The sequence below is a fragment of the Poecilia reticulata genome, chromosome 18 (genome assembly GCF_904066995.2).
Source record: "Poecilia reticulata chromosome 18, P_reticulata-male-v2, whole genome shotgun sequence".
NCBI lineage: Eukaryota > Metazoa > Chordata > Actinopteri > Cyprinodontiformes > Poeciliidae > Poecilia > Poecilia reticulata.
Window position 1 is genome coordinate 27,097,817 of NC_088847.1, and position 60,948 is coordinate 27,158,764.

The following is a 60,948-nucleotide window of genomic DNA, read 5'->3' on the forward strand; positions in this document are numbered from 1 at the left end:
AGGTTAGACTGTAATGAACTCAATAAACAGAAAACCTGATCTGCAGATAAAAAATGTCTCAATGTTTCTTTTCTACCACAAATTCTTTGATGCCCAGCAGTGAGCTGCAGTCAGGACCCACTGAGGGTGGATCAGAGTTCCTCCACACAGAGTCGATGTAGATCCCTTTACACCCAACAGCCGAACATGATGAAGATACTCATTCACATGACAGTCATTACCTCCAATGATTCTTTTCTGCTGGGAGTTCACCAAAATGCCTGTAGAAGAAAAAGGAGGACTTCACTCAGACATCAAGAGCAAACATGGCTGCTGGAACAAGAAGGATGAAAAGCATCACAGTTTACATGCAAAGAAGTTTCAGTCTGGAACAGAATCAGAGAGATGTTTAAGAGTCACAGAGAGCAGCAGCTTCTCTGGAACCAGTGGAAGTGTCTCCAGTGTCTCCAGTTTGTCCAGTGTGTCCAACTCACCCAGCTCCAGCAGCAGCAGCATAACCTTGAGCATAGCCATTGCTGGTCCAGCTTCCTGTGAATGTCTGCAGTCCTGAAGCAGCTTTTAATCTCTGTGCACAACTTCCTGCTGGACAGGAAGCCACCAATCACAGGATGGACACTGATCTGTCCTATCACTGGATGGACACTGATCTGTCCTATCACAGGACGGACAGTGATCTGTCCAATCACTGCACGGACATTGACCTGTGCTGTTATCTGCATACAAAGGAACTTCAACAACTCTGTTCTAAAGAAACTTGAAAAACTTTCTTGTTCCATTGACTAATTATTTCACAAATAAAATATGTTCTCCTCTGTAACTTAAATAATCAGCCAATGAAACAGAATTTTTTTCATCAAGAAAAAACTGTTTAAAATATATAAGTATTAAATCTGCCTTTGTTCCCAAAAGTCAAATCATTTTGATATTGATGAGCTGTGAAAATGACCCTCTACACAAACAGAAAATGGCTTGCTTCTTTTATTTTGGAAAAGAACAAAATTACACTATTGACATTTGTTGTACATGTAAAATTACAAAACTAAATAAATAAATAAAACTCACAGAAAGTTATCTAATTAAATGAAAAACATCAGATTTTTAAAACACATTTAAAAGAAACATATTGTAAAATTTTAACTGATGTGATTCTTTTTATAAAAGACAAAGATCTCTCTTGTCACCCATGATTCTTTGCTTTTGCTATTTTGTAAATGCACACAGACCACAAACAGACCACTGAAAATCCACTGCAAGTGAAAGAAAATGTAGTTTAGTCCAATATGTTAGACAGTTGAAAAAGCATGCCAACCAATTCAGGAATATCTAGTCCTATAGATCTACATTACGCACCATTTCCAGCAAATATTTTGGCTACTTTATTTTGTAAAAAGATTAGGCTTTAATGATGTTTTTAAAAAGACTGCTTTTATTTATACTTAGATGTTTACATTACATATATTCATTCCAAATTTACCATGATGGACAAAGTGGCTTTAAAGCCCAAAGCATTACCACCATCTGTCATGATGTGTGTGGTTGAAGTTTGGACCCAGATGCAGCAGGCAGGAGATGGAAAAGATCTGTTGTAGATTTAAAAATATATATATAACTTACAAAAAACCAAAAACAAGTCCAAAGAATAAAAATAAACCCAAACCAGAGACATGAAGAGACCAAGCGGAAACCAGGGAGGAGGGACAAGGAGAAAAAGATGAACCGACGGGTAAGAGTCTGTGATTTGACTAATTTGAAATGTGATTATATATTCATCTGTTAATCAAATAAAAACATCTGTTTATGTGGCTAAAAGTTAGTTTGTGGAGGTAATGTGATAAAAAAGATCAAGTTAAGGATAAACATAAATAGAAAAAGAGCCCTGATGTTACATTGTGAAAAACAAAAAGACTACTCGAACTAAAATATCCTTCGTAAAAGAAACTATGACTCTTGTCTTTGTATAGACAAGAAATGTTACAAGAATTGCATAAGGAACACTCTGTTATGGACAAAAGGACTCTTTGTCTTATCTGTTTTATCTCTTCACATGGCTGACATCACCATAGCATTTAAGACTGGCGACACTCACACAAAAACAAAAAGTTATTAAAACAGGTCAACATCTTACAGAGGGAGCAGAATGAGGAGGAGATAAAGCTGAACTTGAACCTTTGCTTCACTTGGTGCCAGCATTACGGTGAGCTGAGTGGAGCCCAGCATTGGATGGTGAATGTCGCTCTGTCTGTTCCATTTGTATGATGTTTAATCATTTTCGGCATTAAGGCCTGATTTAACCAGAGCTCATTATTTCTCAATGTTACAACACTGGGGTTTTAGTTGGGTCCTGAACCTGGTAAACGGACCTGGGTGGTGCACAGAGGGGAAAATGGGTGGTTAGTGATTCTGGCAAGTTTTCTTCACGCAGCACATCTTCATCAAGACCAATATGTGACATTGATCATTTTAAAATGGTATTTTGCTATACTTTGTGTTCTGCTGCCTGGTTTATCAAAATTTGAGATGAACACAGATTTTAAGGGACGAGGAGCATCAAGACGAACTGACGGGTAACACTCTGTGATTTGACTAATTAGAGATGTGATTACATATTTATCTGCTAATAGAATAAAAACATCTGTTTATGTGGCTAAAAGTTAGTTTATTGTAAAGTGGAGGTAATGTGCTAAAGAAGATCAAATTAAGGACAAACAAATACAAAAAATGGAAAAAGAGCCCTGATGTTACATTGTGAAAAACAAAAAGACTACTGGAACTAAAATGTCCTTCGTAAAAGAAACTATGAATCTTGTCTTTTTATAGACAAGAAATGTTACAAGAAATTCATAAGGAACACTGTTATGGACAAAAGGACTGTTTTTTTCTCTGTCTGTTTTATCTCCTCACATGGCTGCACCCTGACATCACCACAACATTTATCCCTGTTGTAAGACGATTCGTGTGTGTATCAGACCCTGCTTGGCATAGCACGGCCTGCTGTTATGCTGCAATGGGAGGTAATTTTGCAGTTGAAGGCGGGAAATGAAAAATTGAGATGGGAACAGGTTTCTGTTGCACCTGTTCCAAGATCTGATCCTCTTTCTCCTCAATCCACATCTTCTTCCAATGCTAGTGCCCAACAGGTGAAGAGGTTGGTGTTTGCTCCCCTCCAGACTCTGGAGCGATTACGACGCTGCCTATACTGGCAGCTTTCTGGTACTGCAGTAAAATTAATTACAATAGATGCTACCTCTCGAAATTAGAAATATACATTAAGACATATCAATTAATTCAAGATCAAAATAGAAAAATAAAACAGAATTTTCTCCTGTATTGATGAGTTTAATGACAGCTTCTGAATAGCAAGTGACATTCCAAATGCTGAAGAGTTAATATTAATTTATGTGGCTTTATTTTATTTTCTTATTTTAAATAATAAAGGTTTAGTTCACCAATATTACATGTAAAATTTAATTGATGAGTTTTAGAATTTTTGTGCTTATAACAGCTGCCAATATCTGTCCAGAAAATGTCATGGGTTATTTTAATAATTCATTTCTCAGGATTAATTTCTTCATCATACAACATTCAATACATTTTTCATGTTAAATTTGTGGCTATCAGAGACCACCATTAATTAGTTTTACTTATTTTTTTATATTTTCCTAAAACATCTTACATTCCAGATTTAGACTGTTTTTAATTATTGAACTTTTTATTTCCTTTGTATCTTCATTAAGAATGTGATTATTTTTTAGTTATTAGGATATTATTTCATTATTTTTGTGTAGCTCTTTGGAGTTTAAAGTTTTCTAAGACTAAGGAATAGTAACTCCAGAGCTGCAGAGTTTAGATGCTACATGTTCATTTCTGCTGTAAAATGAAGACAAAAAATGAATAAATGAATTACTTCTGGTGTTCTTCTTCATGTGATTTAAAACTCTTCACATTTTTAGACTCAGCTCAGGGAAAATAAAAAACTGAACCATGAATGTAAAGACGACCAGACAGGACATGGTACTTTTTTATTCATTCATTGATTTATTTTTCATTTCTGAAGCAGAGGAGGCTCCATTAGGGAGATCAAGGTCAGGTGAGAAAAACAAACTATTTATCCAAATTCTACAAGCTGAAGATACAACTATAAAATTGTTTCTGACAGGAAATTTTATGAGAATTTCATTCATGATAGTTTGTTTTATTTAATTCCAGTTGTTTCTTTTATCCAGGCCTTGTATTCACACACATCCATGATTTTAGCTGGCATCTGACATGCATATTCTCCTGTGCATTCAGCAATCACACCATAAATCCTGTCGTCGAACTCAACACCTGAACCAGAGTCGCCCTGTAGAAAAAATTATAGCAATACATTTATTTATCTTGTAAAATAGTTCAGTCTAATAATCACTTTCGAGAGATATTAAAGAAACAAACTTACATGACATACATCCTTGTCCTGTGCTTCAGCGAGGAATACGTGCCCACATGTCGGGTCAAAGTGGGTAACAGCAGCAACTTTCATGTTGACACACTGAAGTTGTGTTGAAATAGGAGCATTGATTACTGTAGAGAAACATGAGAATCATAAACATGTTATTCTCTCCACCTGTAGAGACAGAAACACAGACTTTATTGTCATAGCTTCAATATTTCTCTCACCTCGCTTATGACAATCGCCGGTTGTCGTTCCTCCCTCTCCTACCAGCTGAACTATCTGGCCTCTAAAACACAACAAGAAAATGTAAAACACAAGAGGTAACACTTTATTTGAAGGAGGTGAATAAGACTGTCATGACACTGTCATAAACATGACATAACTCCTGTCATGAACATGAATAAGCCTTCATGTATATTTATGACTGTTAACATAAAGCGTCATTCGGTAAATTATGACACTTAATACAAAGTTGACATTATTGAAAATGTCTTTGTTATGACAACTTGACATTAACCAAGAAATCATTACTGTTTAAACTTTACCTTTAATAACAAAGTTACCTAATTTTTAAAGTGCAATCAGTAATACTTTTATAACAAATTTATTTCAGTAATTATTTACCAAACGAATTCTTGATCTTTTACAGCGTCAATTATGGAGCAGCTTCAAAGGAAGGGTTTCCTCAGTGTGGGACCATTTTTATCTTATATTGGAAAATAAATTTGTTTTCGTCTTTGTTGTTTCATCCGGTTCTTATCACTTTCTACTTGATCTATCTGAATCCAAATTCAGCTGAAATGGACTCTTAGTTTTTTTTCATATTATGTTCTGCAGGTTAAGTGTCACATATGTTTGACTAAACTGTCTTATTTAAATAAATCCATCTTTTCAATGTTGAGGCATTATGAGGCCAGGCATGAGAATGAAGTCCCAGATACACCTAGATAAACTCAGATATGCAGCCATTCTACAAATTACTCAGTTGCATTTTATAAATTATTTCATATACAGTGAACCCTCGCTGTAATGCGGTTCACCTTTCACGGTATCGCTGCTTCGCAGATTTTTTTGTACAGATTTTTTCCCCACAGTGTTCTGCGTCTTGTTTGATTGCATGATTGGTAAAAACAGTCTCCTCGCTTCTTCTCTACCAGAGTGCCAATAACATTACGGTATTTAATACAGATTGACCATTCAGCAGATGGAAACCGAACTGCTGGAAAAAAAACTGTGACCAGAGGCAGCAGAACCTGACCGGAGGCTAGTTTGACGAGATCCATCGCTCTGTCGTAGATACAGCTGCGAATCTCGCCGGGCAGGTTGGAGAAGATGCTTTAATGACATGACTCCGGATCACATTAATGCCCGATTGATGCACACGCTCATCCGCTGATTTGAAAACAGGTTTTATTTGGTTTCAATGTAGAGCATTTATTTGTGCTGTATAATAACTGTACAAAATAAGGGTAATTATTTCGCCTATCACGGGTTATTTTCAGAACGCAACCACTAAGAAAAACAAGGGTTCGCTGTAAATGTAATGTTTACTTAATTTTTTTTCTGCAGCAGGTGAAGTTTTGTCAAAAAGCATAACAGGCTAAATTTCAAAATGTTGTAAAACTTTTTTTTAATAAAAATTTGTGGATAAAGAAACAGTCCATTCATCCTCATTCCAAACACATTCACTTAAATTTTCACTTTATGGGTCATGTTCACGTTATTTATTGACTGTATCTAAGGATATCAAATATATTTTAAATTTAACTGAAGATATGACATAATACTATATATAATATTTAATAAAATACAAAGACTTAAATCTTTTTATGTAGACTAGGTCATCAAATCACTACGATGCCTGTAGGAATGTTTAATGTCCAGCAGGTGTCAGTATTGCGTGACACAGTCTCGACAGAGAATCGGCACAGTTATGCTATGTGTCGAAACGATACATGACACTTCATCTACCCATCACTACACACAAGCCAACATGTAGCCACCAATTGTAGCAACAGTGGGAGAAACAAAGAAACAGCAGCCTGCCCAACTATAAAGGCATCTCCCCCGCCTACCAATCAATGGTGCGCTTCTAGCTGCACCTGGTGCACAGAGTGGGGGAGGCTGGAACACCATCCCACCACACAGACTTACTTCTTAAGGCGATTCTTGCATTTTGGTAGCAGAGCAAGTGGGACGTCTGTTACTGGCCTCCGAAGCTTCAGCAACATGATGTCATGCTGTCGGCCGTGGTCAGTAAAAATCAAAGGATTGTCTCGGATTACCTGAGTCTCCTCTGTAGCAGTCCGTGGATGAACTTTAGATATTACTACGTTAGTCCTGCAGAAAAGGTTAGATTGTAATGAACACACAGAAAACCTGATCATTCGCAGATAAACTGTGATAATGTTTCTTTCCTACCACCCTGCCTCTGACTCCCAGCAGTGAGCTGCAGTCAGGACCCACTCAGGGTGGATCAGAGTTCCTCCACACAGAGTCGATGAAGTTCCCTTTCTGCCCAACAGCCGAACATGATAAGGACGGTCGGTGACATGACAGTCATTACCTCCAATGATTCTCTTCTGCAGAGAGTTCACTGAAACGCCTGAAGAAGAAAAAAGAGGACTTCACTCAGAAATCAAGAGCAAACATGGCTGCTGGATCAAAAAGGATAAAAAGCATCACAGTTTAAATGCAAAGAAGTTTCAGTCTGGAACTGAATCAGAGAGAAGTTTAAGAGTCACAGAGAGCAGCAGCCTCTCTGGAACCAGTGGAAGTGTCTCCACTGTCTCCAGTGTCTTCAGTGTCTCCAGTCTGTCCAACTCACCCAGCCCCAGCAGCAGAAAAACCTTCAGCAGAGCCATTGCTGGTCCAGCTTCCTGTGAATGTCTGCAGTCCTGCAGCAGCTTTTAAACACAAAACTTCACAACTTCCTGCTGGACAGGAAGCCACCAATCATAGGACAGAAACTGATCTGCACTGTCATCTGCATACAAAGGAACTTTAACAACTCACTGTTCTAAAGAAACTTGAAAAAGGATTTTTTAAACATATTCAAAAGAAACATATGGTAAAATTTTAACTGATGTGATTCTGTGCTTTTGCTATTTTGTAAATGCACACAGACCACAAACAGACCACTGAAAATCCACTGCAAGTGAAAGAAAATGTAGGTTAGTCCAATATGTTAGACAGATGAAAAAGCATGTCAAGCAATTCAGGAATATCTAGTCCTATAGATCTACAATATGTACCATTTCCAGCAAATATTTTGACTATTTTATTTTGTAACATGGTTAGGCTTTAATGTTGTTTTAAAAAAATATATATTTTATTTATATTTAGATGTTTACATTACATATATTCCTTCCAAACTGACCATGATGGACAGAGTGGCTTTAAAGTCCAAAGCATTACCACCATCTGTCAATATGTGTGTGGTTGAAGTTTGGACCCAGATGCAGCAGGCAGGAGATGGAAAAGATCTGTTGTAGATTTAATAAAAAAATATAACTTACAGAAAAGCAAAAAAAAGTCCAAGAAATAAAAATAAACCCGAACCAGAGACATGGAGAGACCAAGAGGAAACCAGGGAGGAAGGACAAGGAGAAACAAGACGAACCTACGGGTAACAGTCTGTGATTTGACTAATTAGAGATGTGATTATATATTCATCTGCTAATAGAATAAAAACGTCTGCTTTTGTGGCTAAAAGTTAGTTTATTGTAAAGTGGAGGTAATGTGCTAAAAAAGATCAAGTTAAGGACAAACATAAATAGAAAAAGAGCCCTGATGTTACATTGTGAAAAACAAAAAGACTACTGGAACTAAAATATCCTTCGTAAAAGAAACTATGAATCTTATCTTTTTATAGACAAGAAATGTTACAAGAAATTCATAAGGAACACTCTGTTATGGACGAAAGGACTCTTTGTCTCATCTGTTTTATCTGCTCACCTGGCTGACATCACCATATCATTTAAGACTGGTGACACTCACACAAAAACAAAAAGTTATTAAGACAAGTCAACAGCTTACAGAGGGAGCAGAATGAGGAGGAGATAAAGCTGAACTTGAACCTTTGCTTCACTTGGTGTCAGCATTACGGTGAGCTGAGTGGAGCCCAGCGCTGGACGGTGAATGTCGCTCTTTCTGTTCCATTTGTCTGATGTGTAATATTTCATCATTTTCGGCATTAAGGACTGTTTTAACCAGAGCTCATTATTTCTCAAGGTAACGACAGTGGGGTTTTAGTTGGGTTCTGAACAGCGGCGCGGTAAAGGGGTGAAAATTGATAACGATTCTAGGGGCCCAGACCAACAGGGTGCCCTCCACAATTTAATTATTTATATTTTGTTCATAGACATAAAATAAAAAAATTGGGGCTCTGTCAAATACAAAATAATCATATTGTATTTTCAAAGATTGTTTTTAGCAGTAAAAATTTAATGTCCCTCCCAGACTAAAAAACACATTCATATTTGCCTTGAACCCCCCACACCACGCAGATCTGCGTCAAATGGTTCGTTCCTGCTTGGAGCTTTACAGTGACTATGCAGCTACAGTCAGTAGAAGCTGCATCTGTCACTATGCTGCTAAGAAAAGTTATAAAATCAGGTTTTCAAAAACAAAATAGAAAGACGGAGAGAGAAAAAGGCAAGAGTGTTAATTTATAACCCAGTTTTTCTCCAGGAGAGGTGAGTAGACTGTGTGAGATTATCAACTATTTAGCATAATTAGTTTAGCTACAAACTACTGTTTGCCTCATTTTCACTAGAATATAACGAATTAAGAAAAAAAATTACCAACATATTGATATATTTAACTTGTTCCCTGTGCCTTTTACCACTTAACTGATGAGTGAGTCAGCAGAAGCTCTAACCCACGTCCCTCCTGACCTGTTCTCTCCTGAATGAAATTGAAGCTGCATTATGTGACTTCATATAAATATTTTTTTTTACATATTTTTTTAAAACTGTCATTATGTTGTGACACTATGGTATGAGAGGTAATCTGTGAAAAATCTATTTCCTCTGCTTTCTCCCAGCTATAGAAACAACCAGTCAGAGGCAGGAGAGTTTTAGTGCTGTCAATCACAGTCTCATGTGGTGCTGCTCATCCTTCCTCCTCCTCAATTTGTGCCATGCTACAGCTTGCATAGCACAGAGCTGCGCAGATTTAAACTGTGAATGCTAAGTTTAGTTAGCATAGCTACCAATGACGGCAGATAAACAGTTTCTTGTAATGATAATTTTTTTCTCCACCATTAGCACATATAGCAGTGAGTGAATGAGGCTAATTTACAGCACTAAGAACATCCTACTGGTTCTGATAGGTTGTTTTGGTCAGAACGGTGCATTACTTTAACCAGTAATAGTAATTCAGGAAGGATATGGAGGATATTGATTGTTTTCACAGATTATCTGTCTCATAATAAACTGCTACGACATGGTGACAGCTTTAACAAATATGAAGAAAACATAACAGCTGAGAACAGCTATCTAAAAGCAATTTTCTTGTGTTTATATGTTCTTTTTATTTTGTAAAATCACACAGACCACTATAGTGGTCAGTCGTCCATCATACAGTACACTGCCAACTACTGGCCATTCACTGCAAGTGCAAGAAAATGCAGTTAAATCCAATATGACAGACAGATGAGAAAGCATGCTAACCCACTCAGGAATATCCAGTCCCTATTTATACCGTAGAAAACTCATGCAGATAAAAAAATATATTGTGACATCAAGCAACTCCTTAAGACTAATACTACAACCATGTTTTTGGAGAAATTACAAATGATCACCTGTCCACTAAAGTGGACGTCATGCATCAGTGGCAATATTTTGACAAGAGTTTATTGATATCATTACTCTGACTATAAATCTATATTATGCACTATTTCCAACAAATATTTTTGCTGTAAAATCATTCTTATATTTTAGTTCGTAACTTGAAGATTTTAGGAAAAAAGTAAATGGTTGCCATTATATTTTGTAACAAGGTTAGGCTTCAATGTGGTTCTTAAAAAAAACAAATTTTATTTATATTTAGATGTTTACATTACATATATTCAATCCAAACTGACCCTGATTGACAGAGTCATGATGTGTGTGGTTGAAGTTTGAACCCAGATGCAGCAGGCGGGAGATGGAAAAGATCTGTTGTAGATTTAATAAAAAAATATAACTTACAAAAAAACAAAAACAAGTCCAAGGAATAAAAATAAACCTAAACCAGAGACATGAAGAGACCAAGAGGAAACCAGGGAGGAGGAACAAGGAGCAACAAGACGAACCGACGAGTAGCAGCCTGTGATTTGAATAATTAGAGATGTGATAACATATTTATCTGCTAATAGAATAAAAACGTCTGTTTATGTGGCTAAAAGTTAGTTTGGTGTAAGAGGTAATGTGCTAAAAAGATCAAGTTAAGGACAAACATGAAAACAAAAATAGAAAAAGAGCCCTGATGTTACATTGTGAAAAACAAAAAGACTACTGGAACTAAAATATTCTTCTTAAAATAAACTATGAAACTTGTCTTTTTATAGACAAGAAATGTTACAAGAAATTCATAAGGAACACTGTTATGGACAAAAGGACTCTGTCTTTTTCTCTGTCTGTTTTATCTCCTCACATGGCTGCACCCTGACATCACCACAACATTTATCTCTGTTGTTAGACGATGGGGGTGTGAATCTGACCCCGCTTGACATAGCACGGCCTGCTGTTATGCTGCTATGGGAGGTAATTTTGCAGTTGAAGGCAGAAAATGAAAAATTGAGATGGGAACAGGTTTCTGTTGCACCTGTTCCAAGTTCTGAGCCTCTTTCTCTTCAATCCACATCTTCTTCCAATGCTAGTGCCCAACAGGTGGAGAGGTTGGTGTTTGCTCCCCTCCAGACTCTGGAGTGATTACGACACTGCCTTCTACTGGTGGCTTTCTGCTACTGCAGTAAAATTAATTACAATAGATGCCAACTCACGAAATTAGAAATATACATAAAGACATATCAATTAATTCAAGATCAAAATGGAAAAATAAAATAATAATAATCATGTAACATAATTTTTTCTTGTATTGATGAGTTTAATGGCAGCTGTTAAGCAGCAAGTGACAGTGCTGAAGTGTTACTGCATGACCAATTTGTTGAGCATGTTATTGATGGTTCTCTTCGCCTTCCCATATCTATGACTTTGCAGAAATATGACCCAGGTCATGTTTTTTTTTTTCATTCTTCAACAATATATTTTGCATACATGTCCAAAACCACCACAGAGACTTTGAAGGCAGAGACAGAGTTGGAACATGGAGCGACGTTTTGAACGGTGAGTTTGGATTAGAGTGGTGAATGTTAACCAAACATTTAAAGTGCCAACAGACCCAACCTAATATTTTACTTTTGTTAGTTCACTTATCTTTGTAACATATTTAACATTGAATGTTTATGAACCGCTGTTTTTCCATCTAATAAATCTAAAAAGCTTTGCATTGAAAATTTGCAGATTTATACATGAACTCTATAGTAATTTATTAAATTTAATGGATGTGGCTTTATTTTTTATTTTTAAATATTGAAGGTTTAATTCACCAGCAATATGCACTATATTAAAAGCTTTCAGCTGTATCTAAATTAAATTTGAAGAATTTGTTTCAAATCAACTGATATGCTTCAAGTTTTTACAATCACAAGTCACATTTTGTCTGCTTTTATGGATCTTTCACAGTATTATTTTATTTTATTTTCCATTTTTGTGCTGACAAGCACATGTTATATGTTCACTCTAAATTTAGACTAAAGCTTATTGCAGCTTGCATTTGTTTGCCTTTTTGTGACCCAAAATGAAATACTTTGTTGACTATTCAACACAGATGTAAAGACCCTGTGTGGGTTTTCTTTGGATTAGTGATTTAGTGTGTTTAGCATTAGTAAGTGTGAACAACAGACTTTGTGAGGAACCATTGGAAATGCAGATCCTTTCCTTAAATATTATTTCCAAATGCTTCCAACATTTCCAAGTCTAACATATGAAGTGACAGAGAGAAGCATGCAGCTCAGGAGACTAAAGCAGAGCATTACTGCTGTGATTTGTTCAGTCTTACTGGTTCTGAAACAGCTAACTTGTGTTTCTTTTCATGTTTTCTTCTGTGTTTCCTTTGGCCTCAGCTGGGGGAACATGACTGACTCCTCGTCTACCAATGACTCCTTCCCTCCGTTGGTTGACTTTCCCAGCTTTATGTTTTTTGACTTGTGCTTCCACTCCATCTCTGGCGTCTACATTTACGTCGGCTACACCTTTGTCCACATCACCCTCCTGCTCCCCCTGTCCACCTCAGTTCTCTGCTGGGGTTATCAGCAGAGGAAACAAACACGGTCCTCAGCATCGGTCATGAGCCACTTCGACTACTACACCTACATCATGGCTGCCACGGAGCTGATTGGAATATTTGGAGCAGTCCTTCACATTTTCAGCACCTTCCTCCACCACATGGAGTTGATGTTTTGGGGTATTTGTATTTTTGTGTTTTCCTGGGGCACACAGATGTTTTTACCGGTTATGATCTGCCTGGATCGCTATCAGGCTGTAGTTTTTCCCATCACTTACGTAAGGCTGAGGCAGAGAGGTGGACTCCGTGTCAGAAACATTTGCACTGCGGTGATTTTGCTGCTGTGCACTGCAAACATGCTCTCAGTAGAAGCTCAGATCAAACACCCTCAGATCAGCATAGTGCTAGCCTGCGCGTCGCTGCTCTGTGTAGCCATAGTGTGCTTCTGCAGCGTGTCGGTTCTGTGCGTTCTGATCCGACCAGCGCCCAGGGCGGGAGGTGCTGATAGGGCTCAGGTTGACCCCTTAAAGAGAAAAGCTTTCAACACTATTGTCATCATTATGGGGGTGCTGCTTTTTAAATTTGCAGGGAATCTGGCTTGCCTAATGGTGAGCTCCTCACTCCAGACGGGTGACAGTCTTCAGTGTGTAATACGAGCAGCACAAGCGTATTTCAACCTGCCCACCTCTTTGGTGTTACCGCTTCTGTTTCTGCACAGAAACGGGAAACTACCAGGATGTAAACACACATCAGAGTCCGGCTGAGGATCACATGACTCTACGTTCTCTGCTAACAGTTATATTGAATAATCAGCAAAACTATTAACTTAAAATGTTACAATAGTTTGTAGCATTTATTACAATAGCAGTTAAAGCTACAGTAACATTTGTTTGAACGTCAGACCTAAAACAACACAACTTAAAAATTAAAACTTACCAATCATCAAATAATTTAGTTTTATTCTTGTGTTATGTAATTTTAATCATATTTCAGTCACCTGGAGTTATTTCAGTCATAATCTAGTTTTCATTGACTTTTTATGCTACATTTAAGCTGATTGTTGTTTTAACTTTGTGAGAAATTTGGTTTGCTACGTAGAAAACTCCCCCACTAAAATCATGAGCTTTTTTCTGTTTAGTGCATCTATTTCGATTTGTTGATATCTAAGAGTAAATAATAATAACTATATCTTTAATTATTACTACATATACTATTATTTTTGTTATTATTTTTTAACTTTTCCTATATCTAACCATGTTTTCTTCAAGATCAGAAAAACTGACCTATGCATGACTTTTAACTTTGGAAAGTAACAAACAGCAAATAAAATACTCTCAACCAATGTTGGTGTCGTTGTTTCTCTTTTCTGACAAACAGAATAAACTTGACTGTCTAAAGAAGTTTATTAGCTTCTGACATGACATTTTTCTTTCCATATTGTTGACATGTCTAGAGGTCTAGAGATAATAACACAAACAGTCGGGTTCATCTTAGACAGGGTCTAAATGCAGCATTAGATAAAAACTGTTAGTTCACATCAGATCTAGATGATATAAATTAAACAGATTATCCAACAACTTTGAAAACAAAGTCAGACTTTATTTTTACAGTTTGTTAAGGAAACAGTTAAAATATCTATTGCATTGCAAAGTTATATTTAGTACAGCAATATTTACAAACATTTAATGGACGTGACTTGACAAAAATAAAATAAAATCCAGCAATGGAAAATCATGGTAACATGACTTATCGTCCTCCTCTTCTTTAAACATCTAAACTAATAATATTAGTTAAAATACTCTCCACACACTGAATTCACTACTAAATAAAATAAATGGAAAACATTTACGAACAATCTAAGTTATGTTAGCTGCTGTCGTCAAATAATTTACTAAAAACAGTAAAAGCATGTTTTTCATTAAACATAAGAATCAAGTCACTTTCAAAGACTTCAAAATAAATGATAAAGTTTTCAAACACGTTAGGAATGGAAGTCTTTAGAGTCATCGCTAAAGTTTGAACTGAACTGTTGGAAAACCAAATGACTTGATTGAACTGAGTATTTCTATAGTCCTTGTGTTTTACACCTTCTTCTTGACACCTTGATTCAAACCAATCCTATTTCATGTGACTAATCCACCTGTTTATGGAAACTTTTTGGAAGTTCTCGTCACTTATGGCCACAAAACCAACACGACAACTTTCCTGCTCTGTGCAGGTACAGCAGAGGTAAAACCAAACTGTTGGGTAAATTAAACCAGACGACACTAATATGGAAAATACAGCTAAAGCTTTTATTTATCAGGGGAGACGTTTCAAAGGCAATGGCAAGAAGGTACCCAATGAACCACAGCCACTGCATGCTGGATATGGCCATGATTGTTTGTAAAGCTCTCTGCTTTGACTGGCCAGCCTGCTTCTTTTCTCTGCCTCCATCGGCCGGTCCTGGACGAATCAGAGTCCAAAGAACGGAGACGCTGGAGAAAGATGCGAGAAGAGTGGAAACAGGCAAAAAGCCGAACACAGCAAAGTTGGCGTTGCAAGTGTTCACAGTGTGGACATTGCTGCAAAGCACAGCAGCCAAACACACGAAATGCTAATGTTTCTCAGCCTGAGTCCATAAGAACTCCTCAGGCTCACATAGGTGATGGGGTGAACAGCAGCCAGGCTATACAGGTGAGGTTATGAAAGCTTATCTCTCCCCATAGAGTGAGGATGGTAGCACAAAACCCTGCTTTCGTCAGAGCTAAGTTTTTAATCTTTTCTCCTGAAAAGTAGCAAACAAACCCAAAGATCCAGATGAGCTCCATGGCAACCTGGTGGTAAGTGAAGAGGTCAGAGTGGCTGGATGTTGAAAACGACTGGTGGAGGCGCCATCTTTGATGCCCCAGGTAGAGGATAAAGGTGCAGGGAGGGACAATGAGGATGACCTTTGCTGAAGTCAAAGCAGTGCTGACCAGAACTCCGACTTCTGTGGTGTCACAGTCGACGACCAAGAGGCTGATGAGCTCACTGACATAGTTACTGAATTAAAATGAACGATACGAACCCACAGGGAGAGGAAGAAAGAACACAAAAATAAGAAATTAACTCAGAAATATCTATCTATCTATCTATCTATCTATCTATCTATCTATCTATCTATCTATCTATCTATCTATCTATCTATCTATCTATCTATCTATCTATCTATCTATCTATCTATCTATCTATCTATCTATCTATCTATCTCGGTAGTTTTGTATAATTTACGTTCATAAAAATGAGCCAGAGTTAATGTGAATCTTAGTAATTCCCTTTTTGTGTATATAAAACACATAAAATTCCCAAAACATATTTAGAGCACTGACCTTGTGAATAGCGCTGTGTGAACAGACTTATCGCTGCCTGTGTGAACACACTGAGTTCACATCACTTGATTTTTTTTTGCATGTTGCATCATAAAAACATGATTTACAGAGAATAAAATGTACAAATTATTTTCAGCATTTTTCTCACCAAATAAATCACACAATGTTGGTGCAGAGCACCTTTGGTACGTAATGTGAAAATGAACATAACATAATATATTCTACATCTAACACCTTAAACACTGTTGTTGTTTTGCTACTTTTTGACTAATCTTCTAGCTTATGGCACCAAAAGAGCAAAATATTTGGCTAAAACACATAAAATTAATTCATCAGAATATAAATGTGTCTTTAAACTGATTAAGTCCACTAATATTTTATATATTTCCTGAAATATTATTATTTTAAGAGCATATTAGTTTAAATGATATACATTGAAAGATGTTTATTGAAACCAAAGTGTTTTGTGCAGAGGGAGAACATGAGACATGTAGACGCAGCTGGTTTATGACTTATATTACATTATTTTTAATGGATATTAATTGAGTTTGACCTGCAAATGAACTTAAAATAATCAAATGAGACCAAGAACTGAACCCTGAGGGACACCATACAAGAAGGGAGTTTATTTGTTTACAAATATGAAACAAGTGATCAGAACTCTGTACAACAAATAAGATTAAATACTTTTTTTTACAGATATGCACATTAAAATATGAAATTATTTACCAAATTGCAAAGAAAATATCAATTAGTTTTTTCTAATATTTTCACAGAAAATGATTAAAAGAAACAAAATCAGATTGAAGTGACTGTTTTAGGGGAAATATCTACACATCAAGGAGAAAGAGACCTAACTCAGTGATAAATAAGTAATAATTCAGACCAGATCTCATTCAGACTCAGAGCGGTGTTTACAGACAGTCAGTTTTCCTGCTCGGTGTAGAAACAGTAAAGGCAACACCAGACTTCCCGGCACCGTCAGCCAGGCAGCAGATGACTGGATCTTACACCGACTGTACGCATGTCTGGGATCAGTCAGCAGGCTGGAGAAAAGGACGCCCACAAACCTCAACCACAGCGCTCCCATTATGGCCACGATGGTGTGGAAAGCCCTTCGCTTTGACTGGTCAACACTTGACTTGTCCTTGGCTTCCGTTCTCGGCCCAGAATGAATCAGAACGTAAAGAACCGAGACGCTGCAGAAAGAGACGAAAGCCAAGAAGGCCACCAAGACACATGTCTGTATGATGAAGAGGGTAGAACCACGAAGCCACTGATTCTGGATTAACGCTGCGAAGCACAGCAGCCAGACGCATCCGGAGCTGAAGTTCCTGATTCGGACCCCGCCAGAATGTCTCAGACTGCGGTACGTGACCGGATGGACCACAGCCACGAAACGCTCCACGCAAGTGAGGACATGAAACAGAGACTGTCCAGGCGACGTGAACGAGAACATGGCCTGCGCCACGGTCAGCAGACCTCTGCTCCTCACAAAGGCACCGCAGCAGTAAAGGCTGCAGGCCAAGGTGCTGAGCAGCTCCAGCAGGATCACGTTGTAGGTGAAGACGTCAGAGTGACTGGTCTGGGTCGCCGTGGCAACGCAGCGCTGCTTCCTCCATCGCTGCCAGCCCGTGTGTAAGATGAGGGCGAACAGCGGGATGAAGAAGATGTTGGTGACAGTGAAGCTTGTGAAGATAAGCATTCCGACTCTGGAGTTTACGCAAGAGCTGATGCCTTCAGAAGAGTTTGAGCTGTTTGTAGACATTTCCACCAATCTGAGAACAAAAAGCATGAACAGTATTTAACCTCACTGTGTAATATAAAGAGCTTAGTAAGAAATTACCTCACAAATAACGACAGTCACAATAAAAACATTGAAAGGTTGAAAAGTCTTAACTATATTGAAAGTATAATTAAAAGTGTGTAAGGAAAATAATTATGTAAACTGCAACTATAGAAAGCTTGATGTGGCAGCATCAGTTTGGTATTTTCACTAATTTAGGGTTTATTTTCTGACTCTAAAACACCAGAATGTTTATGCAAAGATTTTACAATCAACAATAATCATATTCCAAATGATCAGCAGAAATGTTTGGTTGTTGGAGAAAAAACATTTTAGGCCTTATAACATACATTTTGCAGCCTCAACCACAGCTTTCAGTATATTTATTGGAAAATTTGAGCAATTCAGTTAGGTTATACAATGAACTCACTGCTGAGAAAATAAAATTTTTCTGTCTCTGACGATCAAAATGGAAATGTGAAGCTTTTTTGATAATTTAGAAATAAACATTTTGGTAGTGGTGCTGCTGGTAGCAGCTGATCCGTTCCCCGTTGCTACGGACCGAAGCTACATGAATCAAGAAAAAAGAGAATAATTAATTTAATGAAAAAATTGGTTTTCAGCACATTTTTGAAAAATACATTTTCCCCCTTTGATTGTCTGATTATTACTAATCTTATGATTATTAAGGAATAATCTGGAGAAAATTATCTTGCTTCCACAAGACAGATAAAATCATCATACAAACAAAAAAGATGCAGCGGACGGCAACTGTCAGGTTTAATAATTCAGCTTTGACAGATTAAAATAATAATTGTTTAATAATTAAACTGTACTCACTTTCTCAGCTGTTTCCTTTAATGGCTCATCTCCTGCAGCTGACCTCCTCTGGTATTTAGTCAATACAAAAATAGTTGTAGTTTATGTGTGTTTGTGTGTTTTACTCTGTCAAGGTGACAAATGGCTCCTCGACTCTGACTTTGCATATTGCAAAAATAATTGTGTGGCTAAACTCTATTCTGCAAGCAAATTGGATTTTTGCATCAGTCTTGACACACAAGCACAGACACACGCAGATTTATCTGATTTGAATTGCAGCAGCTTTTGTTTGCAGGTCATTTGGATCATGTCAACCTGTTGCATGAAATGATGGATGAGTTTGATTCCAGGAATTAATCCTCTCTGACTGTGAACTTAATCTAAACAAAAGCCAGTAGGAAACGTTTGGCTGACATTCAGACCAAATCACTGAAAAAGGTTCTGCTGAATTTGAATTAAAGGGAGGGATTAATCAAGTTATTGATGTAATTATAGCATAAATCAGGTTCCAAAGTGGAAACACTTGATTTGCAAAACAATCAGTTTGCAGGACATTCAAATTTTAGTTTTAACAAAGATTTAATAAGTATGCAGACTGGGTAAAGTTATAAAGTTACATTTTGTACATTTTGTATCCAAAATGTATTTAGACACAGTTTGAGGTGGTTCATGTTTTCAAGCTCTTTTAAAAAGGCTAATAATTCATTTGTCTCCTAAACCTGTATTAGCAGCAAGTGATGAGCAAATAAAAAGCAGAAAGTTCTCAGATAAGAACATTTTATAAGATTTATTTGGGAACCACATTTCAATGCAGTGAGTAAAAAGGATAACTGACTACAAGAATCTCTCCAAAAAAGTATGTAAAATTATAGGTATGTAAGTTAAGGTAATTTTATTGATATTGCACATTTTCATCAACAAGACAAATCAAAGTGCTTATAGTAAAACTGCTTTTATATTTCAAATTTGATATATGCTGACAATGACATATGAATTGCTTATTGCCTCTTCCTGAGTCTACAAACTCCAGATTTGATTTAAACTTTATTTTATGCTAGTATTCTCAGACTTTACCCTTTTGTTGAATATTGATCAAAACTGTGATAAAAATGTTCTATCAACATATATTCATAATGTTCTAGGTTTAGTTTTCTGTTCGATCATTGAACACGTCCTAATGTTTCTGTTCATTTTCTGCCTGTAGTTTTTCTCCTGTCTGGTTTCCCTGCTGATGTTCCTCCCAGCTGCTCTGATTCCACTGTTAGCCCTCCATCATTCATGGTCCCTCTCTGTTAAGTCTCTCCCTTGTCAGATCCTTACTTTACCACTCCGGCTCACTGTTATAACTACTTTCCTTTCAATTTTCACTTTTGTGTTTCTTCCTTTTCTCTGTGCATTTTTTAATAAACATGATAAACGTTATTCTGCCATTTTCCTGCTAGGATTTAGATTCTATGTCACAGAACAGGAGCAGCAGATTAGAGCAAATTTACTTTCAATCATTGGTAGCCTGAGGTGACACAAAGAAACTCCGACCTTTACAAATTAACGTTTGGTCGTAAATACCAAAAGAAGAGTCGATGCTCTTCATAGAAAGTTGGGTATTTGTAAAAACATAAAAAGGGACCAGAACTCTATTCCCTTTATTTAAATAAAACACAATTGAAATCTGTCTTTCTAATCTGTTTATTACTTTATGATCTGATTGGTTATTTCTGTAGGATTATTATCTTGATTGATCGAGTTTCATGCTAACATCCTGGTGTCATTTTTTAGTGTTTGACGCTGTTATTACATTTCAAAATGTTCTGCTGAAATAATTCACCTATAATTAGGTATGAATGTAATGAAAGTTATCACTCTACTAAGAATAATTCACTATAAGGTCTTTATTATATGAATAAACATATCAATGTTACTTTAGTTTTGCTTCAGATGGATATTGACGTAGTTGTACTGTGGAAGTAATTATGAAAAGGTTGTGAACTTCTGAGGCCTCAGCTGGAGCTCAAACATTGTGACTGAAATCATTTACAAACCGCAGAAATTACAATGTGTTTGTTTGAAACACCTGTGTCTGGGTACATAGAGGGTATAAAGCAAGCAATGTGCAAATAGCTCCTGAAAACTGCAGAAGGAAACCATCTGCGCTCATCTTTGGTCAGGTAGGTTTCTGTCTGTTTTTCTAATTTAAGTGTTGGACACCAAACGAGTCATTTTTAATTTTATTTTGCAATGGGAATCCATATTGAGTTGATTAATCTGGTCAAGGTTACCAAAGGTCTATAACTTTTGTTTAAATACTGAAAAATCCAAAGAAATGGCAAATTACCCACAAAACAACTGACATGTTAGATTCTTATTAGTTAGATCCAATTATTTTTAGCTTTACAGATTTTTGTGGTTCCCTAATCAACAGATTGATCTGACATTTCAGTTTAAATCACATCAGGTTTTTTATTATATTAATTATTGGTTATTTTCATGACCGAAAATGTGTTGATCTGTCCAGAGAGTAGATGAATGGGGTGGGTGGCCACAATTTGACGTAAACATTTTTATTCTTTAATTTTTTCTGTACCTGTAGTCCGGATTCCATTTCAAGAAAGAGGCAGATGCAGAGAAGCTGCAGAAATTACAATGCTTGCAAGTGAGAGGAATATAAAACCAGCAAATTTTATTTGTAGAATTACAAAACATACAAGAAATAAAATGGTTTTTAAAAAAGTATATCATTAAATCACTGCAATTACTACAAATCAAGACAAAAAGTCAATATTAGAACAAAATGTAAGTAAAAATTTTAGCCATTAAACACAGAGTAACTTTATCAACATTCCAGTATTTATTTTCCTTTTTCTCAGCATGAATACAAATGGTTACCCTGTTGTTTCACTTTGTAGATTCTCCATCATGACTAAAAAGAAAACACACAGATTTAGTCCCCACCTTGAATGATTTGTAAAACAGGACATGTCTTTGTCCCTCTCATTCTCTAACGATTCTCCGTCTTTTACAGCCTCACCTATGTGAAAATGTTTGCCAACCAGTTGACCTCTGCTAACGACACCGTATCTCAGCCCCTCAACACATCTGACCCTGAATATGGATGCTCCTCCTCAGCTGTCGCCACATACATGAGCTTAACGTACCACTGTATCTACGTCAGCCTGGTTTTCCCCCTTTCTGTCGTCGTCCTATGTTTGGGATTCAAGCGGTGGAAACAGCAGCGCTCCACCTCAAAGTTCATGGGTCATTCTGACTTCTTCACCTACAACATGGCCGCCGTTGAGCTGGTTGGTGTCCTTGGAGCGGTTCTTGGTATTTGCTCCAAAGTCATGAATTTGCCAGAGATTGAGATAGTGGGGATATATATTTCCTCGTTTCCCTGGAACGCCCAGATGTTGCTACCGATGCTGATCTGTGTTGAGCGCTACCTGGCTGTGGTTCGACCGATCACCTACCTGAAGCTGAGGCAGGCCGTGGGAACCCGCATCAGAAACATCATCACTGCAGTCATTTGGCAGCAGTGCTCTGTGGGGATTGGTGGAGTGGTGCTGTTCACACAGTACACTCAGCTCAACTTTTTACCGTTCTCCATAATGGGATTCTGCTTAATCACTGTAATTTTCTGCAGCCTTTCGATTCTCTGCGTTCTGATTCGTCAGCCTCCAGGTAAAAAAGTTCAAGACAGGATGCAAACGGATAAAGCTAAGAGGAGAGCTTTCAAGATCATCCTAATAATTATGGGAGTGTTGATCATAAGATTTGGAGGCAATATGATTTCTCATGCAGTGAATGCTTTACCAACAACGAGTCGCGATGTTTGGTGTATTGCCTCCATATTGGGATCCTGGTCAAATCTGCCCAGCTCTATGGTGCTACCGCTGCTTTTTCTCCACAGAAACAGCAAAATAAAATAATAATACTGGATGAGAAAAAAGGGCATCTTTGTCAAAATTAACGTTGCAGCAAAATTTGTGTTTAAACATTTAACTGACAGTCAGTAGATTACATCATTACCCAGCCTGATTTAGCAAGTTGGACAAAAATAGCTTTTGTGGCAGTTATTTTTGATAGTATGTTTCAAATAAAAAATACAACCTTTGCTTATTCTCTGCTATTAAGATATCCCATCAGCCTTCCTTTAGTTTCTTAGAGGTGGGAGTTAAGGGACTAGATAACTTTGGGCTACGATGTAAATATTCACATATACATTCCTTTCTGTTTGACTCACTAGGTAAGTACACTGCAAAAACACAGTGTATTTTTGGTGTTGTTTTTAAGTGAAAATATCTTAGTACACTCAAAATACGACAAAAAACAAGTAACTTTTCAGCAGGATATAAGAGCTTTATTGAAGTAAATAATTCTTGTTGTAGAGCCTGTTTTATTGGCTCCGCCCACAAGAAGGCAATAAAAACAAAATCTCAAGTAAACACATATCAAAGTATACAAAATAAATAAAATAATCATAATACTGAAAACAAAACCTGTGACAAAAAATACAATATTGAAATTAATAGAAAACACTCAATTGATGATGTCATTACGTAATCATGTGACTCCCTCCTGGTGCGCCGTAGCTTGAAAATCTGAACCGGGAAAATGTTTGACACTGAAAGTTACAGGCTATGGATATGACGCACACACACGCACACACTCACACACACACGCGCGCACACACACACACACACACACACACACACACACACACACACACACACACACACACACACACACACACATTCCGTAGATGATTCAGACATCTTATGGGATGACAGATGCACTCCACAGAAATATAGTCCATATTTCCATGTTTGGACTTTTTAATGCACATAAATTGTATGTTTTTTGTATGTGTATGCCGTGGTCCTAATAAATAAAATTTGCCCTGACAAGTACTGTTGGTGCCATGTGCGGAACCAAGCACCTCATTATCGTTTGTCCTTTTAATACAGCATTGCATCAGGTTCTTGTATTTTGAGTTCTGATGTGTGTATCTAAATTTTTAAGTAAGATCTATGTTGTGTAGCTCAACAAGATTTTTGACAACTTACTATGTCTTGCTAGCATAAGTGGAAAGAAGTGTCCGTTTAGTGTTGCAAAAAACTGGTTTGAAAAAATTGTCCCGTTAATACACCAAAACCCGTCTAGGTGTGTGTGTGTGTGTGTGTGTGTGTGTGTGTGTGTGCTTGCTGTTGACACGGACTTTACTGTCGGACTACCGGCTCCTTCATCACAGCTTCTCTTGTTTTCAAGTGGAAGAGTTTGTTTAACTTCGCAAAAACGCAAATATATATATATATATATATATATATATATATATATATATATATATATATATATATATATATATATAAAACATTTCTTTTACATTTGTAAGGACTCAGTTTGTTATGGTTGCCATTTTACTCTCCCTCTGTTGGGCTGGTGGTTGTAATAAAACCATCAAGTAGATGAAGGCATAGACCTGATTAAGATTGTTTGGCTCAAAAAAGGCGCAGTGAGAATTAAAATACAGCATGACAACATAAACATGTGACAATACAGCATTTGTGCAGATTATTAATGATGCTCCACTCCTGAGAAGAATTTGGGTCCTCTGTCAGAATTCACAATTTTTGGCATTTGAATTTTTATTTTTGCTTGGAGCTTAAATAGCTAATGCTAGTTGATAATTTCTGCGTGTCAAATATATTCTGTTTTTAACATCTTTAATGTACTTTTTTAATTCTTGACTGTATGAAAAGTGTATCATAGATGAAAATAAAATTGATAAAAAGAATGTTTAATATCTGCTTAGCCATTGTTATGTCCAATATGACAATATATTATGATGTTTGCTTAATATCATTATTAGCATTGCAGAAATATGATGGCACACAATTTTACATTTATTACATATTTAAGTGTGTCTAATTAGTTTTGGATACACCTGTAGATCTTAATAATCTAAACAGAATAAGATATAAACAAAGAAAAAAAAGTATGTTTTTTACATTCTTATCCATGTGATTCATATTTAAATTAGTTTGTTCCTGACATTTTTTTAAATTTCTGTCAAATGGATTATTTTCACTGCTCTGTGTTTATTTTCTGCTTTTATAACTAAATAAATTTAAATTAACAAACTAAATATCGAATTTGTGTAAATTATGTTTTCAGCATTATTTATTTAGCAGAACTGAAAAGTGCATCCAGCTGAAATGCCTGTTTTTAACTGATTGGTTACAGCCGATATATTCTATTTATCATCTCTGTGGTTATATTCAAAGTTCACTAAATGAAAATTCCAAACCAATAAAGTTGCTTTACATATTTCCACAACAAAGACTATTAGTCATTTTGAAAGACCACAAGGACTGACATGATTTAAGGTTAATGTCAAACCTTTGTCCTGTAAACAAAGACAGCAGGTTTTTCCTAATGGACACAAATTCTGCACTTATAGCAGCATTTAACACAGAACTGAAAAGTGAAGGCGCTTCACACACACAGCATGCTGCTTTTTCTTATTGCAATTTTTTTATCAATAATAATAATAATAAAGCCTAATATGTCAACAAATGGATCTGAATAATGACAAAATAATCTAAAACAGAACAGAGTTTAGGTCACCAGCTGTTAAATCACATTAATGTAAAATTATAGCAAGTCATTCAAATTAAGGATGGTTACAAGTTTAAATTTAAAAAAAGCACAACCACAAATCTAAGGAATAAACTTTCTATGATCTTGCCGTATTTCCAGCTATAGATGTGAATAATATTGTCCTCCTCTGCCGTCTGTTAGGAAGGCATTTTGTAAGATCTATTTTAATCTGTTCCTGTTTGTATTGCAAATTTCAACACTTAAGACATGTCTAATTTCCATTGAAAACAATCAAAATTTACTGAAAAATTACTTCAGAAATAAATCAGGATCTCTTGACAAACATGCAAATAGATAAACTGATTTTAGAAACTGACCAGGCTGCCACAAAGCCTCTGTTTAAAACTAATTTGAATTGTGTTGGAGAAATACATTAACAATGAACAGCCTCATTATAAAAAATATTTCAGTAATTCACAATTTAAGCAAAATAAAAATCATTTTATTGCACTTTAATACATAACTAGAAGCTGCAATCTGAAATGAGGTTAAACAAAGTTTGTAATTTGTATTCTGACAAATGTATTTTTGCTTTGACAGCAGGATTTGTATTCATGCAAAAACATTTCTATCTTGGTGTCGGTGCTGGTGAGAAGCAGCTACATCTGCAGCTACACGAGACACAAGGTGGGTTCCTGTTTATATGTCATTCACTTTTAAATATGATGTTGTTCCTGTTATGATTTATTCACTTTTAAATATGTCTGTACAGCCATTTTACTGCATATTGGGATGCTGTGCCACCAGTTCACTGTTTATAACATTTATCTATTTTCTGAGGGTTAAAATAACCTTTATCTCCACTACAGACATTATGTGTAATTAAAATAACTAGGAAAGTCTCATTTTGTTAAGTTAAAAATGTAACAGTGTTTCTTTACTCTACAACCTTGTAAAGTGTTTTATCACCTGTTTTTCACAGAAGAAACACAGCAAATAATAATTTACTAAAAACTTAAGGAGAGATGCAAATAAATCAGGAAACAGAATCCAATGAAATTGTCCCTCAGCTGTTTGTCCAGTTCTTTAGAAATAAGGTGCAGCTTTGTCACATCCTCACTTTCATGTAGTGAGAAAAATATATTCTATGTAATATGCTAATATAATACACAAGGGGTAGCAATTTTAGAAAATATCTTTTTATTTATATATTATCTCAACTAACATGTCAATGTTTCCTATATCCTTCTCAATAATTATTAGAAAGTCTTTATTATGACATTTCTCACAGTTGCTAAAATGTTTTTTTTCATGTTTCCACTTTTGTCTATTCATATTTTGTGATGAGCTACAAGTCTTTGGTGTTGGAAGGCCTCCCTGCCATCACCCTAATCTGATCTCCCTCCATACATTACGTCTCTTCCTGCTGTTCAAAGTGAAACCTGGTGAAATCAAACGATGACTTCAGCTCTCAATGGATTCATTACTCTTTGACTTTAACTGTAGTTATATTCTGCATCTCCCACACTTTTCCTATGTTTTCTGTTTTAAGCTCAAAGACTTGCAAACCAAAATGTCCAGCAACGCGTCGGGCGGATACTTCAACATGATGTACAGCTGTGATTCTTATAAAAGTGCAACGTTGTTCTCCATTGCCTTCATGGTCGTCCGGTTCCTGTGTGTGGTTCCGGTCTCCATCATTGTCCTCTGCTTGGGTTTCCGGCGGAGGCAGCGCTCCGCTAAAACAAGCCACTCCAATCTGTTCACCTACAACTCTGCAGCCTTGCAACTCATTTTTGGATTTGCAGCTATTTCTTACCTCACTGGCCTCTACACTCGCAACGCTAACATTTTACTATTGGGGGTTTATGCAGCCAGCATGGCTTTTCCTGGAGAAATAGTTTTTCACATCTTGACATGCGTGGATCGCTATCTGGCCGTTGTTCACCCCGTCACCTACAGGGGGCTGACTCAGTCCAACGGGATCAGGATCAGGAACATCAGCATCGTCTGTACTTGGCTGATCATTTTCGGATGGGTTGGGCTTGTAGCTCTCTTTCAACCTGAGCTGCCTTATGCTGCATATTTCTGCTTGTTTGCTATCTCAATAACAAGCATTTCTTTCTGCAGCGTCTCTGTTCTTTATGTTCTGATTCATCCAGGACTGGGTAAAAAAGAGAAGGCAGATAAAGTCAAGAGGAAAGCTTTCCAGACCATCATGGCCATCCTTGGAGTTCTCCTCGTGTATTTTGTGGCCTGCATTGTTGGTCTTGCTCTTAAAAACTTTCATCTGCTCAGTAATGAGGATGAATGTCTGATTCTAACGTCTGCACAGTGGTTTAGTATTCCATGCAGCGTCGCTTTACCTCTGTTGTTTCTGCGCAAAGCAAAGAAGCTTTAGTCCCAACCAGCTAATTAGTAACTAACTTAGTAAAGCATTTGCTGAATGACTTTAACGTAAAAAAAAAAATCTAAACTTTTACTTGTTTCCAATTGAAATGTTGGGCCATGACCTATACTAGTGCATTCATGCCAGTGAAATTATTTTTAATAACCATTTGTAAGACGTCCAATGATCTTCTTCTGTCATATTCAATAAATCAGAAAATATATTTCGATGAGACTCATTTTTCAGAATAAAAGTACAGTTTTAAATATAACAAAGTAGACAATAAGCATACTTTCTGTATGAACTTTTTCAGTTGTTTGACATCATAATATAATAATGTGTTTCTGTCAGATGTAAGCAGAAAATAACCAGAATTTAGAGAAATAAGGTTGAAAACATCAGTGTGAATAATTAGTGTTGCTCCTAGTTCTAGTGAATTATATTTAACTCTTTGTGTGATAAAATATTTAAAAATAGAAAACCTCTTTACATACTTTTCTCAAAGCTGCAAATAATGTTTACATTTAAATGCTCAGTAGTGTTTTCTGCAAAGCTAACGGCTCGATGATCCGTTAGCTGCAACTCTGCTGCAGCACAGGGGGAAGAGACCAATTTAAGTGGCTTACATCCTCAGTTTTTTATTTTATGTACCAAATATAACCTGTTTTATTACTATGATTGAACTGTTATGTATTTAAACCTGGATGCTGGTTGCTTCTTTCTAAATCTGTATTTCTGCTCATAAATCGTCTTGTTTTAGTTTTTCTGATGATAAATAAATAATAATGGATTCATATTAGATACATTTTTACATATTATTTCTCAGTTTTGATCCTCTGGTCTTTGTGTTGTATAGATAAAAAACATCTTATTAAAACAAATCTTTTCATTTTTAACCCTTTCAGCTCATCCCTTCCCTGCTTTCTCTTGACTGTTGTTGCTGTTTGTATTTGTTCTATCGAACATTTTTATTTTTAATTCAAGAAAACTTGACAGATTTTTTTTGTCTGATACTTTTCAGATTTAGAAATCTCCGTGGTCATTTTTTTGTATTTATTTTGAATATTTACATGATTCCTCACTTCCCTCTTAGCACAAAGTAACAATATTTCACAATATCAAACTTAAGGAAACAATAACTGTAGAAGAAAGTAACCAAAGACAGCAGCTGGGATTCAAACTTTCTTTCTGCCCTGATGGTGGAGTGTCTGTTTCAGAGCAACACACAGAAATCGTATGAATTAAAAAGTATTTTACAATTTAAGACACAAACTTAGGTAAATACGGCGCTTTGTTTGTAAATTCAATACGTATAAGAGAAATATAATGTTTTATACAGTCAGTTGTATTCAATCCAAAAGTTTTGGTCAATGCCACAAGTAAATGTGCAACGTTTGAAATACAAAGTTTTAAGTCATAATGTTTAAGAAGAAACACCATGTATGGATTTAATTTACAGTAACTTAACTCCCACATCAGAAAGAAAACAATTTCACCTCTAGAGCAAATGGATATTAAACTTTAACTACAAATTAACATGACTAGAGAGCAACTGGACAGGATAATGTCAGATTTTCCCCGTGTAAAATAAATTCCCCATTTATGTTTAATAAATACAGACTGATTAATATCACAAAAAAGAACATAAAAAACTTGCAGAAAAGTATTTCTCTCTACTGGCTGTTCCTGTAATCATGCAATGTTTAAAAGTCTATATAGTTTAAAACATTTCAGGCATTTAATGTAGAAGTAAAACAACAATTTAACAATGTTTCCTCATAGTAACATGAACAAACCTTTGAGTTTTTCTTCAGTTTTGGATGCAACTGTAAACAAAAGATCTCTTGTGTAACATTACATCCATCAGAGTCAAATAAAACATTTTCACTGCAGCCTGAAAAACGATAAAATCCAGATACATGAAAGAGTCACTTTTCCCTTTGCATACAGTCTGATTTATGGATCATAACTAAAGCTGCACAACATGAGAAAACAGGGATATTACAGACAGATAGTGAAACTTATTGGTTTTAATTAACCAATATTTTCCCTAATCATTCTTTTACAACAAATTAATGAAAATATCTCAATCATTTTGTGTTTTGGTCATGAAGAAATCTGGACTGAGCTTCTGTTGCTAGGAGACATTTTGACCAACTTTATTGCACAATTTTTATTATTTAACTAGGATTGAAATGCAAGCATACATAGAACTGATCATATATTTATGCACATGAATCGGATCTGATTCTGCTAAGTGCCTCTAAAATATTTGTTAACTGGGACTTAAAAATAAACTGAACTCATAATTTATAAAATAAAGGAATACAATGAGGTGGATGACTATCAAACTGGCAAAATGTATCGTTTGAAACTGTGATTTTTTTTCCCAAATTAAACTATATTGGTGTCAAATGTTAGTGCAGCAAAAAAGAGAAAAAAGTTTATCATTTCAAAGATTAAACAAATTGTTTTCAGAGGACATCCAAGGTCAACTAGTCCCCCACATTTACAAAATTAAACCACTTTTGTGCAAATCGACTGTGGTGCAAACATACTAGCTGGACACATTTGACATCAATTTTGTTAAATCAGTGATTCTTGAGAATAGGGACAAAATTTTTTAATTTTCCCATTTTTATTTTATTATTTTTCAACCTTATGTATGCAAATATGACAATGTTTTGGAAATGTAAAGATGCTAAGGTGCAGGCTCCCAGTTGCAACATTTTTAAAAAAAATAAAATTTTTAATCGACCTGACCCAGAACTTTGTCATCACCATCTGAAGAGAATAAATATAAAATATTTTTTAATGACAATATTAACGATATTTTTACTCATGTTTACAGAAAAATGCTTCTCAAGAAACAAAAGAAATATTATTTAAAACAAAAAGTCCCATCTGATGGAGTTGACAGAACTGAAGGTGACAAACTAGTGAGTAAAAAGGAAAAACTTGGTACATGTGAAGTAATGCAATTTATGTAAAATACATTAAAATGAATTAACTGCACATTTAAGTGAGATTTCACAGCACTTTCACTGAAAGTCACTAAAACTGACGGAGTTGACAAAAAGCCAAACTACCTCAATTTATATGATGTTATTCTGAAGGAGGCCATATTGTAGCTCATCAGGTCCATTAAATCTTTACATTTGACCAAAATTAAACGTTTATTTCACAAAATTTAATCAAAGTTTTGTAAATTGTCAGTTATGATGTTGACACGTCATGGTTGTGACAAACAACTTAGGAATAAAAAGAAGAAAAAACTAAAGAATAACATAAGCTAACCGGAGCTAACTAGCCCTCTTAGCAATGGAAGAGACAGGAAGTGGTCATTGGGTCCTCAGAAGTTCTGGTGCATGTGTTGACCAAAACTAGGGACACATTTCAATGGAGTTGTAAAATATATAAAAATAATTTTTTATTGAATTTATTGATACTTTTATAATTATTTATATGACTACTTATACTTAATTGTCATAATATACTATCTTAGTATTTCTTTAATTATTTTTAACTATTATAATGTGTTGAGTTCTGCTCCTGGACAAGGGATTTTACAGGCATCATCCACCAACTACAATGTTTAAAATAAAAAATATTCAGCAAACACCAGGAAAATATACATTGTTGTGCTCACATGACCCAGGTTATGTTTAGTCAGATATTGGAAAAAATTATATTTTGTGCATATTTTATTCAAATTTTGTGCTTTATCCATAGGACCTGTTTTGTCCCTATTCTCATGAATCACTGAAAGCTAACCAGAGCTAACTAGAATGTGAGAATGTGAGAGGTTGAACCATCTGTAAATAATGTCACTTTGTCTCAGACTCGGTGTCTTACAGCTCAGTTTTGCAGGAATCTTTGTGCACGGCGTTGTTAATATTCTGAGCTGCCCTGATTGCAGATTTCATGGACGTTTCAATCCAAGCGTGAGGAAAAGCCATGTGTTCTCCTGCAAAGTGAATGTGTCCTTCATGCCTGAAGAGCTCTGCAGAATACTCAATGTGTTGGTACGGAGTGAACAGAGCAAATGCACCCAGGCTGTACGGATCCAGTTCCCACTTCTTCACGATCACACCGGTGCAGAGAGTGTGGACTTTCTTGCCGTGGATTTGCATCAGGTCCCTGAGGGCCAGCTCTTTCAGCTCCTCATCACTGGCTCCCTGGAAGAGCCGCGAGTCGTCGCCCCAGGTGTAGGAGGCCAGCAGGACGCCGATGCTGTCGTTTCCTGGGAAACTGTGGCTGGGGTAGTAGGTGTAGCGAGTGGGTCTGTCTGTGATGCTCTTCCCTCCGATGATGCCGTCGCTCTTCCAGAACTTTTCCTTAAAAGTGAGGATGATTTTGGTAGAGCTTTCGTAGTGAACGGCGCGCATGGCCTCCATCTTTCTGGTGGACAGAGGCGGATCAAACTCTATGAAGAGGGCAGCTTTGGCCGTCGTGGTTACCAGCACAGCGTCGGCCTGCAGACTTTCTAAAGACGGGTCGTTTTCCCTCTGATACCAGACGGTCACACCCTTATGTGACCGCTGGATCCGCCTGACCCGGGAGTCCAGAAGGATGGGGCCGTCCAGGACCGTCAGGAACGCTTTAGCCAGGAGATCCGTCCCTCCGGTTATTTCATCGTAGCTTCAGACAAAACGGATCAAAATTAGTTAATCTCTTTTTATCATCATTTTGTTACATTTGTTGCTTTGATATATTGATATAAAAACAAAAATAAGTCAGAACAAGAGAACAGAAAAGCCTAGAGAAGACTAAAAATCAAGTAAAAGCTGAAAATAAAAATATAAAAGAAAAAGAAAACATTTGAATAAACAACTGAGAATAGACTAAAAACAATTGTAGAAAAAAATCACTAGTTACCATATTTGAGATCATTTGGGAATCATAAACTGAAGCATAATGGAGCATTTATTTATGTCTAAATATGAAGTTGTGTTTTTATTTAATGTAAACGTATCAAAATGCACCATTTATACCTGAAATATGAAATCACCAAAAGGGATGAAAGAAAATTGACAAAAACACAATAAAACAAAAAAAGCAACAAATAATTGACACTAAAGCAAAACAACTCGCACAGAAATAGTTTTTATTTTTTAAATTAATATCTACGTTTTTTGGTCTCTCAGTCTATTTTTCACTTTAATAGTTTTGCATCAATCCCACAGATGAACCCATCTAACTCTGGTCACAGTGACTGGACAGACAGCTTCTCCCAGCTGGTTTAGAGAAATTAAAATGTGAAAATCATCCGTTCTTACGTGGTGGCGTCGCTGACGTCGTTCTCGATGTAGATCATCTCAGTCAAAGCCAGATGCATGAGGCTGTTCTCGTTTAGCAGATCCCCGATCATCCTCACTGCCTCTGCGCTCAGACCGCCTTCAGTTAGCAAATATTCCTGCAAAAAACAGAAACAAACATGTTTAACTGCTGAGTAGCTTTACTCCCTGCAAGTTATTGATCTCATCACTTTTTACAATAACTATTATTTGACTTCCCCCAGTTTGCTTGTCCACTTCCTAATCTGTTTTATTTATGTCTGTGGCATCCTGTGGAGTCCTGTTTGATCAGATCTAAGTTCAAGCTAAAATGTTCAAATTCCCAAATGATAGTTTGTGAACTATGCCTTTCCTAAAGGCCAGATTTTGTTATTTTTGAGATTTCATTTGTCTTTGTAATCAGGTGAGTTATCAAACTGGACGTTAAACTCATTAAAAATAACAAATTTCAATGCAGAATATGCTTAAGTTGACAAATACTCTATTGTAAAAATGTTTATGTTTGGTCCAGACTCTAACATCCATTAAATCAGTCAGAATAGTGCAATGAGCTCAATGCAACAGGTAATAGTATAAAAAAGACTTTTAATGTCTTAACATAAACTCTAAAGTTGTGAAAGGAAAATAAAATCAGAAAAATTAACAAGTTTAATGGAGAATCTGATGTAGAAATTGAGACTAATTAGAAAAAAACGGACGACTGAGGACCTCTAGCGTTTATTACAGGAATTACAACAACATGTTTTATATATCAAAATGAAAAGTACAATCCAAGTTTATCATTTCCAGAGGTTAGCTTTAAGCTTTACTACGTGAATAAAACAAAACATGTAGACTAAAAATATACACATTTTTAATATTTAATGAGCCAATTACTTTACTGCAATGATAAAAATGTTTTGCTGCTTTAGTGACTTCACTTAAGTCTTAGCTGTGCCAGCAAAATTTAATAAATGTAACATAAAGTTGTAAAGTTTTACCTATTTTGCTCATTTACCAAATATTGGGAAGTTACTCTCCCTGTTTGGAAGTGAAGTTTTATATGTTGTGTAATTTCTACTATAAAATCTAGAAAATGCTTTGTTTTATTCTTCAGTTGTTTTCTGCTTTCTTGAGTTTATATTTGTTTTTTATTTAAAAAGAATAAATGCGTCTGTATGATCTGCACCGCTTATCAACATGGAGCCTCGTTTAGAACATTTTAATGACCTTCTGTGACCTCTGATCAGAAAACGTAACTAAAGCCTGTTTTTGTGGCTTTGTTGAGTTTCTGATCAAAGATCAATCAGGTTGTGACGTCAGCAGTGGTTTACCTTTACAGAGTAATGGTCGTATTTCTTGAGCATAGCTCTGCAGCCGTGAGCCTTGACCTCTTCTTTGACCTGCAGAAACAAAAATGAGAATCAAACATCTGGTCATGCAGAAACAAAAAGCATTGCTCTTTAAGTTTCAGTAGACATAGTTCCTGTTCGTCCTTGCGTACCTTTCGCAGAGCCATCTCCAGCAGCTTCAGCGGCGCTATGTGGCGTTCTCGTTTTGGCAGGTTGTACTTCAGAACGTCGGGGTTTTGCATCACAGCGTAGGTTTTCTTCGGCTTCAGGCCGTGAACGTAGTAGAAGGTGTTCTTGTCGACCATGTGAAATTTATTCATCTTCAAACCAAATTCTTCGATTAAAAAGCGGACGATGCTGTTGACAGACATGTTGATGAGTTTTTGTCTGAATTGTTTTATGTTTCACATCCCATATTGGTGACCAATAGAGATCGACATAATTTCATTTTTCAGTTTTTATGAAACAACTTGTCAGTTTTCTTCACTTCTTTTGGAGTTGAGGTCTTGAATTAACATTTCTAACCTCACATGTTTATTTGATTTTAATCTTGACTTACTAGTGATAGCTGGGGATCCTCATGGCTCCCAGGTCGGCGTACCAGCCCTCGTTTTCATTCCTGTGGGTTTGCACACGGCCTCCAATCCGACCACTGGCCTCCACTATGGTCACCTTTTCCAAACATCAATCAATCGGTAACAGGGTCAGGGGTCACCAAACAGCCAGGACTGTCTTACTTTGTACAAATATTGATTCTTAAGAGGTTATTGAAATAGATAAAGCAGTAAAATCACTGGCACAGACAACAGAGATATGGTTTATTGCAGTCATTTGTCTTAGTAACTGATCAGTGCTTTTAAAAGTTTTAGTTTTGTTTCACAGAAAAATTAATAAATATTAATAAATGGTCAGTGTTTCATTCAAATCAGTTCAAGCACATTAGAGTTTTAAGAGCTTGAAGTTAAACTTTAAATGTCTGAGTTTTAGTAGTGATGGTTGGTTCCTTCATGATTTGTAAAGAAATTTGACTTTCTTGGACAACTCATGCTTAAATCAGTGGAATATAAATAAAACGCTGGTGATTCCTCATAATCCAGGACATAAAATACCAAATCAGAAGGCAGCTGGACAATTTTTATTAATCGTAGACACTAATCACAGCCAGAGAGCCGTTTAAACACCTAGCCTAAACACAAAGATAAAGATAAGATTGTGTTTAAGTTATGTGCTTAAACACAATGACAAACATGTGAGATATTTTTTATCTGTCATCTAACAAAAACAACTGAAAAATCCTGAGCGACGTTTGCGTTTCTGACCTGATGTCCTGCAGCTTCAAGCAGCTTGGCGGCTGTCAGTCCAGCCATCCCGGCTCCGACGATGACCACATGATGAGGCTTTTCGATGGCGGGGAGGCCGTGCGTCATCGTGTGCATCAGGTGTCTGTAGTCGGTGTCGTTCAGGCATTTGGCCAGGTCTTCCTTCACGCTGACCGCAGCGGCGGGTCTGCACACGCTGAGCAGCAGCAGAGGACCTGCAGACACACAGAAGCAAACATTTTAAGCTTTATTTTACAATGTATTCACAGGAAACTGGTTGAAAGGGACATAACCAGACATTTTAAAGCAATTTTACGTTGTTTATTTAAAAATTTAAGCAAAAACTCTAATTGCATTTAGTGTATGTATTTTTTTATTTCAGAAAAAAAACCAGATTATTCAAAGTCATATTTCTATAAACTATCAGGGACAAGTTTCTCTAAATATAGGTTGGATATTCAGAAATAAACAATGTTTAATAAATTAGAATATATGATCATTTGTCAGATTAAAAGTACTTTCTGAAATTGGACCATCTTCAAGCAGGTATTAGTTTTGATTAAGTTTACATTTCTGTATAAAATGTTTTTTATTGGTGTGATGTAACACTCAAAATTTAAATGTCATGTTTTCATTAACTGTAATCTACGGAAGCGCATTGCTATCACGCAGGAAAAAAAAATTCGAGCGCTATCACGTTATAACGTGATACGTATCTTGTTAAAACGTGATACATATCACGTTATAACGTGATACTATCTTGTTAAAACGTGATACATATCTTGTTAAAACGTGATAGTTATCTTGTTAAAACGTGATAAGTATCTTGTTAAAACGTGATATGTATCTTGTTAAAACGTGATATTTATCTTGTTAAAACGTGATACGTATCTTGTTAAAACGTGATATGTATCTTGTTAAAACGTGTTACGTATCTTGTTAAAACGTGATATGTATCTTGTTAAAACGTGATATTTATCTTGTTAAAACGTGATACGTATCTTGTTAAAACTTGATAATTCTATGTCCAGGAAGTGGCGGTATTATGCTAGGCTAGTACAGTGGCTGACATGAATTGGTCAGGTTTCCCTTCATGTTTGGTCTACACGGATATGGATGCTGTGGTTAAAACCATTAATAGCTACTCTGAGCAGGATCCTACACAGAACGGGGCTGCACAGAAGGAAACGTCAGTTTGGTTCTCTAGCTGTGGCGGCGTTACTGACTGTCTGGATCGAAGCTGAAGTTGGCTTCCGTTTGTAGCTACTGATTCGGGAAATGGCTAAAGAGCGATTAGAACGGAGGCTCAGATGTATTTGCTGAACATTTTCTGTAAAACATTTTTATTGAACAGTACAATACAACAGTACAACAAAAAGACAAAAATTAGATCCTGTTAAGCATACTTCAAAATAAAAGACTTCATCTTTCTTCCCTTTTGTCAAAATAAATCATAAATAAAGCTTTGAATTTAATTATTTTTCACATCACCTTTTTGTAATTATGTACAATCAAGTTACATTCAGTAAATAATAATAAGCATTTAAATTATACTTAACATATGACTGTAATTAAGTAACTCTGTCCATTTTCTTTACACCCTTGTATGTTGGTGGGCTTGGGAGGGGTGTTGGTGCCTATCTCCAGCTGACATTCTGGGCGAGAGATGAGGTACACCCTGGACAGGTCGCCAGTCTGTCGCAGGGCAACAAAGAGATACACACACACACACACACACCTAGGGACAATTTGGAGAGGCCATTTAACCTGACAGTCATGTTTTTGGACTGTGGGAGGAAACCGGAGTACCCGGAGAAAACCCACGCATGCACAGGGAGAACATGCAAACTCCATGCAGAAAGACCTGTGCCAGGAATCGAACCCAGAACCTTCTTGCTGCAAGGCATCAGCTCTACCAACTACACCACTGTGCAGCCCTGTAAATAAGTAACTAATCATGGAATTAGATTTAACATGCAAGTGTTAAGAAATCACCTGATATGCTTTAAAAACAAACATACATCGACACTTCAAATCTGGAGTAGATTATTCTACGCCAATGGCAGAATATTTCAAACCTAGTTTGTGATTTGTGAAACCTTTATCTGAATTGTGAAACTTCAAACATGAGAGATTTAAAAACCTTTTTGTATCTGGAATGCATTATAAATGAACTATCACATTTACAATATTTGCTATTATTTTAGCTTTCTGTTTTCTTTCATTTTTTGTCCTAGAGCACCCGCCTTTCTGTTTGGCTGTTGTGGCTTACAGGGATGCATTTTAACTTGAGAAGAAGTCTTTTATTTTGAAGAATGCTTAACAGGATCTAGTTTTGTCTTTTGCCACTATCTAGCCTTATGTTGATTTCGGTTGCTTGGTTACGAACAGCCGTTGCCGTTGTTCAGCAAGTGTACTGTTAAAAAAAATAAATCTGAACAGAAAATGTTCAGCAAATACATCTGAGCCTCCGTTCTAATCGCTCTTTAGCCATTTCCCGAATCAGAAGCTACAATCGAAAGCCAACTCCAGCTTCGATCCAGACAGTCAGGAACGCCGCCACAGCTAGAGAACCGAATTGACGTTTCCTTCTGTGCAGGCCCGTTCTATTTAGGATCCTGCTAAGAGTAGCTATTAATGGTTTTAACCACAGTGCAAAGCAGCATCCGTATCCGTGTAGACCAAACATGAAGGGAAACCTGACCAATTCATGTTAGCCACTGTAAAAGCCTAGCATAATATCGCCACCTCCTGGACATAAAATTATCACGTTTTAACAAGATACATATCACGTTTTAACAAGATACATAACACGTTTTAACAAGATACATATCACGTTTTAACAAGATACATATCACGTTTTAACAAGATACATAACACGTTTTAACAAGATACATATCACGTTTTAACAAGATACATATCACGTTTTAACAAGATACATATCACGTTTTAACAAGATACATATCACGTTTTAACAAGATACATATCACGTTTTAACAAGATACATATCACGTTTTAACAAGATATGTATCACGTTTTAACAAGATAGTATCACGTTATAACGTGATATGTATCACGTTTTAACAAGATAGCATCACGTTATAACGTGATATGTATCACGTTTTAACAAGATACGTATCACGTTATAACGTGATAGCACTCGAATTTTTTTTTCCTGCGTGATAGCAATGCGCTTCCGTAGTAATCATCATAATTAACAGAAATAAAGGATTTTGCTGAGCCATAAAATAAATTGACTTTTCAATAACAGTCAGATTTATTAACTGTGTCTAAACTTTTCATATACAGAAAACAGTTCAGCCGTTTTAACTCCCAACTTTCAGAAAAGTCATGAAATACTTACATAAGACCCACAGCAGCACATGAGTCCCCATCTTAATTTATCTAAAATAAATATTGAGGAGAAAAATCAGGGAAGTAGAGAGCAAGTGAAGCAGGAAACACAAAGCAGTATAAACATAATATGTTTAGCATCTTTCTGTTCATGTTTAGTTACATTTTAAGAGAATAAATCCGAGAAAATGACGAGTTTAATGTCTGTTTAACACGAGGTTCTTGTTTATCTCAGGTTATCCATCTGCGGCTCATATTTCTTTTCTCATTTCACTTTTATAAGAGGATAAATGAAATAAACTCACCTGAAGAGGAGCTCATCTGCTGCTCCCCGGTGGCGACGCCGTCTCTTTTCTGTCCTTCCCTCCCCTCAGACCCTCCCAGATGAGACGCCGTTGGTTTGATTTTTGGTTTCACTTTTCATCAAGTCAGTTGATTAACCAGTTAGGTCTCATGATCAAAGATGCACCAACGGTTTTGTAGCATGTGCCAACTATCCTCATATTTTAATAGCTGATGATGCTGTTGTGACTTTTTTACACTTATATGTTGTTCAGTATGATAAGTGACTGATTTACAATTATATGTTAAGCATAAATTACATGATTATTATTAATTGAATTGAACATGATTGTATATAATTACAAGGATGAAGTGAAATATATTTAAGTGCAAGACATGATTTATTTGAATAGAAGAAGTCTTTTATTTTGAAGAATGCTTAAGTATCTGGTTCTGTTTTGTCACTATCTTGCTTTGTTGATATTTTGGTTGGCTTGGTTACGAACAGCTGTTGCCGTTTTCTCTCTTCAATAAAGAACTGAACAGAAAGGTTCAGTAAAAGACATACGAGCCTCCGTTTTGTTTGAAGAAGCTTCACTCCGTAACAGATGCTTCAACAAAACCACAAGAGCTGAGGTTAAATACTGAAAACTTCACATCAGCTGCTGCGGCTTATTGCTGCAGTTTTCTGAATACAGGAAGTTCCTCCAACACATCATTCAATCAGCTGACGGCAGCGAAATCTGCCTGATGATGAGTGAAACACAAACAAGGAAACGGTTCCAAAGATTCATTTTTAATCTTCTTTTACATGGTAACCCAACATTTTCTTGTTTTTGACACATGCCTGAAGTGACCTCTGCCAGCAGGAATGCTGCTGCTGTCTGTAGGGAGGGAAAAAGGAGAAGTAAGAAAAATACTTTCAATTTCAGAAAAACCACTTGACTGCTGCTTAGTAAACTTTAATTTTTTGGGATTTCTCAAGTTTTAAATCACAATGACCATTTCCCAATCATCAAAGTTCCACTTGAAACACCAAAAATGGAGTAAAAACAAAAATATGTTGGTTACACTTGTTTTACAAATCTAATAATACCTCCAACTCGTGTCTAATAGATAAACTTCACAGCTTTAGCATCAAATGAAGAGTTGTACACTAAAGTCATAAGCTAAAGTTTTACAGCAAAAAGCATAGTCATAGTCAAATCCCACATTTGCACATAAGCTGTATAAATTAGGCTGGTGTTGGTCAGAGGGCCTGAGGCGCCGCTGCAATCAGTCCACCAAGGGCAGCTGTGGCTACTATCCAGTAGCTTTCCACCATCAGTGTGTGAATGAGTGAATGACTGAATGAGCGAATGACTGAGTGTAGGGTGAAGCTCTTTGGGGTCCTCTGGACTTGGTAAAAAAATGCAATCGATGCTTCTTCAGGAGTTTAGAAAAAAGTTTCCAGAATGTGACTTTTTTTAGGGGAAAAAGGCAACAAAGGTCTGGATGAATTGAAGAGAATAGATTAATTATTCTTGTGCTTTCAATATATTTTATGGATTCAGATAGAAAGTCAAAGTTTTTCTCTCTTCATCACCAGGAAGTTGGGATCAGGGGTTCTGCTGTGATTCAAATATTTAACTCAACAGGCCAAAGTTTTTCTAACCTTGTATTTTCTTCCTCTTCTCTGTGGCGTTCCACAGGGCTTCATTTCATTTATTCCCGGTTGGTTCCAGTCTCTGGATATGAGGCTCTTTTTGCAGATCACAGTCTGATTTCAGCCCTAAGTGGTCAGAGTCACAGCCTGCATGGTCTAAAGTTTGTATTAATACTTGAAAATAGTTTTTTCAGTCATATATATGTATTATTAGCTTCACCCACCAGCCTGCCAGTGTTTTGCTTTCTTTCCCTCTGCACCAACCTGTTTTCTGAGGAACATTCCTCAAAATGAAGTAGGACTGGTTTGTCTGACATATTTCTTCACATCTGTTGAAGCTCGACCTTCTCACAGCTGATAGTTGTTCTTTACGTTTGAGCCATCGTTCATAAACCAATTATTTTATAGGATGAGGTTGATTAAAAGTAACTTATTCAACCTGCATGTGGAAAACTAAAGTAAAATCATTTATATTCTAAACTTTTAGAGCAGTTAGCAGGTTAGAAGCTTTTCTCTGTCTAAACGGGTTAGTTGGTCTGCAGCATCCTGCCTTCACTACCATAAACCCTGAACGAAGAAATAATTAACAAAATGCTTTGAGTGTTAATATTTACTTTCTATCAGATGTAAATATGATAAAATATAATGTTTGTAGTTTAGTCCAATTATAAACTTTCCCTAAATTGTGTTCAGTTTCTGCTTCAGAATATTTACAGTAGCAGAACATGAGAAAAAGTGTTGAACAAAAACCCACCACATCTGAACTGGTGTGAGAACGACAGAGCTGGTCGAGTCGCAGCTCAACGGGAAATGAACCAGCAGCCACAGAAACCGACATCAGTTTCACATCGAGGGCAGCAACATTACCACCAAAAGACAAAGCAGCTCCTCCATGTGGGACTGCAGAGACCACAGAGCTGCAAGTTTCAGTACTGAGACTGAAGAGAGCAAGTCAAATAGAAACATCCAGTCTGACCCCTGAGTGGTGAAATCAAGAGGTCAGCAGCAGCAGATGGAAGCAGATAAACGTAAAGACAACAATCATAGTAGAAAATAAAATAAAGACTACAGTAAGGTCAAGATATGATATGGTCAGATATGAAAAATGAGCATATTCATATGTGCAACAACTGACTGGGATATGCCACAAAAAATGTACACACTGCTCCGTATATTTGTGCAAAAAAAAAAGTCCAGGAATATGGAAATAAATGAGCAAATAAGAGCAGAGATGGAACTAACTTAATAAAGTTGTTTGGATCTCAGATATTTATAAAACTGATGGGAGGATCTGCAGTAAAGCTGCTTTGTGCTTTTGCTGGTTTCAGTTTTCTGCTGTTTTTGTTCTGTGGTTCTTCTTGTTTAATGTCTTATTTATATGTTTTGTTTTTGAATTTTCTTTCTTGCAGTTCAGTTTGAGTTTGATCCTAAAACATAATGATTAACTGCACCTTTTATATTTTATAATGTACTTTGAAATAATCTTTTTCAGTTATTTGCATTGCGTGCCTATATTTATAAAACTCTTGTGTTTTCTTAGCTGTTGCTGTTGTTGTTACTCTGTGGTCGATAGACGGAACATGATTCGATTAGATTGTGACGATGACCAGGTGGAAAAATGACCACACTCCATCTGAAATGTGTGTATATCTGAATTTAATTCATGAATAAATGAAATTAATCTGCTGAATTTGTAAGTGTAAAGTCTCAGATCTTTTATGCCAACATTTGAGAAGGTAAGACATGCAGAATAAATTAATTTAGTAAAAAGATAAAAAACCTTTTGTTGCAGAGTTTTACAGAAGATATTCAGGGCCACTGGAAAAAAAAGAATCCTAACATTTTTCTTAGAACTTTTACATTTTCCTCATAATTCTGACTTTAACCACAAAAGTCTGAGATTAAAGTGAGAATATTTTTTTGTGGCCTTCATCATAGGTCTTCTTCACACAGACAGTTATTTTTACTCTAGCATAACGTCTCCCTGTTAAATCACCAATAAATGCATCTAGACAAAAACCCAAATAAAACAAATTACAAAATGTTTCTCACTCAGAAACGAACAGAATCTGATTCTTATTTTGTGCCGAACCGGCCTCAGAGCTCGTCTCTCCCCCTGCATCTGTCTGAAAACATGACGGCCTCCTTGTTGATGTTGGCGGCGGCCCTGATGGCCGACTTCATGGCCGTCTCGATCCAGGCGTGCGAGAAGGCCGTGTGCTCTCCGGCGAAGTGAACTCGGCCTTCGCTCCTGAACAGCTCCGCTGCGTACTCCAGGTGCTGGTACGGCGTGAACAGAGCGAAGGCGCCGTGGCTGAACGGATCCTGACTCCACTTCTTCACCAGGACGCCGGTGCAGAGGGACCGGATCCTGTCACCGTGCAGCAGGACCAGGTCTCTGAGAGCCAGCTCCTTCAGCTCTTCGTCGCTGGCGCCGAGGAAGAGGAGGGAGTCGTCAGACCAGGTGTAGGAGGCCAGGAGGACCCCGATGGAGTTGTTTCCTGGGAAACCGTGGCTCGGGTAGTAGATGAAGCGTGTGGGCCGGTCGGTGATGCTCTTCCCCCCTCTGATGCCGTCCTTCTCCCAGAACCTCTGGCTGAAGGTCAGGAGGATTTTGGTGGAGCTGTCGTAGTGGACCGACCTCAGAGCGTCCATCTTCTGGACGGACAGCGGCGGGTCGAAGTCCATGTACAGAGCTGCTTTGGTGGTTGTCGTCACCAGGACGGCGTCGGCGTCGATGTGGCGCAGAGAGGACTCCTGGTCCGCCTGGTAGGAGACGGTGACGCCTCCGTTTGACCGGCTGATGCGCTGGACCTTGGAGTTCAGGAAAATCGGACCGTGAAGCAACGTGAGAAAAGCTCTGGGCAGGAGGTCCGAGCCACCGGTCACCTCATAGTACCTTCAGACAAGCAAACACTGGGGTCAGAACCAAGATTCATCCTAACATGTTGCTTTTTTGATAAATACAGATTTGGTTCATTAATACTTTGCATTGGATTTAACAGGATTATAATTATTTTATTGTCATTGAACAAGAATTTTGATATTGACTGAGAAAATTATGATTGTCTGGGTTTTATCTGGATTTTCAGTGTTTTATTAAGTTTTTTTCTTTCTTTTTCTTCTCTCTATTAACGTTATTTCTATTTCTGTTGTGTTTTTCTATTCACAAGGTCTTAAAACTCAAAAACGTCTGGTGAATGATATGTTATGGAACAAAACCTAAACCAGGAAAAGTTTAAAAACTTATATATAAATCAACTAACAGGCCTGTGGATTAAAACCTTCTTTGGCTGGATGAAGCTGAAGTAGAGACGTTTTCTGCTGCGTGTTTGAAATAAAATAAAACAAATGTAGTTTTTAATCGTGAACACAAAAGGTTTGGTAAGACACATACATTGTGTTTCATTTCATTTTCAACAGGCTATACATCACACACACAGGTTCAGGCAAGTCAAGAGTCTCCAGCATGAATCATTTTGTTTTGCTGCAGCTTCGTTCTGGCAACAGGAGAAAAGCTGCAGGTACATCTAATACAGAAAATGATTTTCTACATATTGTATTCTGAAGCTTTTATGTGAAGCCAGGTTGTAAAAAATATCATGTGGAACAAAAAGTTGTTATTTTAGATACTTTGTGTTTGTTGCTTGTGACTAAAGTGAGTAAAATTCAGACTCGGTTTGATGTGGAAGCTTCTGGAAGTGAAATGATGAACTGCCCTGTGCGTAGTGTTAATATTTAATTATTCTGCCCTCCTGCTGTGACCGTAGGTCTGGTCTTACGTGACGTTGTCGCTGATGTCCGTCTGGTCGTAGATCATCTCGGTCAGGGCGGTGTACATCATGCTCTGTTCGTTAAGAAGCTCCCCGATCATCCTGATGGCCTCCAGGCTCAGATTCCCTTCTTCTTTCAAATATTCCTGTTAAAAACACAAAAAAGAAATATTAATGTGATGCCATTTTTTCTTATTTCCAAATCTACAGAGCCAAACAGTGAGATGAAAAACAATAAATAAATGTTCTTTAAAAAAGAAAACGTTATATTTAGTCACAAAGTTATGTTTTTAGGTTCAAGTTAAACATCAAAACTGGGTTTAAAACCTCCTTTCTGTCCAATTTCAGGGTTTTCTTAATTCTGGTCTGTACCATTAATGAGAATTAAAATAAACTTCGAATTATATCTGTCCCCAGAAATGTGAATAAATCAGGAAATGTTCAGAAATGCACCAAGTTTCAGCTGTTTTCATCCTTTCTTTACCAGATTAAAGTGATAAACCTGCTGATTTACCTTCACAGAGTAATGATCGTACTTTTGCAGCGCAGCCTTGCAGCCGTGAGCTTCCACTTCATCTCTGACCTACGAGAAAGAAAGAAAAACTTCATCAAGATCAATGAAGAGAAAAAACCCTGAGGTTTTATAGTTGCTGTCGCTGCAAACATTCATGTTTTAGTTCTTTCTGGGTTTTTTAAAAGAAATACAAAATACAGGAAGATGGAAATTTGCTCCACCACATATTAGCTGATATAGTTGATTCATAGGTTACAGTATTTTTGTTCTCCACACAAATCTTTACTGCCTGAAGTTTTTAGTTTTGACACCAAAAAGAAACAAACCTGCAGGGCATTAAACAATCAGCTGTTTGACATTTTATGAACATCATAAACTTGCTGCGTGACTCCAGCTCATTATTTGCGTTGCGAGTCACAACATGATCTCATTATCTTGCTTTACGTTTGCAGGAATGTAGCTCCATACCTCCTTTATCGCCTGGCGCCCTGCTCTGCCTGGCTGGGGGCTCCAGGTGTGCAGGGGCGCCACAAAAAGGGGCAAGAACAAATAAAACTTTCACAATTCTTTTAAAACTAAAAGGTAATGTGAAGGAATATTAAATTAGTCTGCATAGAAAATATATTAAATACTAGATATAAAAAATTAGCATAGCTCTTTCAGAAGATTTTCACCTGACCTGGATTGTTTCGACCATTCCTGCTGACCCATGTTTGTTTTACCCCAGTTTTATGGAAACATAAAATTTTTGCAACACACTCTGATGTTGGTGTTTGTCTTCCCACAGTGTGTGTGAATGTGTTTCTGTCAGGGATGCATCCAAAAGTCCTTGGACAATGTTTTATAGATGTAGCTTCTGTCATAATGCATAGTCAAATAAAAAACCCATCAAAGTTCATTCCAGGCTGCAGCTACAAGTGAAATTATTTGATTTTCTCCACTAACTTTTTGCAGAGCTGCTTGCAGCAGCTGATCGGCTGAATGGCCCTTTTCACTGTCCTGCACGTTGAACTGGAGGATGTCGGGGTTCGCTTTGACCGCAAACGTTCTTTTCTTCACGCCGTTGACGTGGTAATATGTGTTGTTGTCGTCCATCGTGAACTTGCTCAGCTTCAGGCCCAACTGCTCCACGAACCAGAGGACGATGCTGTTGGCAAAACAGTCGATAGAGACTGAATTAAAACCTTCAAAGTCATAAAACCTGTTTGAAGAAGACGACAGTTTTCATGTTCCAACCAGAACTCTAGTTTAGTCATCTCTGTTCTAAGGTTTCTTTTCTTCTTCTTCTCTTTTTTGCACCCTGTGTGTGTATAGTGCAGCTGTAGGTTTTCTCTATTCACAGCTTAGAAAGTTTACATTTACTGTAAAACTCACTGGTGAAAACTTGGGATCCTCATGGCTCCCAGTTCGGCGTACCAGCCCTCCTTCTCGTTCCTGTAGGTTTCCACTCGCCCACCAACGCGGCCGCTGGCCTCCACTACGGTCACCTTGTTCAATAAATGAATGTGAGCTTTAGGAGTTATCTGAATATTACACAGTTCTGTCATGCACTTGCAGTATTATGTACAAAATGAATGAATACTGAATAAACTAATGTAGGAAACTACTTTTGGAGAAAATTTCTGGACTATTTTTATCAGTTGCTAAACTTTATGTTCTTTTTTACAATCTGCAATGAATCCTTCATATTAAGGCAGCAGCCGTCTCTAATAACTGTCTCTGATAGGACAAGTCTTTTCAGAGAACAGGAAGCTGATCATCCAGTAATGATGAACTTCCTGGTTTGACCTAAACAGATTAAATCTTACGGTGGAAATTTGAACAAACTACATAGTTTTGTTTGCATGCTTTTCCTCTGTTTTCATTGGTTATTTTGCATTGAGGGCCTTTTCATGCCTCCATCCTATCACCTCTACTCTTGATTCAGGCTTTAATTTTATGACAAATGAGTCAGTGGGTCAGATGAACCTCGTGTCCAGCATCTTGAAGCAGTTTAGCCGCGGTCAGTCCGGCCATGCCAGCCCCAACAATAACGACATGATTGGAGGTATTGATGCGTGGAAGGCCGTTTTTCAGCGTCTCCAGCAGGACGTCGTAGTCTTTGTCCTCCAGGCATTCGGCCAGATGCTCCTTCAGACTAGCAGCAGCGACGTGGCTGCAGCACAGAGTCAGCAGCAGCAAACCGATGGAAACTGGATACAACAAGAGAAACAAACTCAAACAGTCAAACTGGCCGGATTTATGAAATAATTGAAGTTTTACAGGTTTAATAAACAAATTCATTTCTACAAATTGAAAATGTCTCTTATTTTCTAAAAATCAAAGCAGGAAAAGAGTTTAGCTCTTCTAAACTTGGTCACATGGGTGTGAAGTAAGAATAAAAAATCCAAAATTGAATCTTGTTGACCTCGAAGTCATAAAGCAGAACTAAGTTTTTCCTCAGTGGTTTTTCCTGCAGACAGGAAATGAAAGATCTGTGATATTGCTGATCTGGACTTTCTGTACATCTTCATTCATCACTTTTCTTCATTCATACAAACAGTTTGAACTCTTACTATCAGTTTCAAGTGACAATACTTACATATTTTGGATTTCCCGTCATGCTGACCCATCTCTGATGTTATTTTCTTGCCTCCTCTCTTTATTGCTGAAGATGTAATAAAATCAGACATGTTTTTGTCTCATCTTTTAATGTAACAAAACTTTACACCTGTGCAGTTCTAGGATTCATCTTCTGTACAATTAAATGCTGTTTGTTGTGATCTATTTAGAAAATAATATGAATTTCACAAAAACATATTAAAGGAAATAGTAAAATGAAATAGCATGCTGTGAAAGAAGTCTACATTATTTGTGTTTTATGCTGTAATTTTGATAAACATACAATATTATCTTTCATTTTATCTGTAAATCTATGCACAGATGCACTTTAAGTTTAAATGTCAAACTTTAAACTTAAAGTTTGACATTTAAACATTGTGATTTTTTTTTTGACGACACAAAATCCAAAAAGCTCAGGTAAAGTAGAACCTTTTTCAAACTAAATTTACAAAATTCTCTCTTGATTTGCTTTTAAAAGACAAAAACTTTAAAACCAAAACCCTATAAAACATCAAGATTAAAAGAAAACATTCGCTAAAGTAAATCAAGACATTAAAACATGTTATAATTTCTTTTTACCGTTGATACGGAGTCCAGTCAGACGAGCTGCTGCGCTTCAGAAGTTGGAAAAAATACTTTCAGTTCCTTCTCTTATTGCCAAACAAGTCAGTCAGCATGAGTGAATGACTCATGTTTTCATCCACCATCTGTTAAATCACAAAACAAATTATATAAAAACATGAATAAATTTCAGGGCCTACTGAAAACTAAGGTCTACAAAACAGATTTTTTCTTTCAGTTTCCTGAATTCATGCCAAGTCACACACCTGGCAGCGCAGTGAGGACATTCCTACTGTACCTGCTTATTTAAAATAAATAGTTTTGCTTTTTGTTCAAGTCAGTCTTATCTGCAATGTGGGTTTTTATCTGAATTACCTCAGTTTAGATAAACAGAAGGAAGTTTCGACCAGAGAGTTTAGCTGATGGCCAACACTGATTTCCATCGTTCCCAGTACAAAAAAATGATTCATAAGACCATAAAACCATGAAAACATAAAACCGTGAAACCATAAAACCATGACGGGTCAAGAGGGTTCAATCAAAGTGAAAGCACAAACTTAATATTTAGACATGAGTTGTTTAATTATATTAAAATTGTCCTTGGAAATAAATCAACGCTCCTCCAAACTTCAAATAACTCAAAATGTCCCTTTGCAGGCAAGACTCAAAAACACAAACATTAACTTTAGCAGGAAATATACATAAAACGTTGAATTTCATAATCTGGGATTTAATTCGTGCTGCTGGTTTTCATTAGAGACACTTTCAGTTTGTTAACATGTACAGTACGGCTCGAAAGCAGAACCTGGACCTCATGGATGTTTTACACAAGAACGGAGACCAAAGTCAGCTGCTTTGGGAGGAAGAAGCTGGTTTACAACATCAGAGTTAAAATTAGATTCACTGGCGAAGCAGCAAGTTGGAGTTTGATCGGTTCTGCCATCGTCTGCTGTGGTTGAAACATCCGAGGCTTAAACATGTTCAACAACTGGTAAAACATAAAAATAAAGTATCTATTTCATTAAGCTGGACGTTTCATAAAATGAAGAACATCCAAAGAATAAACCTCCTCATGTGATGATGACAAAATCTCTTCAGTCAGAGGTTTTACAGAAATACAGCACGTATTTCCCCCTATGATAAATACAGGAAATATGTTTGAACTTTCAACTTCTTTGCTAGGCGTAAACACAAGATATGTCCAGATATTCACATACTCTGAATAAAAAGACACAAACACATTTTTTCCTCAGTCTCTGAAGTTAAATCAAACCAAATGTTTCTTGTTTTAACTTAGTCAGAATTACCAGAATTAATTGTTTTCTAAAAAATATAAAGAACATCAATGAACCTGATTCTTTGGAGAGCAATTATGATGGTACCATAAATGTAACACGATGTTTTTCAGCATAAAATTAAACCATGACATGTGTTTTTAGATATCAGCGGCTTTTACAAGTCAGAAACCACAAAGAAGATAAAAAATAAAATTTACTGATAAAGTTTTTTTTCAGCTGAGTGTTTTGTATTTCCTGCTTGATCCAGCAGCTTTAGATGTAAAGAGACCTGAACTGAACTTTTCATAATGAGTTCCTCCAGTTGGATAAACACAGGTTCATATTTCATACATGTCCATTCATGTCAGGTTAAAAAGCAGATTAAATTGTTAATCTGAATTCTTACTTCAGCTGTAAAACCTGTCCGTGTTGCGTTTCATCCGCTTGTCGCTCCCTCACTCGTTACCTCTGCATATTTCTCTGGTGTTTCACTGAGTGAGATGTTCAGGATCCTGGCAGCAGTGATATCAGCTCATCAACTTTTGTTTATCCACTTTAATCTTCTTCCCTCTCATCTCTGCCTCGTGCTGTTTGTGAACATCTGAGCCTCAACTGGCTTTATTGACCTTTTTACCAGCTTTTTGTCTGCGTTACGGGACACCTGGCCGCCATCATCACCTCGTCTGCTTCACTCACCTTCTGCCGCATTTAATCAGTCTGAGCAACAACGACTGGGAAAACCACAGTTCAGCTGCATCGTTTCCGACACATCAATTATGAACCGTTGTCCTGCAAAAGTGGGTTTAAATTATATATGTGTTTAGTTATCCAGACGATAAATTAGCAAACAAACAACCACAATAACACACCGTAAAAATCATCCAGACGGCTGAAGGTCAAACAAACAGGTTCATATTTTATTCATAGTTTTAATACTTTAATTAAAAAAAAAAGAACAACCAGATTGACTCCACAGGGATTAAGTTCTTCATCCAGGTTTGGAGAAAGTTGGACTCAAACCCATAACTTTAGATTACATAACAGTCACTGAACCACGGAAATCTGCTTCCTCAAACTGAAAATAAACCCAGAGTCAGTTTCACTTACTGTGAAAATGATGCCAACACTGATTATGTCTGTATGAAACTATATTATTACAGTTTCAGGTGATTCAAGACCCACTAACATAGTTACTGTTTGATAAAGTTTCTTTTGGTGAAGTAAAAACTTCTACATTGTCAAACTGAAACATTTCCAACCCCACAGAGTGAAACTTTGTTGAGACAGGAAACCATCGTTCATAAACCATTTATATAAAAGGACAAAGTTGATTAAAAGTAGCTTATTCAACCTGCATGTGGAAAATTAAAGTAAAATACTTTATATTAAAAACTTTTACTTACAGAGCAGTTAGCAGGTTAGAAGCTTTTCACTGTCTAAACGGGTTAGTTGGTCTGCAGCATCCTGCCTTCACTACCATAAACCCTGGACGAAGAAATAATTAACAAAATGCTTTGAGTGTTAATAATTACTGCCTATCAGATGTAAATATATTAAAATATAATGTTTGTAGTTAAGTCCCACTATAAACTTTCCCTAAATTGTGTTCAGTTTCTGCTTCAGAATATTTACAGCAGCAGATCATGAGAAAAAGTGTTGAACAAAAACCCACCACATCTGAACTGGTGTGAGAACGACAGAGCTGGTCGAGTCGCAGCTCAACGGGAAATGAACCAGCAGCCACAGAAACCGACATCAGTTTCACATCGAGGGCAGCAACATTACCACCAAAAGACAAAGCAGCTCCTCCATGTGGGACTGCAGAGCTGCAGACTGAAGAGAGCAAGTCGAGCAGAAACATCCAATATGATCCCTGAGTGGAGAAATCAAGAGCTCAGCAGCAGCAGCAGCAGCTGGAAGCAGATCAACATTTAATGTAATTTTACATATTGTCTGGTGTGATTAAAGTAGGCTGAAGTAGATTTAATTCTTCTGGTATTATTAGTAAAACAGGTTTCTTAAGATTTCTTAATTTTTCCAAGGCTGCATGTTGAATCCTGAGACAGACCTGTGGATGCTGCCATCTAGTGGTTAAACATGAGGAGGGCAGTTATTGGCTGCAGAAATTACAGTTGATATCTTTGATTTGATCCGTTTCCTTGAAGTGATGAGCAAAGAAACAAACAGGTAAAACAAAGGAGGCATGATTTATGGTTTATGGAACTAAATGAATGTGGATATTGCAGAATTTGGTATTTATTAATTTGGCAAACTTTATTGGAATTTATTTATTAGATTGGTATTCATTTAAAACTGACAATAATACACAAAAATGAGGGATCAGGCAGGGCATCATGGGAAACTATTAAATACTGAGACTCAGAAAGACCAGAACTAAATATTAAAAATATTTAAAAATCAAAAGGAAACACTAACAGAAGAGAATAAGTCAAAAAAGCGACACAATACTAATAAAACAGAAGCTAAAACAAGAGAATTACAGAAAAAAACAGGATCCACACTTAGATTAAATGACTCAGGTGATCTAATTATCACCGAATTATCAACCACATTCAGACACGTTCCACACAATGTGTTTTTTTTTCTTAATAAATAAAAGCACTTTCCAGAAACTGAGTTTTAGTATCCAAACAACTATAAACAGTTAAAAAACAATGCTTAAGTAGAAGAGCTACATTATTAAATTACAGTTTATCAAAAACATCGAACAGTTTTCTCAAAAAATGACAAATGTCAGATTTAAAAATGTTTTAATTCATGAATATTTGAGTCAACTGATTATTTTCTGGTTATTTTATTAGAAACATGAGAACAAAAGGAAATTAACAGAAAGTCAGACTCAATTCTGAACATTACAAAAATATTATAACAATATATTAGTCCATGAAAATATGCAACATTTTATTAACCTTTAAAAAAAACGTTGTCCTGTCAGTGAAGTTCCTCATCAAAGGATAAAGTTTATTTCAAGCTTTGCTCTGAGGGGTCCAGGTGGGTTTAGCTGCCCACTGAGATGCCTGGAAGCACCGACCTCTATGTTCATCTCCAGTTTACCTTTCTAATGGATTACAAGTTATACAACAACTACTAATTACATAAAACTGACCTAGTTACTTTATACTCATTTAAAAAAAGAGAAAATCTTCACCGACTGGAGCCCAGAATCCGGTTTCCTGTTCTGAATTCAGCTCCTTTTATAACGACGGGAGGCGGGAAAACAAGAAGTGATCCAACAACTTCTGTTGCTCAATATTCACTGGAAATGATGTTTTGTGTTCGACTTACTTGGAACATTTTATTCTCCTAGATGAAAACATAGATTTCTTTAGAAATGTCATGCTATTTACTTCTGGAGCGACTTGTGGAGCCTGAGGACTTTGCAGTTACACAAATTTAAAATTCAGTGACATAAAGCAGGAAGTTTTCACAGCTAAATTTGATCACGATCATTGAATCATTCATTATTCTTCTGCTATAACTATAAATATTAGTGACTGAATTCAAAGCACGTTGTGTCTTAATTATTTAGGATCTGAACTTCCTCTGGTTTGATACTTTTACTCTCTGCAACAGTTTAACTTCTACTGTGGATCCTCTGAGTGACACAGATTATAAAAAACTGGGGAAGAAAACAGCAAATCATGTTTTTGGACATGTCCTGTCTTCTGACATGTTGCCAAAAGATGAAAGATAAATACAACTCAGTTATCCATTTTGACAAACTTCAAAGTTTCAATCAGTTTGAAGTTTATCTCTTTTTTAAAAACAATAATTTCTGGTAAAAGTACATGAGGCTCCACAGCCATCATCTGTTTCCTGACAGCAAAAAGGTTCTGGGTTCAAATCTGCATGTTTTCCTCTTTTGCATGTTTCTAAAAACAAACAGACATGGATGACAAAAATAGATGAGCTTTAAAAACTAACAAACAAAAGGTTGATTGATTTGAAGATTAGTATTGAAATGATTACATTTTATTTCATTTACCACGATGAATGAAAAGCAACTCTGACATTTTCAAAATTGTTCTTTTAAAGTTTTTAAACTTATCTTTGTAACCTGTTATGCAAGAGTTTCAGCTGCTTTTCAGAGGAACTAAAGGAAACGTTAACAAGACGCAAAGATTGTGAAATAATCACCTTGAAGTAAAAAGTCAGCAGAGCCTGTTTAAATAAATCAGCCGAGCTGTAAAACCAGTTTAAATTACTGATCACTGACTGGTGTTTAGGGCAGATATGTTTTAGTAAATAATCATTTTGATGATTGTAGCTTTCAGCTGATAAAAATCCAAAATTAATTCAACAAGGTAACAAGGAGTCTTTATGAGAACTGATGCATAACAACCCTCTGACATTATTCAGGTCAGATAAGAGCTAAATAAAAACTGATGTAATTGTTTCATTATGTTTCACTGTTTTTCCAACCATAAAGCTGATATTGTTTGTGCATTCATGTGTGTGTGAACTGCTTTGTTGTACTTTTAATTACACTTTTAGCTGCGTGACAAAACTTGCTCTGTGTGAGGATTTTCTGTTCAGCCCAAACTGTCACTCCGAGGTTTGATCTAACCTGGTTTCTCCTGAAATCTACAATCAATTTCTGTTTTATTATGGGAACAAACTGGCAGCAGCTTGTAGTAACACATCTAAAGTCCCACTTTACAAGTCTTAATTTTTGGAAGTAATAAAATGCCTTTTAAATGTCTTATATTCATAAAATAAATTAATCTGGACGACTTTGCAGAGTCTATTGCTGCATTGCTGCACTTGAACGTGGAAGAGGTGTTTTATATCAGCCTGCCAAAATGTCACTGTGACAAATTCACCAATTCTACAGGTTTTACAAGAGGTTTAGTCCTGGACTGTTTCCTGTAGGAGTGGAATGAGAAAAAGGAGAAATAGTAAATAGTTACAGAATGCTGCTTTTTTTGTCAGGTAACTTGTTTTATGTTTGATATATTTTGCTTTGGCAGTCTAAAATGTAAGCTACTTTCACATATATGTAAAATATTACAAACTAAAATCAATAGTTTGTGCAATGAAACTACTACTACCCATAATAACAATAATAATAATAAAATTATGGTATTAAAAGAAAGTAAAGAAGTGTTTCCAAAGCTGCTATAAAAGTGTTAATTAGTCACACATCCACACCCTGCAGCTGTAAAAGCAGAAATGTCATCATCCTTTCTGGTTGATGTGGTTTTTCTCCTCCCTCTTAAAGGGCCGGAGCCAAAACATGATGATCAGAAAAGTTCTGGTTATTAAACAATCACGGTTCCTTAGCTGTTTTTACAGCAGTGCTCAGCCTCACTTGTGCAAATCAAAGATTTCCAAATCATGCAATAATCAAAAATAAAATCAAAAATATTTAGCTTTATTCATTTAGTATATTTTCTTTTAAACAGGATCTTGTTAGATTAATATTTATCTCTTGGCCTGCAGGGTTTCTGCAGTGTCCTCTAATACAACATGAAGAGACGGTGGGGAGTTTGACTTGATCCTTTTTCCAAGTCTGTGCAAAAAAAAAAAATGTGATTAAAAGGTTTATGTTTTTTGAAGTTCTTTGGATCAACTTTTAGATTTATTTAGAAATAAATAATAAACATAAAATAACTAAGAACAAAAGGATCCAATACTGACCTAATCAAAACAAAGACAATAAACTAAGGCAATAAATAAATAAAACTATCAATCCAGAAAGAATAAACAAATAAAACTTAAGATTCTGACAGGAATTTTTCCTTCTTTTATTTTCCAGATTTGTCTCTAGAGCTAAAGATAGATGCACATCTTCATCAGTGAATGTAAATGTCTGCGTATGAATTTACTGATAAAATTTAAAGACTCTTTTTCATTTTTCCAACTCTTTGCAACAAACGACTCTTGAAACAGTTGCAGCTCCATGAGTCGGTGTGACTCAGTGAACTGACACTCCTACGTTTGTCAAAAACTGGAATGTTTCTGTGGAAATGGCTGAACGTTGGCAGGTTTTCTAGTTCAAGTCTAGAACAGTGTGTACTGCAAAAATGTAGGCAAGAGTTTAAATATTAGTCAAAAATATGAATTAATATAAAATATACAATTTGTTATTGTTAAATAATTGTTTATTATAAAAATGCTAAGCTAAATAAACAAAGCAAAGAGCTTTCCAGTTCTTTGTCCATCCATCCATCCATCCATCCATCCATCCATCCATCCATCCATCCATCCATCCATCCATCCATCCATCCATCCATTTTCTTCCACTTATCCGAGGTCGGGTCGCGGGGGCAGCAGCTTCAGAAGGGAGGCCCAGACTTCCCTCATTCCAGCCACTTCTTCCAGCTCCTCCAGGAACCCCAAGGCGTTCCCAGGCCATAGAGAGACATAGTCCCTCCAGCATGTCCTGGGTCTCCCCTCCTCCCAGTGGGACCTGAACTCCTCACCAGGGAGGCGTCCAGGAGGCATCCTGACCAGATGCCCGAGCCTCAACTGGCTCCTCTCGACATGGAGGAGCAGTGGCTCTACTCTGAGTCCCTCCTGGATGACCGAGCTTCTCTCTCTAAGGGAGAGCCCAGCCACCCTGCGGAGGAGGAAACCCATTTCGGCCGCTTGTACCCGTGATCTCGTTCTTTCGGTCATGACCCAAAGCTAATGACCATAGATGAGGGTGGGAACGCAGATCGACCGGTAAATCAAGAGCTTTGCTTTTTGACTCAGCTCTCTCTTCACCACAACGGTGACATGACGGTGACTGTTCTTTGTTTTTTCAGTAAAAGGCAGCTGAGATTCCAAGGAAAGAAACGCCTTTGTTCCTTTTTTCCAACTGATTATAATAAACAAGACAAGCAACTTATTTTCACCAACGTCGTAACATATAAAGGGACCGACGCCACCGCAGGTAACGCAGAATTTCTGCTGAAGAACACAGCTCCAAGGTAAGAACTGATTCATAAATTACATTTAATCATAAATGTTATGTTGAAAATATAAAAGCCGAAAAGCACTATTTTGTACTGTTTTTGAAAATGAATTAAAAATAATAAAACAAGCAAAGTAAAAATATTGAACTACTGTCTTACAATTTCATATCTTCACTTTATTGCAGGCAATAGAAGTGTTCAGGTGAGATGAATCAGCTGTAATGGAAAAATAAATTAACATATCATGTGATACAGTTAAAATTAATCACAATTTAACACAGAAAATAACTCAAAACCAGTTGACTGACAAGTTTTATACGTTTGTATTATTTCAAAGATAGGAAGCAAAATGGATCCATCACTTGTAAAAACATCTCTATGTGAGTATTTGCTTGGTTTCGTATTTATTTATTCTTCATTGTTGTTTTTTGATCTCGCAGGTGTCATGCATTTAAAGATTCTAAAAACTAAAACGTGAATTTTTTAGTGTATCTCTGGAAAGACGATTCAAACTCTACAACATGAGCTTCTATCTGAATTTATTTTTCTTTCTAGAAAAGGCAGTAGGTTTTATTACCTGTACTTAATGAAGTATTATCTAATCATCAGTGATCTTTACAACACATTTTACAGCTTTAATTGTCTCTTTCTTTCTCATTTTGTGTCACCAGTTGTCTTTGGCTTGATGCTGCTGCTGCTCCAAAGCTGTTCCTCTGCTGCCAGCCTGAAAGATAAACTGACCGACTGTTTGACGGACAAAGACTACGATGAACTGCTGCGCATAGCAGAACACGGCCTCCCAAAGATACAGAAAAGTCATCATGTTGTTATTGTTGGAGCTGGGATGGCCGGCCTGACGGCAGGAAAACTCCTCCAGGATGCAGGACATGAGGTACAATTAGAACATTTTGGACAAATTCAGTGTAACAAAGAAGCTCCTGCTCTCTGGTGGATGTAACATTTGTTTGCTTTTAGACTCAATATCTGCATTTAGCAAACAATGTTACAATTAATTTTTTCTTTCTGTAATTTTTAATAAAAAAGGTCACCATCATAGAAGCTAACAATCGTGTTGGCGGACGAGTGGAAACATACAGGAATCACCAGGAGGGCTGGCAAGCAGAAATCGGGGCCATGAGGATCCCAGATTTCCATCGGTAAGTTTCATATCTGAACTCGACTGAGTTTGAAAACAACACATCTGAAATCATAAGCTGACATCATTTCTAACAATTATTTCTCCACAGCATTGTCCTTACATTTGCTGATAATCTGGGGGTGAAGCTCAGGGATTTCATCATGGATGACAACAACACATACTACCTGGTCAACGGGGTGAAGAAAAGGAATTATGAGGTGAAAGAAAACCCAGACGTTCTGCAGTACAACGTGTATGAGAACGAGACGGGAAAGTCAGCCGAGGAACTGCTGCAACAGGCTTTGGCTCCGGTGAGTGGGAAACAAAACAAGGGTGGAACGAAGACAAAGAATAACAGCTGGAGTTTGTTACTTTCAAAATGTTCTCAGGTATGGATGTGGTTCTTCTCAGATTTATCTCAGCAGTTCCTTAGACAGTAGTGGGAACTAACGGACAGGGAACGCCTAAGTTTCAAATGTCTGCCTATATATTTCTTCCTTATTTCAATTGTAAGTAGTTCTTTTAATGTCCTGTGATATGATATATTTACCCATGTATCCATAACAATCTAAACTTTCAAAATCCAGCATGTTATTTTCGCAATTTACCGTCTATTAAACGAGTGCCCCCCGGATTAATTACACTCTCTGCAGCTGCAGCTGTGAAATTACCGTAATAACCCGATATTGGCTGGAAAGTGCAACGTCTCCCCTTTCAGAAACCGTTGGTATTTTTGAGATAGCGCTACATGTGGCGGAATTGCGGTACTGCAAATTTGGCAGTGTCGTCGGTGACACGTTCCGGTCTAGAAGGGTTAAAAGTTAATAGTTTAAACGTTTATACTGTTAAAGAAATATTTATTTTGTTTTTTGTAGGTTAGGATGGAAGTTAAAGAACACGGCTGCAAGTACACACTGCAAAAATATGACCATTATTCTGTAAAGGTAAGGTACAGCATGTTTTAATAATTGGCATAAATCAACAGACAATGCTGCTATGAAATATGAGTAACTCTTGTTTTTCTGCCTGAAGTGTTATGATGCAATGTAGGGAATAAATTACAGACAACAACATGCTTTTCATGTCAACCTGTACCAGCATCAGTCATTTACAGCTACAAGGTTCTGGTGTAATGTGTGGCTAAAACTGCATTTAAATAAGATCAAACTGGAGGTAAAGGCTGATTTGCCTCTAGTTAAAGAATTAGAAGCACAAATCAAACTACAGTTGTAAACATGTTTGTTTATCAGGAATATCTGAAAGAAGTTGGACGTCTGAGTGATGGAGCCATCAGAATGATTGGAGATCTGCTGAACGAGCAGAGCCTCATGTACACGGCCCTGAGTGAGATGGTCTACGACCAGTCCGACGTAAACGACACCGTCAGGTGAGGCCAGGAAGCAGCTAAAGAAGATTTAAACACAGAACTAGAACTGCAGTTCTGTCTGTAAATCTGTTGGATCTGAGATAAACTGAGGCAACATTTAATATTACTGATGATATGCTAGTAGTATGAATGCATAATAACAGCAGCTCATTTTTCTTACATATGAAGGTACTTTGAGATGACTGATGGCACCGACAGTCTCCCCAATGCCATCGCTCTCCCTCTCAATCAAGCCATTAATCTGAACTCTGCGGTTCAGCTAATCAACCAATCAGAGGACGGCGTCATTGTACAGTACCGGAGAAATCAGGCAGACGGTCCTACAAAGGTCTTTGCTGACACCGTCCTGGTCACAACCACAGCCAAGGCAGCTCTTTTCATGGAGTTCGTTCCACCTCTTTCTGTACAAAAGATGGAGGCCCTGAGGACGGTCCACTACGACAGCGCCACCAGGATCACGTTGACGTTCAGTGAAAAGTTCTGGGAGAAAGAAGGCATCTATGGAGGAAAGAGCGTCACTGACCGACCCTCTCGATTCATCTACTACCCCAGCCACAGCTTCCCAAAAAACAATACGATCGGCGTCCTCCTGGCTTCCTACACCTGGGCTGAAGACTCGCTGCTCTTCCTCGGCGCCAGCGATGAGCAGCTGAAGGAGGTTCTTCTGAGAGATTTGTCTGAGATCCACGGTGATCACGTCCGGGATCTCTGCACCGGCATTCTGGTGAAGAAGTGGAGTCTGGACCCCCACAGCCACGGCGCCTTCGCTCTCTTCACTCCTTACGAGCACCTGGAGTACGCCAACGAGCTGTTCAGGAGAGAAGGCCGGATTCATTTGCTGGCGAACACACGGCCTTCCCTCATGGATGGATCGAAACATCTATAAAATCTGCAATCAGGGCTTCTGCGAATATTAACGCAGAGGCACGATCTGGGAAAAACGAGGGCCGAGACGAACTCTAAACTGAAGATAAAGCTTCAGTTTAGAGTGAAGCATTTCTTTCAAGATGCTGGTTTGTTACTTAGATTAACTTTTCTCCATTACATAAGTATTGATTAATGTGTGTCATGTGCTTCGATTGATTTCTTTGCTTTAGTTGTTTTTTCTGTAAAGGCTAAAGGGATTTTGTTTTCTTTCCTTATGCTTACACACAAATATTGAAATAAAAGTTTTATTCTTAATATTTCATATTGTGCAAAATGTGTTTTAGAACATACTACTTTTGACATTTTTCATTCATTCATAATTGAAAGAGGGACAGAAACCTGTTCCAGTCGTCGTAAAGAATCAAATTCACTGCAAACATACATTATCATATTATAGAATAAGATATTTTTTATTTTTTATTTTTATTTTTATTCATTCATTTCATTTAGTACAAAAAAAACAAACAATCTAACACATGTTTTGGTATACTAAAAAATACATCTCAAAGATACATCTGAAGTTTTAAAACAAAATGAAATGAAAGGCAGCAGAAAGAAGAAAAAAATCTTATAATATCTGCCCCTTTTTTCTCAACTCTGAATCAAAACAGGGGGAAAAAAATGGTTATCTTCTGCAACAACAACAAAAAAAAAAAACAATGTCAGTCGTCTATGTCAATATAATAACGTTAATATGAGCTCACTTTATGCTATGTCATACTTCTTCAAAAATCCAGTCTTTAACAATCTCTTAAACATGTACAATGATTTGGCATTTTAACATCATTTTGTAAGTCGTTCCACAATTTGACTCCTTGAATAGAGGTACATCGTTCTTTCAAACTGGTTCTGAATTTGGGTTTCTTAAAAATCTGTATCCCCTTAAGATTATAACAGCTCTCTCTCTTTGCAAAGAGT

At 36.8% G+C, this 60,948-nt stretch overlaps 4 protein-coding genes and 1 pseudogene across 7 annotated transcripts in view; 1 reads left to right on the forward strand and 4 right to left on the reverse strand.

Moving 5' to 3' along the window:
* LOC145548850 (kallikrein 1-related peptidase b3-like) overlaps positions 1–554 on the reverse strand; it is a 3,353-nt gene extending 2,799 nt beyond the window's left edge. For 2 of the 3 annotated variants that reach the window (XM_081599900.1, XM_081599898.1), the window contains exons 1-2: positions 474–530; positions 77–260 (exon numbers count right to left, since the gene is read on the reverse strand). In XM_081599900.1, the coding sequence (XP_081456026.1) occupies positions 77–260; positions 474–513 (224 nt within the window). In that variant the 5' untranslated portion in view covers positions 514–530. Of the gene's footprint in view, positions 1–76; positions 261–473 lie in introns of all 3 variants that reach the window. The other variant, XM_081599901.1, reaches the window with a different exon arrangement.
* A 3,434-nt stretch (positions 555–3,988) lies between these two features.
* On the reverse strand, positions 3,989–7,320 carry LOC145548678 (kallikrein-13-like). The gene is made up of 6 exons (XM_081599561.1): positions 7,260–7,320; positions 6,854–7,037; positions 6,587–6,772; positions 4,657–4,718; positions 4,436–4,560; positions 3,989–4,342 (listed from the first exon to the last, which is right to left on the reverse strand). The coding sequence occupies exons 1-6, from the start codon at positions 7,294–7,296 to the stop codon at positions 4,193–4,195; spliced, it is 744 nt and encodes a 247-aa protein (XP_081455687.1). The 5' UTR covers positions 7,297–7,320; the 3' UTR covers positions 3,989–4,192.
* Positions 7,321–28,686: 21,366 nt separating this feature from the next.
* Positions 28,687–39,077, reverse strand: LOC103480938 (L-amino-acid oxidase-like). The gene is made up of 7 exons (XM_081599773.1): positions 39,013–39,077; positions 35,649–35,863; positions 34,889–35,001; positions 34,482–34,686; positions 34,312–34,380; positions 32,981–33,117; positions 28,687–32,342 (listed from the first exon to the last, which is right to left on the reverse strand). Exons 1-7 carry the CDS (start codon positions 39,041–39,043, stop codon positions 31,553–31,555), a joined length of 1,560 nt encoding a protein of 519 aa, XP_081455899.1. The 5' UTR covers positions 39,044–39,077; the 3' UTR covers positions 28,687–31,552.
* Positions 39,078–42,151: 3,074 nt separating this feature from the next.
* Positions 42,152–48,516, reverse strand: LOC103480925 (L-amino-acid oxidase-like). The gene is made up of 8 exons (XM_008436123.3): positions 48,397–48,516; positions 47,798–47,863; positions 47,185–47,408; positions 46,591–46,703; positions 46,162–46,363; positions 45,217–45,285; positions 44,712–44,848; positions 42,152–43,828 (listed from the first exon to the last, which is right to left on the reverse strand). Exons 2-8 carry the CDS (start codon positions 47,826–47,828, stop codon positions 43,027–43,029), a joined length of 1,578 nt encoding a protein of 525 aa, XP_008434345.2. The 5' UTR covers positions 47,829–47,863; positions 48,397–48,516; the 3' UTR covers positions 42,152–43,026.
* An 8,739-nt stretch (positions 48,517–57,255) lies between these two features.
* On the forward strand, positions 57,256–60,370 carry LOC103480937 (L-amino-acid oxidase-like; annotated as a pseudogene). The gene is made up of 6 exons (XR_014084663.1): positions 57,256–57,470; positions 57,623–57,735; positions 57,826–58,027; positions 58,592–58,660; positions 58,967–59,103; positions 59,272–60,370. The product of XR_014084663.1 is annotated as an L-amino-acid oxidase-like (transcript).
* Positions 60,371–60,948: the final 578 nt, after the last annotated feature.

Excerpts from the sequence above, each read along its gene's own strand:
- LOC145548678 (XM_081599561.1), bottom strand. The coding sequence starts at position 7,296 with ATGGCTCTGCTGAAGGTTTTTCTGCTGCTGGGGCTGG. Across the intron at positions 7,038-7,259 it reads TTTTCTGCTGCTGGGGCTGG|GCGTTTCAGTGAACTCTCTG; the intron begins GTGAGTTGGACA and ends TTTCTTCTTCAG. Across the intron at positions 4,561-4,656 it reads CGGCGATTGTCATAAGCGAG|TAATCAATGCTCCTATTTCA; the intron begins GTGAGAGAAATA and ends GTTTCTCTACAG.
- LOC103480938 (XM_081599773.1), bottom strand. The coding sequence starts at position 39,043 with ATGGGGACTCATGTGCTGCTGTGGGTCTTAT. Across the intron at positions 35,864-39,012 it reads TGTGCTGCTGTGGGTCTTAT|GTCCTCTGCTGCTGCTCAGC; the intron begins GTAAGTATTTCA and ends GTGTGTCTGCAG. Across the intron at positions 32,343-32,980 it reads GACGTCAGCGACGCCACCAC|CTACGATGAAATAACCGGAG; the intron begins GTAAGAACGGAT and ends TTTTGTCTGAAG.
- LOC103480925 (XM_008436123.3), bottom strand. The coding sequence starts at position 47,828 with ATGGGTCAGCATGACGGGAAATCCAAAATAT. Across the intron at positions 47,409-47,797 it reads TGACGGGAAATCCAAAATAT|TTTCCATCGGTTTGCTGCTG; the intron begins GTAAGTATTGTC and ends TGTTGTATCCAG. Across the intron at positions 46,364-46,590 it reads AGGATCCCAAGTTTTCACCA|CATCGTCCTCTGGTTCGTGG; the intron begins GTGAGTTTTACA and ends TTTTGCCAACAG.